This window comes from Mesoplodon mirus (genome assembly GCF_964341445.2).
Source record: "Mesoplodon mirus genome assembly, chromosome: 19".
In the NCBI taxonomy this organism is placed as follows: Eukaryota; Metazoa; Chordata; class Mammalia; order Artiodactyla; family Ziphiidae; genus Mesoplodon; species Mesoplodon mirus.
Genome location: NC_138995.1, coordinates 55,278,771 through 55,330,330, shown reverse-complemented (window position 1 = coordinate 55,330,330; position 51,560 = coordinate 55,278,771). Strand labels below are relative to the sequence as shown.

The window sequence follows — 51,560 nt, the reverse complement described above, 5'->3', positions numbered from 1 at the left end:
TGCCCTAGCCTAGGTTTGTGATTCAGTGGGTTAAGAGTAGGACGTTGGGCTGGGAATATATATTTATTATAATTTCTCTGGAAATTCAGCTAAGCAGATTGGATTGTGATCTACTGTCTATGACCAAAAAGCAATGAGGAAACAAAATATTAAATTGTAAAATACACATACATATGTATATATACATATAACAACACAGAAATCATTCAGTTAAAATTTTTATATGTCAAGACACTAAAAAATAATTAAAACCATCACTAGCAAGATTAAAATCTCTTACTATTTAATCTTGGTTTATAAGGGAATTTAAACTCACAAAGGATGTTCATGTAAGGTAGAGGAAAGCAACGATCTAAACAGGGAATATTAAATTTTATAGTTTGCCAAAATCTTTAGCAGTTTCCATAACCTTAAAATGCTTGTTATCACAACAGCAAAATATAACCAATACATGAATCATAGAACTCAAATTGGGAAGTGGAATGAAAAATAATTGAGGATTAAGAAATCAGTAGGAATGGAGATAAGATGAAAGCAGGATAAACCTACGGGGAAACAAAACAGAAAAAAAAGAAAGAGCTTAAAACCCAAACAGCTGAAATAATCCCTAGAAGAAAACAGAGCATTCAGAACGTACATCTGAGTATGAACCATAATTAGTATTTGACATGGTAACATTTCAAATCAGTTATGAAAACTGGGCAAAAGATATATAAATAGGCAATTCACCCACCACTGATATATTAACATCTATTCAACATCTCCATAATGAGACACTGTGTTTAGTTTATCAAATTGGGAAAATTTCAAGAAAATTATTATGCCTAGTTTTGATACACTAAGACTGGAAGCATAACTTCACTGGTGGACAAGGCTGTAGCATCTAAAACTAAACAATCTTAAGCAACCACTTAAAATTATTCCATTATTTAGTAATGTGGAAAGATACCCATGATATATAAAGTGAGAGAAAAAATAGTTCCAAAATATGCCAATTTTGTGGGGAGAAAAATATTTTTTAATACATATTTACTCTCATAGAGGATCGAGAAGTAAATGGGCCAAGATGTTAATGATGATTGTTTCTGGGTGCTAGGATTACAGATGACTTTAATTTTGTCCTTTTTTCTTACATTTTTCCTTTTTTTTTTCTTACTTTTCTCCCGTGTTTTCTTAACATTGACCATGCACTATTTTGGAATTACATATATATATATATATATATATATATATATGTGTGTGTGTGTGTGTGTGTGTGTGTGTGTGTGTGTGTGTGTGTGTGTGTAAATATGTAATATAATACAATATGTATACATATATAATACATATGATTTTTATATGTGTTATATACTTAATACATATAAATATATAATAATTATATATAGTTTACACCAAAGCATCAGTAATGCTTTGTATCCCCTGTAAGGGAATGTGGATTTGTTGGAGAATATTGTCAGACTTCCTACAATATGAATATGTTAGTAGTGAGTGGTAACTTTTTAAAATTTATTTATTTATTTATTTATGGCTGCGTTGAGTCTTCGTTGCTGCGTGCGGGCTTTCTCTAGTTGTGGTGAGTGGGGGCTACTCTTCCTTGTGGTGCATGGGCTTCTCATTGTGGCTTCTCTTGTTGCAGAGCACGGGATCTAGGTGCGTGGGCTTCAGTAGTTGTGGCACGCGGGCTCAGTAGTTGTGGCTCGCGGGCTCAGTAGTTGTGGCTCGCGGGCTCTAGAGCGCAGGCTCAGTAGTTGTGGCGCACGCGCTTAGTTGCTCCGCAGCATGTGGGATCTTTCGGGACCAGGGTTTGAACCTGTGTCCCTTGCATTGGCAGGCGTATTCTTAACCACTGCACCACCAGGGAAGTCCCCAACTTTTTTTGTTTTAAAGAAAGAAAAGTGTAGCGGCGCCCCAAAGCTGAGCGCTGCAACCTTGAGCGCCCCCTGCCCTCCGCCACGCGTCTGGCAAAGCTCCAGGTGGACGCTTATTTCCATCACCATCTGGACTCAAAGACCGAGCGCCGCAGAGGGTTCTGGGAAGTGTAGTCCGGGCCCTTCCTAGTCGCCCACTTCCGCTTCCGGTCGGCGCACCTCTGCCTTGGTTTCTTATGCGATGGTGAGTAGGGAAAGGAACGTGAGTGTTCTTGGAGGCCTTTGTTCCGGCCGCAGGCACAGGGGCCAGATCTCGAGGATCTGAGGGGGAAAGGGCAGCGAATGGCGGAGGGTCGGAACCAGGGAATTTCAACGAGCTCGGCTTGGCGAAGGAAGGGTTTGAGGAGGCGGGTCGCCGAGCATCCCGGGGTGGGATGGGGGGCGAGGCCCGGGCCGGCAGCCCTTGGTACCCCTCAGGCTCGGAAGGAGCAGTTTGAGGCCGGCAGCTCCGACTCTGAGACGGGCATCTCCCGTTTGGGAGACTCCAATCCATGCAGTCGCGGATTGATGGTATCTTGAATTCTTTCACGGTAGCCACCCACCCACTTCTGTACTAATTTCAGAGATTTCTGTCTGTGAAGGCATTTCTGTATAAAGAGCTGCGGAAGTTGAATCTTCATGTTCTGTATGTGTTCCTTAGAGAATTTTAAAGCACTGTGCAAGTTGTGAAAGATTCTTTTGCTGATGTATTGTTGCTGCATCTGGTTTTTGTCGCGTCTGAGGTACACACAGGTTGAATTCCACTCTGAATGTCACATAGCTGATATAGAGACCAAACTAGTGGTTACCAGTGGGGAGAGGGGTAAGATTGGGGTAGGGGATTAAGAGGTACAAACTGTTGTGTATAAAATAAGCTACAAGGATTTATTACACAACACAGGGAATATAGCCAACATTTTATAACTATAAATGGAGTATAACCTTCAAAAATTGTGAATCACTATATTGTACACCGTGTAACATATAATATTGTACATCAACTATACTTAAATAAAAAAATCCTTCCTCCTCCCCCCAAAATTTAAATGTCACATAGCATGTGGGAGTCACAGCTCTGAATTCAATTCGAGACTGTCTCCTGGGAGCTACAGTGAGTGCAGGCTTGTAGACAAGGCGCAAAGCAGGACTGGCATGGGCCCTTCTCTCTGAGTCCTGTAGGGAGGGTCGTCCCTTTCCAGGACACCTGAAGGAAGTAATAGGAGTAGATTACAGGAAGGGTAGGTTAAAGGGAGGAGTAGATTACATCCAGCTGGTGCTCAGAGATTTTTCCCTGTGGTGTGTTGGGAATTATGACAAAATCATGTTATCTCATGGCTCATTTCTTTTCTTGCTCTCTTCCAACTGTTCCTTTGCCAGAGAGAACTGCATCAAAGAGGAAGGAATAATCCCAGGTCTCTTGCTATGGAGCTCCAGGTGAGTAGGACTTTGGTCTCTTGTTGTTTTATGTCAGTGCTTGCTGTCTTCCCAAATGGAGACCTGTTTTTCCGACCTCACTGTTTATCCCATGGTTTTGACACATGTCCCGTTCAGGCCCCTCAGGCTTACCGCCTTCACTCAGAAATGGGTTTCTTCTAAGGTTGGGGAATTTCCTGGTGTCTTATTAGTATGTTCTCTCCTTGGCTCCTAGCAGTGTTTCATTTGATCAGTAGATCGCTCAGGCTTAACACTGTTTCAAGGATGTGCTACGTATAGGAAAGAGGTAATAACAGTAACTAATGGTATGCATTAATTAAGCGCTTATTGTATGACAGTTATTATGTTGAGGGCTTTCACTGCTGTATCCCTGGTCCCTGGAACTGTGTGTGGCATATAGTAGCCTGCCAATAAATATTTGAATGAATAAATTAAGTTTTCTATTTATTATTTATTTATTTATTTGGCTGCACTGGGGTCTTAGTTGCGGCATGTGGGATCTAGTTCCCTGACCAGGGATCGAACCCAGGCCCCCCCTGCATTGGGAGTGTAGAGTCTTAGCCACTGGATCACCAGGGAAGTCCCTGAGTAAATTAATATATATTTAATTTGCTCAGCAACTGCAGAAGTTAGATAATATTAGTCCCACATTACAGATAAGAATACTGAGGCTTAGAAAGGTTAAGAAACTTAACAAGTGTCACTTGGCCAGATGTTATCACCAGAAGTCAGGGCCTTTGTCCTTGCACTTCCCTCTGTACTCTTCTCATGCCGGATCTTTACACAACTGATTTTATTTATTTATTTATTTATTTATTTGTGGTACGCGGGCCTCTCACTGTTGTGGCCTCTCCCGTTGTGGAGCACTGGCTCCGGACATGCAGGCTCAGCGGCTATGGCTCATGGGCCCAGCCGCTCCGCGGCATGTGGGATCTTCCCGGACCAGGGCACGAACCCGTGTCCCCTGCATCGGCAGGTGGACTCTCAACCACTGCACCACCAGGGAAGCCCTAAGCCAGCATTTTAAACAGAGTGTGGCTGGGTCCCAGAGTGGTTCATCCTATCTGGTGCTGGCAGGAGAAGGCTTCGTTAGAAAAGGAGTTCTTGAACTTGAGTCCATGGTGTAATGCAGCAGGTCCATGAACTTGAGTGGGAAAAAAATTTATACTGCTCAAACTGAAAATTAGCATTTCCTTCCATTATGAATGTAGGCTGCAAACTGCAATAGTATTAGCAGAACCTGTGACTCTGTTATCCATGTAAATCATAGATATTCTTTTTTTTATTATTAATTTATTTGTTTTTGGCTGCGTTGGGTCTTCGTTGCTACACATGGGCTTTCTCTTTCTCTAGTTGCGGCAAGTGTGGGCTGCTCTTCGTTGTGGCGCACAGGCTTCTCATTGTGGTGGCTTCTCTTGTGGAGCACAGGCTCTGGGCACGTGGGCTTCAGTAGTTGTGGCATGCGGGCTCAGTAGTTGTGGCTCACGGACTTTAGAGCGCAGGCTTAGTTGTGGTGCATGGGCTTAGTTGCTCCGTGGCATGTGGGATCTTCTTGGACCAGGGATCGAACCCATGTCCCCTGCGTTGGCAGGAAGATTCTTAACCACAGCGCCACCAGGGAAGTCCCATAAATCATAGATATTCTTATAATACAGTTGGTGTAGATGTTTCAAAATATTGCTTCTGCTCATTACTATTTTGAAATTACAGTAGTTGATTCATTCTTGATAATTAATAAAGAAGCACACACTTGATGTTTTAATATTTTTGAAGGTTGTCTTTCGGTGTAATTAGCTTTTAAAATCATCCTGTGTTTTATTTTATGCATTTAAAACATTATTCTGAACAGAAGTCCATAAATATCACCCAACTGTCAAAGGAGGTCATGGAACAGGAGAGGTTACAAACTCTGATTTAGAAGACATTTGCTCACCCATATCCTGATTTTTATTTTTATTTTTTAAATTTTATTTTATTGAAGAATAGTTGATTTACAGTGTTGTGTTAATTCCTGCTGTACAGCAAAGCAATTCAGTTACACATTCATATACACTGTTTTTCATATTCTTTTCTTTCTTTAATATTTATTTATTTATTTATTTGGTTGTGCTGGGTCTTAGTTGCAGCAGGCGGGCTCCTTAGTTGTGGTACGTGGGCTCCTTAGTTGCGACACTCAGGCTTCTTAATTGTGGCATGCGAACTCTTAGTTGCAACATGCATGTGGGATCTAGTTCCCTGGCCAGGGATCAAACCCAGGCCCCCTACATTGGGAGCATGGAGTCTTAACCACTGCGCCACCAGGGAAGTCCCTCATATTCTTTTCCATTATGGTTTATCACAGGATATAGGTCCTGTGATATACAGTAGGACCTTGTTGTTTATCCATTCTATATGTAATAGTTTGCATCTGCTAATCCCAAACTCCCACTCCATCCCTCCCTGCCCCCTCCACCAGCAACCACAAATCTGTTCTCTATGTCTGTGAGTCTGTTTCTGTTTCGTAGATAAGTTCATTTGTGTTGTATTTTAGATTCCACATACAAGTGATATCATATGGTATTTGTCTTTCTCTGTCTGACTTATTTCACTTAGTGTGATAATCTCTAGGTCCATCGATGTTGCTGCAACTGGCATTATTTCATTCTTTTTTTATGGCTGAGTAGCATTCCATTGTCATATCCTGATTTTTAGAATCCTTGAGGACAGGGACGTGGATTTTTTATTTTTGCAATCCCCAGACTGTTGCGTTAGTGAAGCTTTTACACTCCAGGTTTTCCTTCACAGGGCACAGGTCCTGTGTGTTTGTTCTGCTGCTGGGCCCTCCCTGCAGACACTCCTCTGACTGTACAGCCATCTGTGACATTTATGGCTCTCTGGACTGTGAGTTCCCCCAGAGCAGGGACTGTGCATATAGCCGCTCAGTACATGTCCTCTGAATGAATGGCATCCAGAGGGTTTGAACTTCGGGGCCAGAAGAAAGAACTCAGATAAAGTCAAGTTCCTTCTTGAGCCCACAGGTCTCTGGAACGTGGAAACCAAGAAGCAGGCTCTGGAGAGTAGAGGTGGAGGTAGGTACTTGGGACCCCAGGTATCCATCTGAAGCTCCTCATCAGAGCTTGGACAGTCTCAAGAATGAAGAACCACTGGATCTTCTGCTTCTCCAGTTTAGGAAGATCAGAGAATAAATAAAACTGCTGATGCTCCAGAAACCTAGGAGGGGTAACCATGGAGACATTTTCCTCCTCAAGGCAGGAGGAAAGAGGTGAGAGCTTACGAAGGGTGGGGGAAAATCTAAGCCGGGTGTGGAGAGAGGAAACGTGAGGTGGATAAAGAGTTGCGTCCAGTGAACAGAAACCAGTCTGTAAGGGGACAGACATTCCTGAGGTCCAGGTGGGTAGTCAGAGTGCCCAGGCAGGCCCCACCCTTCTTAAGGCTTCTCTCTTCTCCTGCAGCTCTGCGTTCTCAAGCCTCAGCCCTTTCCCAAGATGGGGAAGACAAAACCAAGTTTCAGGTGGGTCGAGTTCTCTTTTCTCTCCAGAAATAACAACATAAGGCATCAGAGAGTAAACATACGTCCCTCCCCTGGTAAGAGGAAAAAGAGGGGAAAAACACATATTAGGTGAGCACATTACATCACTCAGTGCATTTATGCCCAAAATAGCTGTGTGAGAGAGGTGGTATGATTCTACCTTAGAGATGAAGAAATGAGTGGTGAGTCCTGGATTTGAGCCCAGGTCTGTAGGACTCTGTAATGTGCCTGTTTGCTCTACATGCGGCCTGTCAATAATGGTTTCATCTAAGGGCCCTGAGCCTGGGTTATGCAGAGAGGTGACTCCAAATAATGAATCCTCCTTCTCTGCCCAGGTTTTTCTCCTCAGTGGGACATTTTTTCTTATTCATTTCCAGATGTTGTATTCTCCACGTAATACATGCTGCCAAAACTTATACCATGAACAAAGTTAAAAGACAGCATATTGGGTGAAAAAAGCTTCATGGACAACAAAATTTTAATATCCTTATTTTAAAAACAGGAGCTGGGAATAAAGACCTGAGCCTTCATGTTCAGGAAGGGAGAAAAGAGGAAAAACAAATGACCAATAATCATATGAAAAGATGATCAGCCTCCAGTAATCAAAGTGATGCAGATTGAAACAAGATGTGATTCTTTTCCTAGCAGATGACCAAAGATTTGAAAGATCGGTGTTCACTGTTAGCTAACATATGGAGAAAGGGGTACATCCACACAATTGCAGGGGCATTTTAGCCCTTGTAGAAGTTCTGCAAACCTCTGCTCCAGTATTTCCCACTCCAAGAATTCTAAGTCAGAGCAAGTGTTCAAAGAATGATCATCACAGCATTGTTTATAACAGCAAAAAAAAAAGAAAAAAGATGGTGGAGTGGACTCCATTTCCATCCATTGGATTGGTGTTGGATCGATGGATTATTGTGGTTTCATTCGTCCTCTTGTCTTGATCCTGTGCTGCTATCAAGTGAGATAAAGTGGGTGAAAATATTAGGACGTGGAAATATGTGCATGCGCGCTTTCTCTCTCTCTCTCATTATATATACATGTGTATATTGTAACTTACCTTTAAATTGGGGGAAGAGAAGTCAAAGTGAATGCAGAATTTTAAGTACTTTTTCCAATACATGATATTATTTTATAAAGCTTTCTCTAATGAAAAGAGATTATAGAAAAAAATTTGCAGGAATTCCTTGGCGGTCCAGTGGTTAGGACTTGGTGCTTTCACTGCAGGGGTCCAGGTTCATTCCCTGGTCAGGGAACTAAGATCCTGCAAGCTGGGTTACATGGCCAAGAAAAAAAAATTTGCAAGTTTGAGTCATTTGCTTTAATTTTAAATATTATTGATGAACTCCCTGTAATGAGAACTGAAGAAATTAGCACTTTTACTTCCCACCGTCTCCTAATATATTATTATTATTATCATGGTTCCCTTCTCATCTGTCACCATCTATTCCCACCATTGGGCTGTCTCAGTTCTCTTTATATATAAAGTCGTTGCTCACCACTTGTCCTTTTACCACTGTTTCTTCATGCCTGACTAGTTTGATTTATCTGTCAGTTGGCTTAATTTCCTCCACAGTTTGTTGTCTTTTCCAAAGAAGACTTGTGGATGCCATATCCTCTGAGTTTTCCATGCTTAAAAATGTCTGTTGCCTTTATGCTTAAATGGCAGATTGTCTGGGCTTAGAATTCTTTTTTATTTATTTATTTATTTATTTATTTATTTATTTATTTATGGCTGTATTGACTCTTCGTTTCTGTGTGAGGGCTTTCTCTAGTTGCGGCAAGTGGGGTCCACTCCTCATCGCGGTGTGCACGCCTCTGACTATCGCGGCCTTTCTTGTTGCGGAGCACAGGCTCCAGACGCGCAGGCTCAGTAATTGTGGCTCACGGGGCTAGCTGCTCCGCGGCATGTGGGATCTTCCCAGACCAGGGCTCGAACCCGTGTCCCCTGCATTGGCAGGCAGATTCTCAACCACTGTGCCACCAGGGAAGCCCTGGGCTTAGAATTCTTAAGTTCACTCTTAGAACTTTGTATAAGTTGCTTCATTTTCTACTGGCATTAAATCCAGTGCTGGCCTTTTTATCATTCCTTCTCCATTCATCTTCTGGTGAGCTAAGTTTATTCTGGTCATTTTCCCCAGAAAGGTCTGTCGTGTTTATACTTGACACTATTTTGGCTGGGTGTCATCTAATTGTTTCCTATATGACTGGGAGCCAGTGGCAACTTCTCATCCCATCCTACTTCATTTCCTCAAAGCCTTTGGATAGATGACCTACTTGTTCACTTAGCCACATTCTCTTTCTCCTCATAGGAGACAGGATGAAAAAGAACATTTCGAACCTTCAGGAAAAAGGGTTGAGTTACCTCTCACCAGAATGCTGTACTTTGGGCAGATTTGGAAACGAAGGATCAGTGAATTGAGTGTGAGTCAGGATTATGTCATGAATCTTCAAGGAGATTGTCCCCAGTATTTAGAAGGAGATGTTTCCCTCTGTGAAGAGTGGGCAGGAGTGTCTGAAAATGAAAGGTATGTAATAAATGCCATTAATTTAGAAAATCAAGACATCACAGCTTGGAAAGGCCTGACACAGGTCCTTACCCCAGAATCTTGGAAGAAAGCCAACATGATTGAGCCTGAGAATTCTCAGGTAAAGTATACAAGAGAATTCATATGGAAGAGAAATTGGATGGATGTGCTCAGTGTGATGGCAGCTTCTTTCAGACCTCACATGATTGTAATGATTTCCAAGAATGTAAAGGAGAGGAACCTTACAGATGCACCGGCTGTGGGAAACACTTGGTTATGAAGTCAACAGTCAAACACAGTCACGTGGTCTATGCAGTGGGGCAACCTTTCGGGTGTAATAACTATAGAATGGGTTTCATAGATGTCGCAAATGCTCATGTTCATCACAGCGCTCACACAGGAGAAAAATCTTATAAATATGACCAGTGTGGAAAGGACTTTAGTCAGAGCTCAGGACTTACTGTTCACTATAACACCCATTCAGGGGAGAAAACTTGTGAGGGTCAGGAGTGGGCTAAGGGCTGCAAACAGAGCTCAGACCTTCCCAGGAATCAGAAAGGCCCCTTGGGAGACAAACCCTATAAAGGCATTGAATGTGGCAAAGCGCAGTTCTCTTCACAACCATCACCGAGTCCACTCGGGGGAGATGCCCTACACGTGTGACGTGTGTGGGAAGGGGTTCGGATTCAGGTCGCTTCTGTGTATCCACCAGGGAGTCCACACAGGGAAAAGGCCCTGTATATGCACAGAGTGTGGGAAGGGCTTCGATCAGAGCTCCAGACTTCTTGTCCATCAGAGGGTCCACACTGGAGAGAAAAAGCACACACCTGCACATTCACCAGAGGTCCACACGGGGGAGAAACCCTACAAATGCGATGTGTGCAGGAAGGCTTTCGCCTACAGCTCGTTTCTGCACACTCACTGGAGAGTTCACACGGGAGAAAAGCCTTACACGTGCCAAGTGTGTGGTAAGGGCTTCAGTTACAGCTCCTATTTTCACTTACATCAGAGAGATCACACCCGAGAGAAACCGCATAAATGTGATGAGTGGGAAGGGCTTCATTCGGAACTCCGATCTTCACGTTCATCTCAGAGTCCGCACAGGAGAGAGGCCCTGTAAGTGTGAAGAAAGCGGGAAGGGCTTCGGTCATAACTCTTATCCTCTTGCCCGTCAGACAGCACATAGGGATGAGATGGACTGTGCATGTCATGAGCATGGCAAGACTCGGGAAATATGTAGCTCAGACCTTCTTACTCATCCAAGACTGCACAAGAGAACAGAAACATTATAAATGTAGTCAGTCTGTGTTCAATCAGGAAAACAGAAGCCACAGATGACAGAGGCTTACTCAGCCATTGGGAGGGCCAGGGGGAGCAAAGAACAGGGACACGACCACCCATGATGTCAGCTGGCAGCACTGAAGCACGTGGTTCTTAAGGGCACTCCAGGAAACCACTGTGGATCTCAACACCACTGTGGATCTCAACACCTTCCTTGAAGCTCTCGTCAACTGCCATCTGCTGTCATGGCAAAGAAAGTGATTCTTTTTTTTTTTTTAGGTTTTGAAGCTTTATTTATTTATTTACTTATTTTTTGAATTTAGAAAGTGATTCTTGACAAATGGGTTGTTTGTGGCAATAGTTACAGGTCAAATTTCCATTAATGCGTATGCCCAGGAAGGAAATTCTAATTGGGATGAGGAGAGTAAGAACTTCAGTCCAGCCATAATCTTTAGGTGATTTTGTGTTTTTTTTTGTTTTTGGAGTCTCCTCTAGAAAGATAGTCTCCGTTAAGAACATTCAAAATAATACTCAAAACATGAGAGCTATGTTATTAGTATGGTAAGAATTAGGCCATACTCAGGTTTTCAAATCCATTAGAATTTCCACACAGGAGAAGCTCTGTAGAAGTGATATTTTTAGGGTGTGGCAGAGATAGTGATACGTATTCATATTTGTACTGGTTCTATTTCCTGGGGACATAGGAAGACTCCATTTCCCAGCAGGCCTTGCAGTTAAGGGTGGGCCCATGTGATTGAGTTTCAACCAATGGAGTGTGTGCAAAAGTGATATACGTTACTTCCAGGGCTGGCCCTTACAAGCATCTGGCGATGTCCTCCAGGCTTCTCTTTCCTGTCGTGGTGATTTTGGAGGATGTTTCTTCCAGACGGGAATGATGGGGAAGGTGGCTATCTGTGTTGGACTTTTTTTTTTTTTTTTTTGAGTGAGAAATAAACATTTATTGTGTTACACTACTGGGATTTGGGCAGTTTATTTGTTACAACATTGCCTAGGCTGTACTGCCTAGTACAGAGGGATTTAATAGCAACATATTTCACAGTCACTGGCGTCCACATAAGGAAGCAACATTAGAATTCGAGTTCAAAACTTTAAAAATATACTTATTTATTTTGGCTGTGTGGGGTCTTAGTTGCGGTACGCAGGATCTTCATTGTGGCATGAGGGATCTTTAGTTCCGGCATGCGGACTTCTTAGTTGCAGCATGTGAACTCTTAGTTGCTACATGCATGCGGGATCTAGTTCCCCGACCAGGGCTCGAACCTGGGCTCCTGCATTGGGAGCGTGGAGTCTTACCCACTGGACCAACAGGGAGGTCCCTAAAACTTTTAAATCTTTGAGGCGCTCTGTGGCAGTGCAGGCATTTAAGTGGTGTAGGTAGGACTTTTTTTTTTTTTTTTTTTCCTCCGGTACGCGGGCCTCTCACTGTTGTGGCCTCTCCCATTGCGGAGCAACAGGCTCTGGACGCGCAGGCTCAGCGGCCATGGCTCACGGGCCCAGCCGCTCCGCGGCATGTGGGATCTTCCCAGACCGGGGCACGAACTCGTGTCCCCTGCATCGGCAGGCGGACTCTCAACCACTGTGCCACCAGGGAAGCCCGGTAGGGCTTCTTTTTTTTTTTTTTTTTTTTTTTTTTTTTTGTGGTATGTGGGCCTCTCACTGTCGTGGCATCTCCCGTTGTGGAGCACAGGCTCCGGACGCGCAGGCCCAGCGGCCACAGCTCACGGACCCAGCCTCTCGGCGGCACGCGGGATCCTCCCAGACCGGGGCACGAACCTGTGTCCCCTGCATCGGCAGGCGGACTCTAAACCACTGCGCCACCAGGGAAGCCCCCGGTAGGGGCTTCTTTAGTGAGAATCTTCATTCATTGGTCTGTACATAAAAGAGACCTGTTCCAGGTGGTGTGCATGTGATAAAACTTTACCAAAAGTGCAATCTATGGACATAAGAAATCCCATGCAGTAGAGAACCTCCGTAATGTGTAGTGAAAAAGTTTGTCAGCTCACATCTTAAATGCAATTTAAAAAAATGGTGTCCTGCAAATAGTCTTAATAAAATTAAGTAAAACTAACATTTACTGAAGTAACAACTATAGAAGGCCAAGCCAAAGTGTTCATTGCCAGAAGCAGACACCACTGTTTCTCAGCAGTCTTGTTTAATGATGGGTTTTTAGAAGGTGCTCATTTTGTCAAGTTTCTACCAAAATAGTGATTTAGTTTCGGATTATAGTTGGATTTGGGAGGAGGAGATACCTTTACAGTATCTTTATTCATCTTCAATAACAATGTATTTTTTTGTATCTTAGTTTATTTATAGGTTTCTTCGTTTGGATCATATTCCTAGTTTTTCTTAACGTTACATTTTCATACTAGTTATTGTCTGTATCGGAAACGGCCATTCAAATGCAAATAAAACCATCCCTGAAGTATTACTTTCTTACCGATTCAGGTGTGAAACATTAACAAAGCTCATTGTCAGTAAGGGAGTAGAAAAAAGTTAGCATCCTCACTTAAGTTAGTGGGGGAAAAAAACAGGTGTAACATTTCTGGAGAGGATTATGTATATATGTATCAAAGTGTATAAGGAGCATTGTCTTTGATCCACTAATCCTACTGCTCAGAATTTATCTTTCAGACATAATTGCACAAGTTGGAAAAGATGGTTTCAGAAGGGAACATCTAGGAATTTTGCAATAATAAAAATTGCAAAGAACCTAAAGATCCATGAATAAGAGATTGAGCAAGGATTTCCCTGGCAGTCCAGTGGTTAAGACTCTGTGCTTCCACTGCAGGGGATGCCGGTTCGATCCCTAGTCAGGAAACTAAGATTCCCACATGCTGCTCAGTGTGGCCAAAAAAAAAGTCATATTTAAAAAAAAAAAGATTGAGCAAATTATGGCATCCCCATGTAATGGAATAATATACACCATTAAAAATGATCTAGACCTACAAATTTTTTACATATTGTTTGGAGGAAAAAAAATGAAGTTATAAAAGATCAAGTACAATCTGTGACTAATAGAAAAGATTTTTAGAATGCAGAGCAACACTGGGAACTATCCCCCTCCACCGCTCTAGACTTCACTTTTCAGTGTTGTAATGCTTTCCCCAAATTATTTTCCTCATCTGAAAAATCTTTGCTTTTATCTTATCCTGTTTAATATATGTGAAACTTCAAAACTGAGATTACCAAATATTCTTTTTCCTCTCACAAAGATAGAATCTGTTATATAGGAGATCATGTGATGTGATTTGTGATAGTGGTTTCCTTGTTTTAAGCCATGTATTTTTTTTTACATATTTGCTGTTATGTCTTTTTGTTTTTCTCTTTGTTGGAGAGAAACTGGCCCAGAATTTGCAGTGGCTTTGGTTGAAAGGAATGTTTCTGTTCAAATACTTTCAGTTCCTTCTATGAAGTATTCTTGCCAAAACAAAAACAAAAACAAAAAAACCTGTATCTAATCTAGCCTTTAAAGCAAAATTCTTCTTTACAGGAAATTTATAAGATTAGAGGAGAAAGTATGAGAAGCCGTTAGAGAAATCCAGAATTCAGACACCTAACTTGACATCTTGATTTCTCCAACAGTTCAAGGACATTAAAAAATGGCAGTGCTTGTGTATGTATGTAGGATACAGTTCTAGAATAAATGAGCCTCAGCTGAGATAACAATCAAATACAATGAATTGATCTACTTGGATAGTGACTGGAATAAACCAGCTGTAAAATATTATTATTTTTAAGCAATAAGAAGGAAATGATAATGTCAAAGACTGTTTTAAAATCCTTTAGTAACAAAATTTTAAAATGATAAGTGAAGCCAGTGTGGCATGTTGATAAGTTAAATTTAAGGTATATGTATTTAGTATTGATATTTCATATTACTATTCTCCATACTTTCATATTATTTTTAGAAGTTTCATTTTTTTAAAATTATTTCCTGTCCAGAAGGAAAGCGGTAAGTACATACTTCCTGTAGTTTCACTTGTTATAGTTATATGAGTCCATCTCCTACATCAACCTACCTACCCCACAGCCTCAAATAATCATGACCTCCCTTTGTTTAAACAGATCTGTAGAAAAGAAATATTCTTAGCAAATATATGATGTCAAAGAGAACAACACAGGAGTAGTCAAAGGGAAGCCTGAGTTTGAACTCAAAAAACTTCGAGGAAAGAGACCTTTTCCCTAAAACAATATTTTCTCCAGTTCCTTGCCAGTGCAGCTCCTCTCATTTGTCAGAAACAACATTGCAGTTTCTGTTTTACGGCCTGAACAGTGCGTGAAACTCCTTGTGGATTCTTGGCATCTTGCAGTAAATAGTTTATACCAGACAGCAAAGTCAGAAGTAGATGAAGACAGGCATAAATAAAGAGACAATGGAGTCAAACCAAGTCTGAAATTCCATGTTCCTTAAGGTCGATATCCAGTGCAGCACAGACCAAGTCCCTTGTCTTTTGTCATAGGCATAGCTTTCCTGCTAAAATGTGTTAATTTTCTTTTAATGTGAAATGATTCTCTTTTTTCCCCCTAAATATCCATATTTCCTTTAAATTCCCACGTTCTAGTTTTTTCTTGAAAAAAAAAAAATACAAGGTTGAATTTTACCAAAAGAAATAGTGGAGGGAAGGCGGAAGCACTATCACGCAGACCATTCTGGGAGTTGTAGTCTGAAGCAGTTCCACCCCAGACAGGCAGGGCTGTAGACCCATTGGGAATTCTGGGAAGTGTAGTCCAGAATCTGCGTGCAATCGACAACACTTCCTCTTCAGGAGTGCGGGGTGCGGCCCCTCTCGGATGGTCTCCGGATCCAGGGAAGTGAGTTGCAGGAACATCCGCTCCAGGGGAGGTTGCGGCCATCATTCACCATGTGGAGTGGAGACTTGAGTCCCAGCAACTACTCCGAACCTCCTCAGCCTGGACGAGGGACCAACAGTGGCCCGGCCCCCTGCCTTGAGGAAGAGAAGCGATGGTCGGCGGAGGACAAGGGGTAGAGGTATTTGCGCCTCCCTCTCGGCAGAGCCTCCTAGCGTTTGCAGCGGTTAGCGCGTCCCAGGTTGGGGTAGTGCATCGCTGGTTTGATGGTCTGTGGGTTCTGTGCTGCCCCAGCCTCTCCTTGACTCGCAGTCAGCAGAGCCACTTCCTAGTGTTATAATTTTGGGCGAGTTAATCTCTGTGAATCAGTTATATAATTATATATAATTATATAGTACTTACTGGGATTGTGAGAGTTAAATGAAATTAATACTTTTAAAACGTGTGGAATAGTAATGGAGCACAGAAAAGGTTGCTTGTTATGGATGCACAGAGTTCTAAGCAAAGCAAATATAACAATGATTAAGTCTGTATGGAAAAAAGTTAATTTCCCTATGTTAAAAAGGCAACATACATAAAGGTAGAAGACATAGTAAACTGGGCTGAAAATATTGACCTATTTGACATATATTGACATATATGCTAGAAAATGGCTTAAAATCCTTAACAGGAATCTTAAGATAATGAAACCTCAATAGGAATATGGATATGAATACAGCAAAGGATATGAATAGTCAAGTTTTTAAAAGAAGCAATCGCTATAGCAAGTAAATACATGGAAAAAATGTGATTAATTATCAAATAAGTGAACATGTTTAAACAAGTAGTTCTTCACTGATTCCTCTGGAATCGTGTGAAATATAATCTAGGCTCTAAGGGTAGTAGCCAACCTTCCGCCTTAGGAGGGCAATGACGTGAGGGTTCTGGGAAGTGTAGTCTAACAGCTCTGTAGGCGGCGAACTTCCGCTACAGGGGGGCGTGGCTGTGACTAGCATCTTGTCGGGAATTCTCGGAGCGTAACTAAGAATTGCGGGTAGAGTCACTTCCTCCAGGGAAGTGAGGTCGTGGCAGTCCTTCTGGAGAAACTCAGGCACGGGATGGCAATCCTTCTTTGCTTGGCTGGGGTCAACTGTGACATGTCCTTAGCCTTATGAGAGGGAATGTGCAGCCAGAGGCAGAGGGTGGGGTTGGGCCCTACTGGAGTGAGCCTTCTTGAGTGCCACGACTGGTGGTCGAGGGTTAGAGTCTCCTGTATTCTGTGCTGTCTGTTCCTAATCGCCAACTGAGCCGGCAGCTCTGCCACCTTCTAGGGGTGTGAGATTAAGCAGCTAACTTAATTTGTTTGTGCCTTGCATTCCTTTTCTGTAAGAAGAGGGAAATAATAGTACTTACCTAATAGAGTTGTTTGGAGAGTTAAGTGGGATAGTCACAAATAAAAGGTTTAAAGCCAAAGGTAATTGTATCTTTTGGTTAATGTATTTAATTTCCTGAGAAATGTTCAGTTACCTGACAGCTTACATGAGGCCAGGAAGAGATGAGTGCTACCAGCCCATTTCTCTGATCCCTGCAGGAATCCAGGCTATTCCTGAATTTCGTCTGGGTTCATTTTCTCTCTCCCTCTTTCAGAAGTGTGTGTGTGTGTGTGTGTGTGTGTGTGTGTTCGTGTGTTCTGTGATTCGTGCAGAAGGGAGACACAGTTCTGATTCCCCCAGCCTCCTTCCCAGCCTTAACTTTTTAAAAAATTAATTAATTTATTTTACTTTCGGCCATGTTGCTGCGCGTGGGCTTTCTCTAGTTGCGGCGAGTGGGGGCTACTCTTCGTTGCGGTGCGCGGGCTTTTCATTGCGGTGGTTTCTCTTGTTACGGAGCACGGGCTCTGGGCGTGTCGGCTTCAGTAGTTGTGGCACGCGGGCTCTAGAGCGCAGGCTCAATAGTTGCGGCGCATGGGCTTAGTTGCTCCGCAGCATGTGGGATCTTCCCGGACAAGGGCTCGAACCCGTGTCACCCTGCATTGGCAGGCGGATTCTTAACCACTGCACCACCAGGGAAGTCTCTCTTCAGACGATTCTGATACACATGACTTTAAAATCCTGATACCAAGTATGTGAATCACTGTCGCCCTCTATTGGCAGAGCCTAACATTTGGCAGAGCCTAACATAGACCCAGATGGCAAAGTAAAGAGAATAGCTGCAGATTTCCCTCTCATTCCAGCCCCATAAAGCAATGTAAAGAAGGTTGGGTTTGGAGCTAAGAGATAATTTATTGAATGCATACATGGAAATTTTAAAATTATCTTTTTGTTACTGATTTTTGGCTGAATTTCATTGTATTCAGAAAGCATTTAATTTTATTTCAATATTTTGAAATTTGTTGTTATTCTTTTGGGCGCACCCTATGACCCCTTTCTGTAAATATTTTATTTGTGCTTGAAAAGATCTGTATTTTATAGGTATTGCCGGCACCTTTTGTTCCCCTAGCCCCAAATGGGTGTCAAGAGTGCTACAGAGCTTCTAGGCTTTTCGGCTCTTTGACTAGACCATCACCCCAGGAGAAAAGCAGCCCCTAATACATGACTCCCCAACTTTTTCTGAATTTTAGTCCACTAACTCTTCATTACCCTGTGTTTTGATGCCTTCCAATACTTAAAAAAATGTATCCACCTTTCATGTGCCAGATGTTTGTCCCAAATTACCTATTTTCTTATTGCTGGAAGCGTAAGTATACAAAACATTTTCTTTATTTTGTCTAGTGTATTTTTAAATTTCCCTGTCATTTTATCCCCCAAACTTACCTTTTATCAGATTGATCTTCCTTAATACGTAAGCTACGTATTAGATAAGTATTTTAAAAAAACATTTCCTTTTGGGAGAGGTTGTTAAAGAGTCACGTGGTATAATTTCTTAGAATGATCCCCTTCTTTAAACCACTGAGCATTTTCACATAGCGGCTATTATGTTATTTTTCTTTTACTCCTTAGTGAGAGTACTTGCCCAGCATTAGAACTGGTTTCAGTTGGACACTGTATGGGACCTTGTTCAGCTATTTTCAACACCACATTTTCATTATTCTTGCCAAAAATCTAACCTTTAACCTCCAGTCCACAGAATATATCAAAGTTTCAGGGCAATAAATGCCAGGTCAAAAAAGCCATCGGACAAATGTAGAATGTAAGCAATCGTACATGACAACTGACCTAGTTAGTTCAGTAGGTGAAGGGCATACAAGAAAGGGGAGGGGGAGCTGTTCTAGATTACAAGAGGGTCAAGTGATATAACATCAAATACAATTAATGTACCAGCATAAAGGAAAATAATATGCATTTCTTTTTTTTTTAATTCATTTATTTTTGGCTGTGTTGGGTCTTCGTTGCTGCGCGCGGGCTTTCTCTAGTTGCGGCGAGCGGGGGCTACTCTTCATTGCGGTGGCTTCGCTTATTGTGGAGCACAGGCTCTAGGCACGCGGGCTCAGTAGTTGTGGCACGCGGGCTTAGTAGTTGTGGCGCGTGGGCTCTAGAGTGCAGGAGTTGTGGCACACAGGCATGTGGGATATTCCCAGACCAGGGCTCGAACCTGTGTCCCCTGCATTGGCAGGCAGATTCTTAACCACTGAGCCACCAGGAAAGCCCAAGGAAAATAATCTGTATTTCTTCCCCAAGAGAAGAGTGGACAATTAAACTTTCTCCTCTCTTTTTTTCTTTATTTCTGCTAGTTTTCTGATAACTTATAGTATTTATAATATCAAGAGCAGGGTGAAAATAGGTGATGTGATACTAGAAGCTCAAAAAAGAAAAAAATTCAAGATTTCATAAAGGATTTATCCCTTCCCATATTAGAATGTTTTATCTGTATCATTACAGCTCCTTCCATTTGCCTTATGACCCACATTTCATAGTTAGCAATTAAAGCCAAGGAAATGTGGAAAACATTTGCTGCTGCTGCTTTATGCCCTGGTCAGTGGTTGCATCTGCTTCTTGTGGATTCTTGGCATTCATGTCCATTCTTGTGGATCTTGGAATGAACAACTCATGGGAGGTAGCAGTGTCAAGAGTTCTAGATGCATTCACACCCATACAGAATAAAAGAAGCAATCCAGGCAAAGTAAGGTTGAGATCCTGTATTCCTTACATTCAGTGCGCAGTGCAGGCAGCACAATTTCCTTTTAGTATTGCATTTTTTGCCTACAAATCGCTTTCTTTATATAATCTATTCCCTTCCTCCCTCCTTCCCTTTCTCTCATCTTTTTTCACATTTCAAGCTTCTCTAGTCTGTCTTTATGGGTAGTTTCTATGAATAGGTAGATGGATAGGTAAATAGAGTTTGCTCTGGTTGAGTTTGCTTTGTTTTGGTCACGTTAAAAAATTTTTTTTTGTAAGAAAAAAGGGAGAGGAAGACCAAGCTCAACTAACAGTATAGAGTTGATTCATACTGACTATCCTAAAGAGAATACCGACTATCCAAATACTGTCTACCCAAAAGAGAAAAGGCAGTCTTGCGGGAAGGGCTGCCCCCCAGGAGATTCGGTAATGGTAGCTCAGAAGATACACAGAATCAGAGACAGTTACGCTCCGAAAAGGCGCCTTTAAGCAAATACAGAATTGTGTAGTAGAGCGCTCTAGGTTTGGAAGCAATTCGGCTCCAGGAAGGCGGGGTTACGAAATTCACTCTGGGACGCTGTGAAGTACAATCCACACGCTCAGTATAGCAGCCAGCACTTCCGCCCTGGGAAGGCGACGAGGTGCCTGGGAATTATGGGAAGTGTAGCCCGGGAACACCGTAGTTGGATAACTTCCGCTACAGGAGGATGAGGCTGTGTCCCTGCTCCCGTCGGGAATTCTGGGAAGCGTAGTCCAGGAGGTCTCTGTAGGCAGAGTCACTTCCGGCCCAGGTACGCGAGGCCGCGGCCTTCTTTCCTTTCGGAAAGGTGAGCCTTCCCTCCCCCGGGCTTCTCTCCCCGCGTCTACACCGACCTTTCTTCGCTTTGTTGTGGGCCAATAGCGACCCGGCCCTCGACCTTGGGGAAGGAATCCATCTGGGGCGAAGGGCGCGGTTGGTGCTCCCTTTGAATGAGCCTCCTGGAGCGTGGGACTGCTGGTGCATCTCTGGTGTAGGGGCCCGGGCCAGGGCCGTATGTCTCTGGGGTTGGGGGTCTCCTGGGTTCTGTACTTGCCCCCCACCCCCCCTTTTCGCGACCACCAGCCCGCGCTGCCGCTTCCTAACAGTATGTTCGGCGAGTATGTTCATGTCTCTGTCTCCTCTTCTTTAAAGTTGGCCTTAGTGTCTACCTAATAGGGCTGTTTTGAGAGTTAAATGAGAATGTACAGGAAAAGACTTAGAACAGAGGCTGGCTTGTGGTTAAAAATCACAAGGTCTCTTGTTACTAGTAGTTTTTAATTTCCCGAAAAGCGCTCAGTTCCCTGAAAGCTTTTGTGAACCCGGGATTGGGTCAGAGCTCCTGCTACGGTGTCCCTGGCCCTTCTCTGATCCCTGAAGGAATCGGGGCTGAACCCAGACTCCTAATTTTTTTAATTAAAATTTTTGGAGAGGATCACTTCTGGCTGTTGTCTGGGATGTGCCCTGTGATTTATGCGGGAGTACTGGTGAAGTTCTGATTTCTTTCAGCTTCCTTTCCTCTCCCAGCCTTAACTTCTTGCAAAAGGCTGCAGTGAGGAGGGAGTGACCCTTTGGCCGCAGGCAGCAGAGACTCACCTGACTAGGACTTAGCATCCTTCTTCCTCTTATGTCATCTCTTCGCAGGGGAGAAGACATTTCCATCACTCACGGGCAAATTCTGCTACAAAGATGCCCTGATATTTGTTGAATAAATGCAGGAAGGGATGGGGGAATACGTGGGCATGAGTAATAATGATAATGTTTAAACATTTAGTGCTAAACATTAATCTAGGAGCTTTATATGAATGAACATACTTAATCCTCACAAGAGCCCTATGGGAACTGGGGATACTGTTATTCCCATGTTAAAGATGAGGAAACAGACACAGAGCCTGTGTTGTTTATCCTAGGTCACAGCTAGTAAGGGGCTTAGCTGGGATTTGAATTTAGGTAGTTTCGATCTGCTGCCTTAGTTCTTAATGTGTTTAGTGTCAGGTTGAGAAGGCATGTTTGGATTTTTGTAGAGGGCCATGAAAGCTTTGAGTTTTTGATGAGATTTTTTTCAGTTATTTGCAATTTAATTGAGTTTTATTTGAAATAATATAGTTCATATTCTGATTATAAAAATAATGATTGCATATTATAGAGAATTAAGAAAATTTATGAAGGATGTAGTACAGGATGTAGAGATAACAATATTAATATTTTCATGTTTCCCTGTTCTGTAGATTTATTTTTGGACTTTTACTTAAGTTTTTCAAAATAGGTATCATAGGTTTTATTTTCCCCTTAAGTTCTTACTGTGGAAAGTTACAAACAGCCAAATGTAATAGGAATAAAATAATGAACCCCTGTGGAACCATCACCCAAATTCAACCCTTGTTAACATTTGTCAGTCTTGTATCAACACACCCCTGCTCCAATTTTTTTTGTTTCAGTATTTTAAAGCAAGTCCCCAACATTGAGTCAGTATGATAGTGATTGATTTATTGTTATAATTGCCAAAAATTGACTATCATCCATTGTTTATATCCAAGACCAAGAAAGGGAGATGTTAGCAGCTACTCCAAGGTTTTTATTTTTGCAGCTTGGAGAATGGCACTCATTTGAGAAAGCTAGGGGACACAAGAGCATTGCACTTTGGAGAGGGATGGTTCCAAAGTCCAATGCTCTTTGTTTTCCCGTGTACGGTGTGACTTACCTATGTCTTGGGGCTCTTTGTTTCTCATCTCTCTCTTTTCATACACTGAAAGTTCTTCTGTTGCTGGGACCATGTCATATTTTTCTCTGTGTGCCCGGCACACAGTACAAGATTGGCAAGGGTTTGGAGTTAGAGTAGCTACTCAACAGACTGCCGGCATCAAGAGTTTGCAGTGCAGAATTCCTGAAATTGGAATTAGGTAACAGAATAGAATAGAAATAACCCATGGAGATGTTCCTTAATCTTTAATGTTGGTGAGCTGTAGAATCCACCATCTATTTCAGATTGTTGAAATGCTTATGAGTAATTATTTTCATGATCTAAAACAAATTTCCTGAGAAATACATTGATAGAAATGATAACAGCTAACATTTATAGATTGTGTTTTATGACCAGACAGTGTTTCCAGTGACTTACAGATACTAACTTATTTTTCATAACAAACCTATCATTACCCTCATTTAACAGATGAGAAGCAGGTTTTTTAAAACAATCATCGTACAGTAAAATTAACTACTTTTTTCCTGTTTGGGGTACAATTCTATTAATTTTACCACAGGTGTAGATTCGTATAATCACCACTTTCATCAGCCACAGAACAGTTCCATCACACCAAAACATTCTCCTATTTTCCTTTTATAATCACCCCTCACCGCATCTGTAACCACTGGTGATCACTGTAACCCTATAATTTCATCTTTTGAGAATGTCACATAAATGGCCTTATACCATGTGTAACCTTTTAGGGCTGTATTCTTTAACTCAGCATAATGCGTTTTTTTTTAATGAAAAATTTTATTTGAGCCAAATCGAGGATTATAACCTGGGAACAGCATCTCAGAGAGCTCCAAGAACTGTTCCCAGCTTAATGCCTTTGACATTCATCCTAGTTGTGTATCAGTACTTTGTTTTTATTGCTGATTAATATTACATTTATGGATATACCATAGTTTATCCATTCACCCATTGAAGAATATTTGGAATGTTTCTAGCTTTTGGCATTTATGAATAAGCTGCTATAAATATTTGTGTACAAGGTTTTCTTTGCTTATTTTTCTAGAATTCATAACCAGGAATGGGATTGCTGGGTCACATGGAAAATGTATGTTTAACTTTGTAAGAAGTGGCCAAACTGTTCTCCAGGGTATCTACTATTTTGCATTCCCATTAATGATATATGAGAGTACCAGTTGCTCCACATCCTTGTCAGCACTTAGTATTTTCTGTTTTTGTTTTTGTTTTTTTAATTTTAGCCATTATGGTAGGCATGTGTTGATATCTTATTGTGACTTTTATATACATTTCCTTAATGACTAATGATGTTCAGCAGATATACCTTTTTTTCAGCGTATTTATCTTCTTTACTAAAGTGTTTTGCCCAGTTTTAAATTGAGTAATTGAGTTGTGTTTTCCATATTGTTGATTTTTGAGTTATTCATATATTCTAGATACAAGTCCTTTGTCAAGATATGTCCTTTGCAAACATTTTTTTCTCAGCCTATAGCTTATCTTTTCATTCTCTTAACAGTGTCTTTTGCAGAGCAAAAGTTTTTAATTTTGATGAAGTCTGATTTATCAGTGTTTTCTTTTATGAATTGTGCCTTTCATTTCTAAGAACTCTGCCTAATTCCAAGTCAGGAAGATTTTTCTCTTATATTTTCTTCTAGAAGTAATGATATCTACTTTTTCATTCCTAATATTGGTAACCTTTGTTATCTCTTTTATTTTTTGCCACTCTTGCTAGAGTTTTTGTTATGGTAAAAAAAACAACTGCTTTTGGTTTCATTGATTTCTATATTTACCTTTATGATTTCCTTTGTTTTGCTTGACTTGGGTTTATTTTGCTTCTCTTTTCTAGTATCTTAAGTGTAACTTATAGGTTTTCTTTTAAGAAGTTGAGCAAATCCCAAACAGGCTGAACTCATAGCAATCCAAGCCCAGGCACATTATAATCAAACTGCTGAAAACTAAAGACAAAGAAAGAAACTAGAAAGGAGCCCGAGAAAACTAGTGCATTACCTTTATGCTCTAGTTGTCATATATTGCATGTATATAACTTGAAAACCCTATAGTGTTAGAATTTTTGCTTCCAATGGTCAAATATATTTTAAAGAACTCAAGAGACGAATAACCTATCATTATTTTCCCGGATATTTACTGTTCTGTTGCTCCTCCTTCCTGTATGATGCAAATTTCTTTCTTTTATTTCCTTTGAAAGTTCTCCTTCACCAGTCCTTTTAGAGCAAGTCTGCTCCCTGTGAATTCTTAGTTCATCTGAGAATATCTTTATTTCACCTTCATTCCTAAATATTTTTCTAAACTATTATCTTTAGTATACAATTCTGCTTTGACAGTTCTTTTCTTTCACTACTTTAAAAGTATTGTGCTACTTCCTTCTGGCCTCATGGCTCCTAATGAGAAATCTGGGTTCATTCGAATCATTGTACCCCTGTAGGTAATGCATTGTTCTTCTCTGGCTGCTTTCAAGCAGCATTATCACCTGGGAGCTCTATATAAAGGCATGTCCTTGGGTCCAGTTTCATGCCAATTTATTTAGAATTTTGAAGGGGTGGGACCAAGGCTCTTCCTTTTAATAGGAGCCCCAGGTGATCTTTATTTACTTTAACATTGAACAAGTGCTTGTTGAACAGCCTCATTTAATTTTTAACGTTTATTGTTTAACCTACATACAGTAAAATTATTTTTAGTGTACAATTCTGAGTTTTGGCAATTGCACCACACTAAAAATTTGTGTGGAATGAAGATCTGCCTTGTTTTAACTTTTGACAACAATGGAAATTTATAAAGTAGCTTGGCACTACTTGGGATTCAAACAAAATTAGTTGTCATTGAAATGACTTTACTACAGTATAAGTGCTATTTTTGCCTTCTAGGTTGAATTCATTAAAAAAAAATCATGAAGTCTGCAGCTAAAGCTAATTTCCAAAGCCATTCAGTATTCAGTAATAGTGGTGGAGGGCAGCTTTTCTCATTTAGAAAGCCCGAGACTTAAAACATCACAATAAAACTTGACTGCAGCTCAGCCATTGAACTGCTGGGTGGTAAGGCAAGTCAGGATATTTAGCTTCTGTTTCTGATGAAATTCATGAAACTTTTGATGATTAAGTCCGTGAGAGTAATGAAGTTCACTGTTGATGCTACTGCTTCAATAGCACCTGATACATTAAAATATTTTCTGCAAAGTACCTGCTGATGAATAATACAATAAAGAACCATAGACTACAGACTTACATTTTTTCCAGCTTTATAAATTTGTAATCAGTTTTCACACAGTCCAGAAGATTACAGTTCAGGTTACACTGAATTAGTATGTTTTCAACTTCTTTGAAAATATTTTCAACTGTAGTTGTTCCACGCAGGCTATTCTGGTGACTTACTGATTAGTCACTTCAAACTTGTCAATGATTCCTTCAATAAACAGTTACTGAGCAACATCTGTGACATGCTGAATTGCCAAGAGCCAAATAAAGTTTGTCAGAATTATTTCCCTTGTATTTTAATTGACTATAATGTTCCCATTGTATTCAACTCTTTGAGCAACGATTCTTGCCCAAAGTCTAATAATCTTAGAAAAGTTTATTTTTTCAGGACATATTTCTTTGGCTGCCACAGTCAAACATGATTTAATTAACTCATCATTGGTAAATTGCTTTATTTGCTTGGGGCAGAAATAGAAGCTGAATATCTGAATATCCAAAACTTATTTTGGTTGCAGCCTCATTTTCATTATTTTTGTGAAGAATATCTGTTCCAATGAGACATTTCATTAAAAATTTTAAATTCTTCTGACCAGTGCTTACTGTGAATTGAGCATATTTGTGATGAATGCTTAGTCTGCTAATGTTCACATATATTGTATTCTTTTAGCATAGCTATTGTTCTTGCTGCATAAAAGGCAAAAGGCTTTGCCATCTAATTCTGTAACAAAATATTTTACTTCCAAGTGCCTTAAAAGTGCAACATTTGAAGTCTCTTTTTCTCTTGTTTTGACATGATGAGTATGTGCTAGTAATAACAAAATTTAAATGTTGTGGTCCATCATTACATGCGATACTTAAAAAAACACACATGATACTTGAAGTGCTGTTGAGCTATAGCTAGGTCACTATGATTTGTACTGTGTTTAGCAACAGTATAAAGAAATGAGAGGGGCACATACGGTCTCTGTTGTAACTACGCAACTCTGCTGCTGTAGTATGAAAGCAGCCATAGGCAATATGTAAACAAATGAGCATGGTAATGTTCCAATAACACTTTATGGACATTGAAATTTGAATTTCATGTAATTTTTATGTGTCTTAAAATAATATTCTTTAAAAAAAATTTCCCAACCATTTAAAAAACTCAGTCCATCTCTAAGAATGTTAAAAACCATCATTAGCATACAGCCTATACAGAAACAAGCAGTGGACCATAATTGGCCATATTTTGCCAACCCTGATTTTGTCTAGTGTTTTCATGTTTTCAGTTACATCGATTTATGTTTTATGTTTATTTTGGATTTATGGACTTCTGTCTTATGTTTATTATTTCCTTTTTTTCTGTTTGTTTTAGGTTTAATTTATTTGCCCTTTTTCCCCTAGTTCTTAGCTTAGATAATGAATTTAAGACTCCTCCTGTTTTCTAATATATACATCATTGAATACATTTTTAAAAATAATATCTGCTTTGGCAGCATCTCATACATTTTGATATGTTGTGTCTTCATTTTCATTCCATTCAAAATATGCTCTTTCGTTCTTGGGTTGCGCTGGGTCTTAGTTGTGGCAGGCAGGCTCCTTAGTTGTGACAGGCGGGCTCCTTTAGTTGCAGCTCGAGGGCTCCTTAGTTGTGGCTGGCGGGCTCCTGAGTTGCGGCTCACCAGCTCCTTAATTGCGGCATGCAGTCTCCTTAGTTGTGGCATGTGAACTCTTAGTTGCGGCATGCTTGTGGGATCTAGTTCCCTGACCAGGGATCAAACCTGGGCCTGGGCCCCCTGCATTGGGAGCGCAGAGTCTTAACCACTGCACCACCAGGGAAGTCCCTGCTCTACTTTCTTTTGTGACTTTGTCCACTGGTTGCTAGAAGTATGCTGTTTAATTTCTGAATGTTTGGAGATTGTCCAGATATCTTTTTGTTATTCATTTCTTGTTTAATGCTATAATAGTTAGAGAAAATATCACTTCTGGATACATCATAAACAAACTTCTGAAAATTAAAGATAAAAATTCTTGAGTACACTTAGAGAACATATGTGGTAGAACAATGATTCATACATCTGCAGATTTCTCATTGGAAATCATGTAGGCCAGAAAACATTGGAACAGCATCTCTGAGGTGCTTAAACAAATCGTCAACTCAGAATTATATATCCAGTGAAAATTTCCTTCAGGAAGAAGGGGGGAAAATGTCACACCTATGCTAAAAAGGAGTGTTAAAGGAAGTTCTTTAGGTTGAACAGAAATGATACCAAATGGAAACTAGGAACTTCAGAAATGAGAAAAGAGCAACAAAAATAGTAAGTTTTTTGTAAATATAAAATATTGTTTTTCTCCTCTTAAAAATGCAACTGTTTAAAATAAAAATTATAGCTTTCTTGGCTAGAGCGCTGTATATAGAGAATACATACGACAACTAATACAAGAATGGGGGAATTGGTAAAATAATAACACTAAGTACACTGTGAAAGATATGTATATTGCAACCCCGGAGGAGGAAAAAAAAAAAAAAGGTGATAATAGCCAAAAACTAATAGATAAAAAGAGATGAATTTAATTCTAAAAAAATTCAACCCAAAAGAGGGCAGAAAAAGGGTCATAGAGGAAGAAAATCAAGAAGGAAAAACAGGAAAATAATAAAATGGTAGACTTAAATCTGACCATATTAAAAATTACATGTAATGCTAATAACCTAAATATGCTAATTTTAAAAGATTGTTAAGATTGGATAAAGAACAAAAACTGAGTATATGCTGTCTAAAGGAGCCCCACTTTAGCTGTAAGGATATAGGTATGTTAAAAGGCTTTTTTTAAAAAGTACCATGCAAACATCAATCAAAAAAGGCTGGAGTGACTATATTAAAATTAGACAAAATAGACCAGAACAAGGACTATTACCAGGGAGAAGTAGGGACATTACAACAAACGTCAATTCACCACATAGACATAACAATCCTAAATGTGTATCCAGAAAACAACAGAGCTTCAAACTACATGAAGAAAATCTGACAGAACTGAAAGAAGAGATAGAGAAATCCACAATTAAATATGGAGATTTCAACACTCTTCTCAGTAATCAATACAAGCAGACTGAAACTCATTAAGAATACAGAACTGATGATTCCTACCTGAACAATACCATTAACCAACTTGACCTTGCTGACATTTCTAGAACATGCTGTCAGTACAACAGAGTGCACATTACTTTCATAAGCTTCAGTTTTAGCAATTTCTGTTGACCTGTCTGAGTTCACTGGAGTTTCTGCTCCTTGTTTCTGATCTGTTTCTCCCACTCAGTTGCAGGTTTCTGTGTAGCAGGGACTAGGTCAAGTTCTCATTGTGCTTATTGCCAAGTATAGGGATCAGCAGAAAAGAGTTATTCAGTATCTGTTTGGGGTTGGTGTAGTTTTCCAACAGGCAGCAGAAAATAGGAACCTTCAGCTATGTGAGATTGTATTCAAATTTTCTGAAAATGGATGTGGGAGAATAAACAGTGTAACTATTCCCTGTCCTTTATCTCAATAAGTTTTGGTGGGATGCTGAAGCCACCAGCTTTTTCAGAATATTCCAAAGGTAATATACACCTATTAATAATTACTACCTAAAGTAAATATACTTAGAAACAAACCAAGGCTAATGTGTGGCTTCTGTATATTTCATGGTGATAATGAGGATGATACAAATAATAGCTAACATTTATTAGGTGTTTATTGTGAGCCTCACTGGCTTTTTAATGCTTTGGTGCATTAACTTACCTGTTCTTTATAATAACCCTATTTTTATTAACATTTTACAGATGAAGAAACAGAGGCATCAAGAGGTTAATTAACTTGTAAAAGTTTACTTTGCCAGTAGTGGCAGAATCAAGATTGAAGCTTGGTGGCCTGATTCTATAGCCTGGGCTCTTGGCCAAAGCCCTGTTTTTATTAGACTGGCAAAGTGGGTTTTAGGAATTAATAAGGCTGCAGCCAAACCTGTTAAAAGGTATCCTGGAGCAGCTGAGTGTTAAAAGCTAACAGGGTCAAGGATGCAGGTGGGCAAACTACTGCCCATGGCTTATTTTTGTAAATCCCCTTTTCCTCCCCAGCTAAGAATGGCTCTTATTGGGTTGGCCAAAAGTTTCATTCGTTTTTTTCCATAAGATGGCTCTAGTAGCCCTTAGTTGTCTTTAACTTCATTCGAAACAATTTTGTTAGATTGTATGTAACAGCTGTCATATCAGTGTGCATTTTTAAAAAAAGACATGAATTTTTGGTAGCCATTTTAATATTGAAGATGGAAGGAAAAGAAAGCAACATCTTTGGCATATTATGCTTTATTATTTCAAGAAAGGTAAAAATGTAACTGAAACGTGAAAAAAGATTTTTTCATTGTATGGAGAAGGTGCTGTGACTGATCGAATGTGTCAAAAGTGGTTTGTGAAGTTTCATGCTGGAGATTTCTTGCTGGACGAGGCTCCCCCGTTGGGTAGACTGGTTGAAGTTGATAGCGATCAAATCGAGACATTAATTGAGAACAATCAACGTTACACCACTTGGGAGATAGCCGACATACTCAAAATATCCAAGTCAAGCGTTGAAAATCATTTGCGCTAGCTTGGTTATGTTAATCGCTTTGATGTTTGGCTTCTATGTAAGTTAAGTGACCATATTTCTGCATGCGATTCTCTACTTAAACGTAATGAAAACATTCCATTTTTAAAACAAATTGTGACAGGCAATGAAAAATGGATACTGTACAATAATGTGGAATGGAGGAGATTGTGGAGCAAGTGAAATAAACCACCACCAACCACACCAAAGGCCGGTCTTCATCCAAAGAAGGTGATGTTGCGTATATGGTGGGATCGGAAGGGAGCCCTCAATTATAAACTCCTTACAGAAAACCAAACAACTAGTTCCAACAAGTCCTGCTCCCAATTAGACCAACTGAAAGCAGCACTCGATGAAAAGCGTCCAGAATTAGTCAACAGAAAACGCAAAATCTTCCATCAGGATAACGCAGGACCACATGTTTCTTTGATAACCAGGCAAAACTGTCACAGCTTGCTTGTCTGGGAAGTTCTGATTCATCTGCCATATTCACCAGACATTGCACCTTCAGATTTCCATTTATTTCGGTCTTTACAAAATTCTCGTAATAGAAAAAATTCCAATTCCCTGGAAGACTGTAAAAGGCATCTGGGACAGTTTTTTGCTCAGAAAGGTAAAAAGTTTTGGGAAGATGGAATTATGAAGTTGCCTGAAAAATGGCAGAAGGTAGTGGAACAAAAGGGTGAATAAGTTGTTCAATAAAGTTCTTGGTGAAAATGAAAAATGTGTCTTCTATTTTTACTAAGAAACCAAAGGCACTTTTTGGCCAACCCAATACATTATGACAGGTTGTAAAAAGAACAAAAAGAACAGCATTCCACAGAGACAGTTTGTGGCCACAAAGCCCATGATTAGCCCTTTTTTGAGTTCTTTTTCTTCCACAGATGACTTTGAAGTTGCTTGGGAATAGTAAATAAGATAAATAACAGTAATTAACTATTGAGAACAGTGAATAACCTTGAGGAAGAACCCAAGAAATTAAACTCCTGTTCTCCAAGTCCTCCCAAGGGTCAAGCAGTGAGCCAATGCTTTACACAGATACAGTACCATCACGGGCTTCTTTAGTCTTCATTATATCCATGTGGGAAGAGGGAAGTATCAATACCAGTTGAGCCTCCTCCCGCTTCAGGAGGAATATTCACCAGCCACGAAACTTTTCAGAAGGGTGGGCGCAGTGTCTTAACAAGTGTTATCAGGGCAACAACTTACTAAGCGAAAAGCCATAATCTCTGCCACGCAGATTTCTTTCAACCCCATCTGCAAGGACAGTTTTATGATGTAGAATAGTATCTGCTTCTCCGCAGCTACAAGATAATAGAAAACATTGGTATAGTTACAACAGTTTTCCACTACTCACGCACATAATCCTAACAGCAGTCTTATAATGTTGGTACTATTACGATCCCAATGCTGCAGCTTGCAGAAATGAAGCCTAGAGAGGTTAATTAATTTAACCATGATTAAAAATATATAGCAGTGCCAATATACAGCAATTGTATAGTAATGTGAGGTTCTGAAAACGAATTGTCCCCAGAGGCCACTTTTAACCAGTACCTCTCCTCTCCCACTTAACTGTCTCTCCTTTCCTACATTTCCCAGGATCAGAATGAGTACCTGGGGAACCTCGAGGTGTGTGAGAACTGCCAGGTATGGCGGTGCAGGCTGTCCCATGCTCGCGGGCATCCTGCCGGGATAGCCTAGTGGCAGCTGGACCCCAGCCCACACCCTGCTTGTGAAGGTGTGTGTGCCTGGGAGGAGGGACACCTTTTTCTGATTTGCACAGAGATGCATTTCCCCCTCTCTCATGCCTTCTTTATTTTTACCTTTTGTGCCTCTTCAGGTCTCTGCCTTTCCCCAGGAAACGGAGAAGATGATCAAGTTCCAGGTGAGCTGGATTTTTATTTCCGTCACTTAACAGGTATTTCATTTCTCAGTAAGTGGACACCTTTTTTCTCTTCCTTGCCAAGCTTAAAGAATGACAGCAGACATTTAATACCATTTGTGTGCTGTGCTCTTTTGTTTCATTTCTTTTTAAATTTCCCTTTTCAGTTTTTATTATCATTGTATTTCACAACTAATGGTGTGAAAGAGAATAGAAATTTTTAAAATGGGAAAGCCCACACATTATTACCCTGCTTACAAATCACCTGTGTTTTCCATGCTCATTTTTCATGTGCTATAACTATACTTGCAATAATAGATACAATTTTGAATTTTTTTTCACTTAAAATTATAGCACTTAATTTTTATCATCTAATATTATTTCAATGAACTGTTATACATGCTCCCTCATTTTTTTTTAACTATTTGTCATTCACAAGCTTTTAAATTCATGAGGATTCTCACAGTTTTACACAACAGTATCAGTTTCTATACATCTAATCTTTACTCAAAAAGCAATTCTGAGAGAATTCTGATACTATTTGTCCTTATGTTCTAGGGACTCAAAACTTAAATTTTTTTTTTCTTAAGTGGTACCTTTGTACAAAGACTACTTAAAGGATGGTTTTGTCTAACAGGGTCATACTGAGGCTGAACTCAGAAAAAAATAGTGTTAGCTGTTTTCGTTCAAAAAGAGCTAGATTCTTTCTTTCCAGGACCTGAAAGCTTTCTTTGTGTGTGTCTGTGTGCCTGTGTGTCACACCATTCATGAATTAATTTATTAGAGCATTACAGGTACTTGCTTTTAAAATTTTAGTCATACTATAAGACACACAGGCACTTTCCATCTGTCATGCTATTCACTGCTCTAAGAGGGACTTGGAATCATCTTCACTGTCCACTTGAAGATAAGAGGTTCATGAAAGTTTGAAGACCTGTTCAGGTTCCTGCAGTAGGCAAGTATCTGGCCCACTCCAAAGCCTTTGCCTTCTGGATTAAGAGTATCAGGCATACCATTTGGGTGGAAAGAGAGACAAAAACAACCCAACACCTGCCATTATGGTTTCAAAACTTTAAAGTTTGTTATTCTTCAACATTACCATTTCTACTTTTTGTAATTTATTTTAAGGAGATAACCAGCAGAGTTCCAGGGACTAAGGTCTATATGGAAAGATTTTTTGCAACATTGTTTATAATAAGTAATCTAAAACTAAGCATGCATTATTTAGATCAGTTCACTGTATTCTCAGTCATCAATTTCTTGAATTACTATGCAGCCCTGAAGTGGGATGCCAGAAATCATCATCATCATCATCATCACAATAATAGTTATCATTTATTGGGTACTTACTATGTACCAGTCACTGTTCCTAAGTGCTTTACCTATAGTCACTCATTTTATTACCAGTACCCTAAGGTACAGTTATCAGCCTACAAATGAAGAGAGGATGAGGACCAAGTCCAAGGTCCCACAGCAGAGCATCCTAATGTGAACACAGGCATTCAGGCTCCAGAGCTGTGCCCATAAATGCTGCACATCTAGATGGGGCACAGAGGAGGAGCTACATACTCGAACAGTAAGGGTGACTCGTGCCCTGTAAGATCAGCACATTGAATAAGTGGTGTAAGTGTATAAAAGAGGGAAGACAGACTCCATCACACGCTGTTGGAACTAAAGCTTTTCTAGCAGCCCACGCGATGCACCGGAGTTCCAGGGACTTACCTATAGGAGTACTAACAAAAGGCAGCAATTTAAAGTGCAAGGATTTCTTTTCCTGCAGCCCTTCTGGTGGATGGCATTGGCAGTGTGCAAAGCAAACAGAAAGCCGCTACTGAAATTTGACTCGGTCCCTCGGAATCCGAACAGCTTCCCATTCTTGACACTTCCTCAGTGCTGCCCCTCTTCCATAAACATAGTCTATGTGTGTTTGGTGTTGTAGGAGCCAGTGTCCTTCAAGGATGTGGCTGTGGTCTTCACCGAGGAGGAGCTGGGGCTGCTGGACTCCGCCCAGAGGAAGCTGTACCGAGAGGTGATGCTGGAGAACTTCCGGAACCTGCTCTCAGTGGGTGAGGATGGGCGCCCTCTGTGACACAGTGTCAGCCTCCTGGGGTGTCTTTGTGTGCGCAGTTGATTGAAGCTCCGGGACTCCTAAAATCATTCTCTGAGCTTGGGTACCTACGAGTCCTCATAATCCCTGTGCAGCAGAGACAAGATGTTTCTGATGTTTCTGTCCAGGAAAAAGAATCTGTCCTTTGAACTATAAGTGGGCAGCTTGTGCTGCTCCACTGGTTTGTCATAAAATCAGTTTAGTGAGTTGCTCCAGCTTCTTTGTTTTTCAGGGTTCCAGTAACTGTAGTTGTTTTTGTTTGTTTTTTTTGGTGTGTGTGGGGGCACCACACCACACGGCTTGCGGGATCTTAGTTCCCTGACCAGGGATTGAACCTAGGCCTTCGTCAGTGAAAGCACTGAGTCCTAACCACTGGACCGCCAGGGAATTCCCACTGTAGTTGTTTATAAATGTGATTTTTCACAGGTATTTTGTTTTTTGCTTTAAAGATGTATTTGTAAATAACTTCGGACTTACAGAAAATTTGCAAAAGTAAAAGTATAGAACAAGAACACCCATATAGCTTTTACCTAGATTCACCTATAGTAACATTTTACCCCATTTAAATTTTATCATTTATGTGCATGTTCTTTCTCCATAAATATTTATGTATATGTATGAAAGCATATGTATATACCTAATTTTTTTTCTGAACCATTTAAGGGTAATTTACATATGCCATGGCCCTATTATCTCTAAATACTTCAGTGTATATGCACAGTTCAGGAATCCCAAGACTACCCTTACTCTGACACCAGTTCCAAGCTCGGGGGGTCCCCTGAGCCTCAGTAATTTGCTAGAACTCTCAGAAGTCACTCAAAGCTGTTATACTCACAGCTATACTTTATTACATGGAAAGGATACAGGATAAAATCAGCCAAGAGAAGAGACGCCTGGGGCAGAGTCCAGGGGAGTTTCCAGCACAGACTCCCGGCTGTCCTCTCCCAGGCGAGTCGTGGACAGCACTCACTCTCCCCATCAGTGACGGGTGACCGTACATGCGGAGTGTTGCCAACCAGGGAGGCTCACACAAACCTTGGTGTCCAGAGCTTTGATTGCAGCTTGGTCGCATAGATGTGGTTGGACACCTGTGTGGCTGACTTTGGTTTCCATACGCCCCCTCACTTCCGGAAATCAAGCTGATACACATGGCCTAAAGGCCCCACCATAAATCACATCGTTAAACTCTCTGGTGTGGCCCAGGGCCTCCAGGTAAAAAAAGGACACTCTTATCAGGCAGTACATGGCCAGTGCTTAGTTATCATCTCCCAAGAGCTGAGGGCAAAAGCCAGACCTCTCTTTGGGCAAGGTTAATACTTCACTGGACAGTATATTTTGTAGAAATAGGAATATTACTTACATATCCCCAGTGCAGATATAGCACTTTTATCCAATCTATCATTTATGCCCTAATTTTATCAGTAGAGCCAATTATATAACTTAAAGCATATTTTTCTGTCTCCAGGGCAAGATCCAGCCTAGGGTCTAGTCTAGCTGTCAGTGTTTCTTTAGCCTCCTTTAATTTGGAGCATTTTCACAGCATTGCTTTGCCTTTTAAGACTGTGACTTTTTAAGGAATACTGCTACTCCCTCCCCCCATTTTTAATAGAGCATTCCTAGTATTTCCTCATAATTAGATTCAGATGATCCATTCTGGCTGGAACTCTGCAGTTGGTAGCGGTGTGTCCTTTTGAGGGTATCACATCTAGAGACACACCATCTGTCCCTCATTAGTGATGCTAATTTTCATCACCCTGTCAAGATGTCCAATTTCTCCACTATAAGATTACTTCCTCTTGCAGTCACAGGGCATCACTTTTTAAGACCACACAAACATTTCCCTATAGACTTAGCATCCAATGATGATTCTTGCCGTATCCAGTCTCTACCATGATAGTTACCAAATGATGATTTTCTGGCTTCGTGCTTCCTTCACACGTAGCAGTGAGCACTTGGCATTCTGCAGAACGCAAGAGCCCCTCTCTCTTAACCATTTATTTATTTATTATTTGTAGGCACTTGTGAATTCTCTTATAAAAATGATTTGTAATTTATTACAATAATAATTATCTTGCTAAAGTTGTTCCAAATTTGACCCCTTTAAGCTGACTCCTTGCCCTTGTAATATGCCCCCAGCCTTTTTTTGAGCACTCTCTTATTTGGGGGCATAGAATGCTGTCCTAGGCTCATCCTTTACTTTGCCCCAGCTCTGGAATCATTTATTTCATTTATTGGGGAATGGTATTTAACACCACGGTCTGGATGCTAGGGATTGTCCTTGCCACTGTGGTTTCTTTGTTTCCTGGTCTCAGGGTTTAGAGCTGGGAGGTGGGGATGTATCTGGTTGTGTATATTCATATACATACACATATACATGCACACATATTGATATAAATATGTATACATATGAATAGTTATTCCGTTTCATTCAAAATAAGAGAGATGTTAATTCAGATTATACTGAAACACCATTTTTCATCCATGAGATTAGCAAAAATTCAAAAACATAACACTGTTTTTGGGGCAAAGCTGTGGGGAATAAAACACTTTCATGCATTGAAAGTAGGAGTGCAACTCGATACCACCCCTAAGGAGAGGAATTTGACAATATCTAACAGAACTATGGAGTTACCTTTTTCCAGTTCACTTGTAGGAGTTTTCCCTAAAGATAACAAAGTGCAAAAGAGCATTAATAGTATACTAGTTTGTGTAAGGAGGAAGGGAAAATAAGTAAATATATGAATATCTGCCAACCTTTATAAGAAGAAACACAGGAAGGATTAATCAGGAAGTCATGAAGTTAGTTTTTTATAAGTGGGTGGAAGGTAATAGTGTGGAAGGGATGTTTGAGAGAGTTACACTTGTCTGGATACACCTTTTTGTCTAGTTTGGACTTTTGAAAATATGTTGGTTCAACACATTCTGAAACGTAAATCAAATAAGAAGGCAAAGGGATGATAATCTAAAAGAAAAATGAATTGTATTTGAAATTAATACCTTAACCACAATGAATAGAGAAAAGAAAGAATTCACGGAAGTAGCTAAGGAACACAGTGTATAACTCTATACCCTTAGTTTTTGGTACAGTGGGAGGGGGATGGGAGAATGACTTGCAATCCTGAACACTTTTTAGTGGATTTGTTTATTGCTCTGATATGGAATAAGCAATTCTGAGACTATTTTAGATGTACTACAGGTGCCAAGGCCATTCAATGGAGAAAGTATCATCTTTTCAACAGATGGTGCTGAAGCATTTGGACTTCTGTATGCATATATTTGCATGCCTCACACCTACCAAAAAATTAACTCAAAATGGATAAGAGACATAATGTAAAATGTAACTTCTAGAAAGAAACACAGGAGAAAATCTTCACGACCTTGGGTTAGGCAAAGAGGTCTTAGACATGATCCCAAAAACATGATTCAGAAAAGAAAAAAAAGAAAAAAACACACAACTGGGACTTGGTCAAAATTTAAAACTTTGGCTCTCCTCGCCTTTTTACAGGGAATCAGCCCTTCAAACCGGAGCTTATATTACAGCTGGAGAGAGAAGAAGAGCTTTTGATGATGGAGACAGAGACCCAGAGAGATGGGTGTTCAGGTGAGAACCATCCAGCAGTGACCCAGAAGCCAGAGAGCCCCTCCTGACGCATGAGTCAGAAAATGTCAGCCCCTGAGGTGTCTGTCGCCTCACCCCCTCTAGCTTTCCATATTCTAGCTCATTCCTTCTGTCCCAGCTGCACTGGCCCATTGCTGCCCATCAGACCTGTCAGAATTATGCTTCTGCTTCAGGTTACTTGGCTTGCTTTGCTCTGTGCCTTGACTGAGTGAATCGGTTAATACATGTGTGGTCTTCACTGTCTTCGGTCCTCCTTGAGGCAGCTAATAGGTGTGGAATAAATCAGTGGGATGGAGGGATACTCTAGAATGTTGTTTGTCAACTGATGAATGCCTGTCCTAGTTCTAACTGTTCAGGTGTCCTTGAGTGTTCATGGATAGGTAGCCATTATTCCTAAAAGATGAATAGCCAGTCAGCTAAAGGAAATACCAAAAATGATCAATGCCAACATTATAATTGACCCTTCCCATGCAGCAATTTCAAGTGAGACACTTTTGCATTAACTTCCTCATTCAGATGCCCAGCTCTTTATCTTCCCATCTGTCCTCTCTTCTCACCGTCACATCCCCGACACCTAAACAGTCTCTTGACCTAGCTACGGTTTTTTAAAAAAATTTTATTCAATTTACTTAAATTAAAAAAAAAAAAACAGTTCACCTATTTTTCCCATCCCCCAACCCCTGCCTCTTGCAACCAACAGTCTGTTCTCTGTATCTGTGAGCTTGGTTGGTTTTGTGTGTTTGTTGCGGGGCGGGGGGTGGTGACTTTAGATTCCACATATAAGAGAGATCGAGCAGCATTTGTCTTCAAATACCTCAAGGTCTACCCGTATTGTTGCAAATGGCAAGATTTCATTTTTATTTATAGCTGAATTTTCTTTATCCATTCATCCATCAGTGGACACTTAGATTGTTTCCTTATCTTGACTATTGTAAATAATGCTGCAGTGTACATGGGGGTGCATATATTTTTTCTTTTTATGAATTTATTTATTTTTATTTATTTATTTTGGGCTGCGTTGGGTCTTTGTTGCCGTGCATGGGCTTTCTCTAGTTGCGGTGAGCGGGGGTTACTCTTTGTTGTGGTGTATGGGCTTCTCATTGTGGTGGCTTCTCTTTGTTGCAGAGTACAGGCTGTAGGCGCGTGGGCTTCAGTAGTTGTGGCACGCGAGCTCAGTAGTTGTGGCTCACGGGCTCTAGAGCACAGGCTCAGTAATTGTGGCACACGGGCTTAGTTGCTCCACGGCATGTGGAATCTTCCCGGACCAGGGCTTGAACCCGTGTCCCCTGCATTGGCAGGTGGATTCTTAATCACTGTGCCACCAGAGAAGCCCCATGTATCTTTTCGAGTTACTGTTTTCATTTTCTTCAGATAAATACACAGAAGTAGAATTGCTGAATCGTATGATAGTTCTATTTTTAATTCTTTGAGGACCCTTTGAGGACCCTCCATACTGATTTCCATAGTGGCTGCACCAACTTCCATTCCCACCAGTAGTGTACAAGGGCTCCCACTCCTCCACATCCTTGCCGCCATTTGTTATCTCTTTTCTTTTGATAATAGACATCCTAACAGGTGGGAGGTGATCATCTCATGGTGGATTTGATTTGCATTTCCCTGATGATTAATGTTGAGCATCTTTTTATGAACCTTTTTATGTTGGCCATCTGTATGTCTTCTTTGGGAAAATGTCTATTCTGGTCTTCTGCCCATGTTTTTAATCAGATCGTTTGTTTTTTGCTATTGAATTGTATGAGTTCTTTCTATATTTTGGATATAACCCCTTATCAAATATATGATTTCTCCCATTCAGTAGTTTGCCTTTTCGTTTTATTGTTGGTTTTCTTTGCTGTGCAGAAGCTTCTTAGTTTGACTGTAGCCCCACTTGTTTATTTTTGCTTATGTTTCTTTTGCTTTTGATGAAGGATAAAATGATTTTTATCCTTCATTTTGTTAATGTGGTGTATCACACTTACTGGTTTGCAGATATTGAACCATCCTTGCATCCCTACAATAAATCCCATTTGATTTTGGTGTATGAGCCTTTTAATGTGTTGTTGAATTCAGTTTGCTAATACTTTGTTTAGGATTTTTACATTATGTTCATCAGAGATATTGGCCTGTAATTTTCTTTTTGAAGTGGAACTTCCAAGTTGGACATATATGCGAGTCCAAACATTTTAGTAATGTTTTTGAGTCCTCAGACCCCGGTGTCAGAAGCCATGGTCACACCTGTGTAGCTAAGGATGCTCCTGGGTGAGAAGGAGAGTCAGTTGAAAATTTCAAAACAAATTACTTCACTTCTATAATTTTTTGTTTCCATCTCAGTTAACATTCAGAGTCATAACAGGCAATATACTCTCTAGAGCAGGGGTCAGCAAAGTTTTTCTCTAAAGGTCCAGATAGTGAATATTTTAGGCTTTGCTGGCCATATGTGGTCTCTGTCACATATTCTTCTTTGTTTTTTCTTACACCATTTAAAAAAATGTAAAATCTATTCTTGTTCTTAAGCTACACTAAAACAGGGCTAGGGCCATAGTGTGCCAGTCCCCCTGCCTGATAGCATCAGTAGGAATGTAATGTCATATTTTAAAATATCTTTTTATTTAATTTTTTACATATACTAACATGTATATACCTTATATTAATGCAAAATTTTGAAAATGTACATTCTTATTTTTAATATACTAATTTTTCTCCTTCATGGTACCTTGAGCAAGAAATCCCTCCCAATCTGAGATTATCTCTTCTTAAAAATAATCATCACTATATAATCCAGTATGTGACTATAACATGTATCATTTACCCATTTTTTAATTGATAGGCATTCATTTCTCCGCCGTCTCCCTTGTTTTTTTACTACTAATATAGAAAGTACAGCAATAAAAACCCCAATCCAAATGTCGTTGGGTACTAGTGATTTTATTTCTGTGGAATAAATTACCCGGTGACTCAGAGATTCAAAGAGAAAAACCATCCTACTGAGCTGGGTTTTTTTTTGGCTGTGTTGGGTCTTAGTTGCGACACATGGGATCTTTTCATTGTGGCGCAGTCTCTTCGTTGCAGTGCTCAGGCTTCCCTCTGGTTGTAGTGTGCGGGTTTTCTCTCTAGTTGTGGCACGCGGGCTCCAGAGCACGTGGGCTCCGTAGTTTGCTGCACACGGGTTCTCTCATTGAGGCGGGTTCTCTCACGTGAGCTCAGTAGTTGTGGCGCACAGGCATAGTTGCCCCGCGGCATGTGGGATCTTAGGTCCCTGTCCGGGATCGAACCTACGTCCCCTGCATTGGAAGATGGATTCTTTACCACTGGACCACCAGGGAAGTCCCCTTACTGAGCTTTAACTTTGGAGTTGTAACCAAGAGAGACATAATTATCCCCATTGACTTTCCTGCAGCCTCTAGGAACTGATTTAATTGACGTGGGCAAAGAAATATTTTTAAAATGATAGTCTTACAACCACTCTGTTAGCAGAACTATCTCAATTTCCACTAGGAAAGAGAACGATGTCAATAAATAATGGCTTCTTTTTTTTTTTTTTTTTTTTTTTTTGGCTGTATTGGGTCTTTGTTGCTGCACGTGGGCTTTCTTTAGTTGCGGTGAGTGGGGGCTACTCTTCATTGCAGTGAGCCGGCTCTAGGTACATGGGAGTGGTGGCATGTGGGCTCAGTAGTTGTGGCTCACGGGCTCTAGAGCACAGGCTCAGTAGTTGTGGCGCACGGGCTTCATTGCTCCACGACATGTGAGATCTTCCTGGACCAGGGCTCGAACCATGTCCCCTGCATTGGCAGGCGGATCCCTAATCACTGCGCCACCAGGGAAGTCCCAATAATGGCTTCTTAACTGTCCATCTCCTTGCAAGATGTTCCAAGTCGCAGCCCATCCATCTCTCCCAAAGTCAGCATCTGCATAAATTTCCTAGTTTTTTTTCAGGCCAGGCAAGGAAGATTCAAGGTGAGAAAAACAAGAGTTGGGAAGACCAGTCCCTGTCTTTCTTTTCATCCCCTATTAAAAAATAAGTATATATTTCTTCTTCTTTATTTCATACACGTTAGCCATTAAATAAACAAATGTTAATGTAGATTTTAGACAGTTTTCAAGCCTTCATCCCCATAAAGATCTAGTGTATAATTTTCAGCTGGTGACCATTATAACCTGAAAAAAGAAGTTGTACACTCAGGTTTCATACATCCTGAGGGAAAGAAAGAATATATCTCAAGTGGTCATTTGTTCCCAGTATTCTTAAACTTCAGTCCATGTAGGCATGAAACTAAGAGGTACAAACCTACCTATTGATATTTTTCCAAGTTTCCGCATTTGAACTTTGCATTTGAGCCTTATAATTGTTTCATTACAAGCTTTATACCTTCCTCAACTATTTACACCAGTGGTTTTCATACTTTTTGGGCCATGGCCTTCAGTGTGTAATGTAACCCAGTACAGACCTATGTGTGTATACATATCTGCAAGTCTGAAACAAGCATTTATGCCATGATAACCTGACATGCAGTGCAACTGTAATATTTTCTGTCCTTTTTAAAATTGCATGTCACAATCTACTAAATTGATCTTAAGCCTCACTAATGGTTTCCCACCATTAGTGTTCTTGTGCTGTTATAGGCTGTTCATTCCAAATACATCCAGTAATATTCCATAATCTGTTTTCAGCCTTCTCTGCCAGTGATTAAATTTTTTCTTCTATTGGAAAGTGATAAGAAAAATAATTTTACTTGGAGTGCAAAAGATGATGTGTAGTCCATGTTTACATAAAATAAGCTTGTCAGTCCACATAAGTAAACAAAATCTGTTTCATGGAATTGCCTGATTAATTTGATCAGAGGTGCAGAGTCAACAACCTTTTAGAGCCACCTGCACCTGTTGCTGACGTGAGGCATCACGATCCCCAGGGGCTCTGAAAGGTGATCCTTTACCAACACTATACCTTAATACTGCTGACTGCCGCTGATGTGATCTGAAACTCCCAGCAGGGATGGAAAGGGAAGTTTCTGGTCCGTAGAGCCAGGCAAGCATCATTGCTGTATAAACCAAGGGCTTCTGGGCTTTTTTTTTTTCCCCATAGCAGATTATTCCTGTTTTTCATTTCCAGTGTTATCTCTAATTATAGCAAAACCATCTACTTCATTAACCAGGAGATACTTACTTTCAGTAATCTCCATCTTTCAAGTAATAAGGTGCTCCCTGCAAATTATCTTGCTTTTTCTTCTCTTTCCTTGGTAGTTTGCTGGTTCCAGCTAGATCTGAATACCATTCCTGTCAGTAGTTCTCACGTAGCTGTTTTCAGCTATTTCCTTTGATAATTTTAATTCCTTTATGGCTTAATTAGAATGTCAAACATCACTGGGTTAAGAGTTGTTGAAGGCGTAACTTAACCTTATATTTTTTTTTTTACATCTTTATTGGAGTATAATTGCTTTACAATGGTGTGTTAGTTTCTGCTTTATAACAAAGTGAATCAGTTATACATATGTTCCCATATCTCTACCCTCTTGCATCTCCCTCCCTCCCACCCTCCCTATCCCACCCCTCTAGGTGGTCACAAAGCACTGAGCTGATCTCCCTGTGCTATGTGGCTCCTTCCCACTAGCTATATATTTTACGTTTGCTAGTGTATATATGTCCATGCCACTCTCCCGCTTTGTCACAGCTTACCCTTCCCCCTCCCCATATTCTCAAGTCCATTCTCTAGTAGGTCTGTGTCTTTATTCCTATCTTACCCCTAGGTTCTTCATGACATTTTTTTTTTCTTAAATTCCATATATATGTGTTAGCATACGGTATTTGTCTTTCTTTCTGACTTACTTCACTCTGTATGACAGACTCTAGGTCCAACCTTATATGTTAACCTTAACTAAACCTTAAGTTTTAATGCAACGTTTCATCAATACCTTATGATATCTTACACATGCCAATCATGTTGATCTAGCATTACAATTCCTTGCCAGAATTTCCTTTTTAATAGAAAACTTACTACATTTGCATTAACTAACTGCAGACATAAAGTACATATGGGTAAAATAGCATGTTGTTAATAAAATATGACACATCTGTTTTTTAAATTATACATATGTTTAATTACTTTTTTCTTATGATTTTTAGATTACTTTTTTGATCATTTACAGTGGTGACATCTAATCTCAGGCTGTGACAGGCTGGCCATTTTATGCTAGAATAGTCTTTGCTTTCTGCATTTCACTTCTTCTGTCTCCACCCCACATAACCCTGTTCTTGTTTTCAAACAGGCAGATCTCAGAGACATTGCAGGTTCAGTTCCAGAGCACTGCAAGAAAACAAATATTGCATATAAAGCAAGTCACAAATTTTTTGGTTTCCTAGTGCATATAAAAGTCATGTTTATACTATACTGTAGTTTATTAAGTGTGCAATAGCATTATGCTAAAAAAAAATTCACATACCTTAACTAAAAAATACTTTATTGCTAAAAAATGTTAACCATCATCTGAGCCTTCAGTGAGTCATAGTAGTAACATCAAAGATCACAGATAACTATGACAAATATAATAATGAAAAAGTTTGAAATATCGTGAGAATTACCAAAATGTGACACAGAGACATGAAATGAGCAAATTCTGTTGGAAAAATAGTGCCAGTAGGCTTGCTCAACATAGGGTTGCCTTCAGTTTGTAAGAAACTCTACCTGTGAAGCACAATAAAGCAAAGCACAATAAAACAAGGTATGGAGTATATTTTTCCCTGTAGACTGAGTTAAAATGGCTTCTAAAATGATAGCTTTGTGGCATAGAGTTGGATGTTGTAGCCATTGTTAATGTACATGATTAGAAAGAACTCTTCTTCTCAAGCTCACATGGAACATTCACCAAGATAGACCATATTCTGAATCATAAAACACACCTTAACAAATTTAAAAGAATAGAAATCATGCAGTGCCTGCTCTCAGACTGCAATGGAATTAAACTAGAAGTCAATAAATCAAATAACTGGAAAACCTCAAATGGAGATTAAACAATACACTTCCAAATAACACATGGGTCAAAGAAGAAATCTCAAGAGAAATTTTAAGATATTTTGAACTACATGAAAATGAAAACACAACCTACCAAAATTTGTGGGCTGCAGCAAAAGCACTGATTAGAGGAAAATTTATAGCATTGAATACATGTATTAGAAAAGAAGAAAGGTCTAAAATCAATCATCTAAGCTTCCACCTTAGGAAACTAGAAAAAGAAAAGCAAATTGTAAGCAGAAGAAAAGTAAGTAGAAGACAAGAATAAGAATTGGAAATAAGAAATCAGTAGAGAAAATCAATGAAACCAAAAGCTGGTTCTTTGAAAAGATGCCTAAAGTGGATAAGCTTCTTAGCTAGGGTAACTAAGAAAAAGAGACACAAATTACTAATATCACAGAAATGCAAATTACTAATATCAGAAATGAAAGAGGGAACATGACTACAGAACCTGTGGGCATTAAAAGAATAAAAAAGGAATACTATGAACAAACTCTATGCCCACAAATTTGACAGCCTAGATGAAATAGACCAATTCTTTGAAAGACACATTTGCCAAAAGGAAAGTAAAGCTATTTACTTTATTTGACATGCCTCGTATTCTGTGTCCCTTCATTTCATTATTATATAAAATATTCATATAGTAATTGAAAGCTTTGCTTTTGAGAAACCTAAGACATCACTAGGCATTTTTAAAATTAATTTTTTATTGAAGTATAGTTGGTTGGCATCTTTTTTTTTTAAGTACTACTGAGATGAGTACTCACAGACATGCCGTAAAGTGTTACCCTGCAGTCAGTGCACTGCCCCAGATCCTACTGCCACTCAATCATCAGTGTGGCCTTTTATTTTTAATTTTTTTTAATAAATTGGTTATAGGGTGGGGCTACAGGTAAGATTTTATACAAGAAAAACTACACCATTTATTTTCAAAATTAAAAAGACACAATCCACAAGATTCTTGTGACCTTTGCTTTTCTCATCAGCAGGTGATATCTGAGTGTAGCCCTACCTCTCATACAGCCTTTCAACATTGCAGTAAAACTGCCATCACCAGTTCCTTTCCCATGAAAAATAACTTAACACATATATGCACTTTCAGTTCTGTGAGAGTAACTCAAGCTGTGATCTATTCATTATGTGCTTATTGAGCAACTACTGTTTGCTAGGAGTGTTACAGGCAGTGAGGGTAATGCTGTGTACACAGCGAAGTGCTTGTCCTTGTGGGTAATCCACCCCAGTGTGGAGAGACAGAAAAACACAAAGAATTATTATGTTTGAGGATAATATTCATGTTATGAAAAAAATCCTCTTTTACTGCTTTTTCTTCCCCCCGGATGCTGAAAGAGAATTAACGTACTGCCAAGTGTTAGGAGAGTGCATGTTATTACTTCAACCCTGTTGGACCACCGGTCCTCAGGGAGTATACTTCTCACTAGGATATGAAGATCTGCTGCCTGCTGATAATCCGAGCTTTCATAACTAAGGGACAAGCCATTTTCACCCAAACATACCCATCTTCAACTCTTCTGGAGCCTCAAATTCCCTAAACATTAAAGTAATTTTCTAGCAGAATGGTGCAAGCCAAAGTCAATGTTCGTTGAGTTTAGTTTGTTTGATAACAGAGGACACCTACTGGTGCCATAAAACTTGCCTATGCTTCCCTCAGCCTCCATTTTTTTCTGATGTCTTTGGAGTTGAATTCTGTCACCCGTGTTTTACATTCTGACCTGCACCATGGCCCTTGATAATTGCAAAATATCTTTTGAAAGGAGTTAAAGCTGATAATGGCTGACAGTGACTTAGAAGAGCTTATTAGTCTCATGAAGATAAAGAACGAATTAGAGATAGGCAGTTTTATGCCTCAAGCATAGATTAAAGATCTACTTTTACCTTCATCTACACAGCATTTAACATGCAGTCTTCTTAAAAACAAACAAAAATGTTACCATGCCCATTACTATCAGGGCAAAAAGCATTTATCCACCTGAAACTATACTCTTTCCAATTTGAGACTATCCCCTTCTGTTTTCTTGAAATATCCAGGCAGCCCATGATAATATGTGTATGGTTTAACTAGGCATTTTGAACAGGGCACCATCTTCGATGTCCAGGTTGTGTTGCAAAGCCCTAATTTTGAGGCACGCAGATAGCCAGAATTCTGTGGATCCTACTTATATTCCTGGTGTAGCCAAAGATGAGCCATTTTCTAAGTATCATCAGAGGTAGTAACATGAATTTTCCTCCAGTTTATTGAAGTTGCATATCATCATCTAAGTGCAAAATCTTGAAATCTCTGAATAAAAGCATTCACTGTGTACACGTCTAAAATCTCTTTATTTTTATAGGAACCAAGAGTCAACATAATATGGAAAGTATTCAGGAAGTGGGATTAAGTTGCCTTTCCCCCAGAGAGCTTTCCACCTGGCAGACCTGGCAACAAGGTGCAGGCAGGTTAACCGGGTGTCAAGATTCCATGAAAACTTCTCAAGAGAATATTTCTCAGCTGCAAAAGCAAGGCGATTCCCCCTGCCAAGTTTGGGCAGGAATACCGATTCAGATTTCTGAAGATGAGAACTATGTATTGACTCATATAGGAGATGGTTCCCATGACCTAAAAGGTCAAGAATTTCCCTCTTGGAGAGCCCAGCATTCTTGGAGGAAAATGTATCTTACAGAGCCACGTAATTATCAGTGTAGATGTCAGAAAATTTCCATGAAAAATGATTTCTGTATGTCTGAAAGTATCCGTTGGATCTCACATCACAATGATAATCTGGGTGTACACAGAACAGAAAAAAACTATAGCTGCCATGACTGTGGAGAAGATGTCATGAAGGTCTCATTGCTTAATCAAGACTTAATTCAGACAGGGCAAAAGCCCTACTCTGGTAATGAGTACAGAAAAGCCTTCAACAATGACTCCAGCTCTGAAGTTCTTCAGCAGTTACACTTGGAAGGAAAGCCCTGTGCATACAGTCCATGTGGAAAGGACTGTAGTTACAGTTCAGTTCTTCATACTCATCAAAGTGTTTGTAGAAGAGACAACTGTGTTTCTGAGAGTTCACATCTGCAATGCCATCAGAAAGTACATGCAGAGGAGGTGCCACTTAAATATGAATACGGTGAGACTGTCAATCAGTGTTCCTCTCATAACACATATGAACTTACTCACACGGGAGAGGTGTCCAACAGATGCAACATTTATGAGAAGGGCTTCAGTCATAGCTTAGACCTTAGTAGTAGTTTTAGGGTCCATACTGAGCAGGAGCCCTATGGATTTGAGGAGAACGGGAATGCCTTTAACCAGAATTCTTGCCTTCGAGCCCATCAGAAAATCCAAACTGAAGAGAAACTCTACACAGATGTGGAGTGTGAGAAGGGTTTCATTTGTAACTCAGATTGTAACATTCAGCACAGAGTTCACATGGAAGAGATTCCCTATAATTCTGAGGTGTGTGGTAATGGCTTCAGTCTGGCCTCACATTTTCAAGACCTTCAGATAGTCCACACTAGGGAACAACCATATAAACGTTATACATGTGGTAACAGCTTCAGCCAAAATTCATATCTTCAAGGCCATCAGAAAATTCACATTGGAGAGAAACCTTACAAGGAGTGTGGGAATGGCTTCAGTTGGAATTCAAAACCTAAAGATCATCAGAGAGTCCACACTGGAGAGAAGCCATACAAATGCAACGCATGTGGTAAAGTCTTCAGTCACAGATCAGTTCTTAATGTTCATCAGAGGGTCCACACAGGAGAGAAACCTTTTAAATGTGAGGAGTGTGATAAGGGATTCAGTCGGAGTTCATACCTTCAAGCCCATCAGAGAGTCCACACTGGAGAAAAACCATACAAATGTGAGGAGTGTGGGAAGGGATTCAGTCGGAGTTCATACCTTCAAGGCCATCAGAGAGTTCACACTGGAGAGAAACCATACAAGTGTGAGGAGTGTGGGAAGGGATTCAGTCGGAGTTCACACCTTCAAGGCCATCAGAGAGTTCACACTGGAGAAAAACCATTCAAGTGTGAGGAGTGTGGGAAGGGATTCAGTTGGAGCTTTAATCTTCAAATTCATCAGAGGGTTCACACAGGAGAGAAACCCTATAAATGTGGAGAATGTGATAAGGGCTTCAGTAAGGCCTCAACTCTTCTGGCACATCAGAGAGTCCACACAGGAGAGAAGCCATACCAATGTGATGAATGTGGTAAGAGCTTCAGTCAGAGATCATACCTTCAAAGCCATCAGAGTGTCCACACTGGCGAGAGACCATATATATGTGAGGTATGTGGGAAGGGCTTCAGTCAGAGAGCATATCTTCAAGGTCATCAGAGAGTCCACACCAGAGTGAAGCCATACAAATGTGAGATGTGTGGGAAGGGCTTTAGTCAGAGCTCACGCCTTGAAGCACATCAGAGGGTCCACACAGGAGGGAAACCATACAAATGTGAGGTGTGCACAAAGGGTTTCAGTGAAAGTTCACGCCTTCAAGCACATCAGAGGGTCCACACAGAAGGGAGGCCCTATAAATGTGAACAGTGCGGTAAGGGTTTCAGTGGGTTTTCAAGCCTTCAAGCCCATCACAGAGTCCACACTGGGGAAAAACCATACAAATGTGAGGTGTGTGGTAAGGGCTTCAGTCAGAGATCAAACCTCCAGGCTCATCAGAGAGTCCACACGGGAGAGAAACCATACAAATGCGATGCATGTGGTAAGGGTTTCCGTTGGAGCTCAGGTCTTCTAATTCATCAAAGAGTCCATAGTGGTGATACATTCTATAAAAGTGAAGAGTATGGTAAGGTTTATCTTTCTTCAGAGAATCCCTACAAAAGTGAAATTCTGTAAAACGGTATTCTATTGCGTTCTGAAGTCCTCAAATGAGAGCTGAAATTTTCCATTCACTCCAGTTCTTAAAGTAGAAAAAGTTTCTTTCATGAAAAGGTAATGTTTCTGCCCAACATCAACATTCACAGTAGGAGACCACACAGCAGAGACATCTAATGAGAGGGGTTCCACATGGAATTGTGTGAGAACTTTAACATGTCATTGCACGTTACTTTAACCAGTTGTTGCACTAGGGCTTAAAAAAGATATGAGTATAGTCAGGATTTTAACAGAAGCACAGTAATGAGCATGCCTAAATCCACATCCACTGGAATGTAAAGTTAATGAGAGAAGGGGCTTCATGCATTGTTAAGTCTCCAAAGCCACGACACTGCATAACTCAATATTAGGTGCTCAGTACTTTTTGCTAAATGACTAAAAGTGTGTAAAGGTATCATGTTTGAAATTTTTATTAAGCTTATTTTCCCCAAAAAAGTCATTTAAAAATGTATTTGGAGGAGGAATACTGCAAGTAATGTAAGCACTTCAAGTAAATATTATTTGAAGTGTATCAGCAATATTGCAATCTGAAATTACATGAATTTGGTTGTAACCCTGTTGGGATTGGTTCTCTCCCTTTGTCCCTCGTGTAAGCAGGGATGAACTGAATTTCTTACCATTTGGTCTCTTTCTCTACAGTATACTATCCATTTAAGTTTAGCTGTGAGTATGTACACCTGTGTGCACTTTAAAGGACAGTACAAACTGATAAAACAACGTTTCTGGTTAACTTTACAAAAATGGAACACTGCATTTCACATAATTGAATTTTTACTCCTGCCCTGTGTGTTAGGACAGAGTTTTACTGTAATATTTGGAAAGTGGCAGAAATGGTTACTAATGACAAATACTTTCTTAATAAATGTCAAAATTACAATACTTGGTTTTTTAGTCTCCATATTTCCATCAAAATCCTTTTGATCTGACTGATTTCTAAGAGTTATAGCCTTTGTCCAATTCAGACCTCCTTAGGCAGGATCCGTGACAAGTTTGGAGGACTTTAGTTTTGACAAGTTTCACATTCCCATACTTCTTCCACTCACACAAAGAAAAATAGCATTTTTTTTTTTTTTTTTTTTTTTTTTGTGGTACACGGGCCTCTCACTGTTGTGGCCTCTCCCGTTGCAGAGCACAGGCTCTGGATGCGCAGGCTCAGCAGCCATGGCTCACGGACCCAGCCGCTCCGCGGCATGTGGGATCTTCCCGGACAGGGGCACGAACCCGTGTCCCCTGCATCAGCAGGTGGACCCTCAACCACTGCGCCACCAGGGGAGCCCTCAATATTTTTTTATTGAAGTATAGTTGATTTACAATGTTATGTTAATTACTGCTGTACAGCAAAATGATTGTTATACAATCTATTTTTTATTCTTTTCCATTATGATATATCAGGATATTGAATATAGTTCTCTGTGCTATACAGTAGGATCTTATTGTTTATCCACTCTATATATAAAAGCTTATATCTGCTAACCCTAACCTCCCATTCCCTCCCTCCCTCAACCCCCTTCCCCTTGGCAACCACCAGTCTGTTCTCTATGTCTGTGATTCTGTTTCTGTTTCATAGGTAGGTTCTTCTGTGTCATATTTTAGATTCCACATAAAAGTGATATCATGTTATTTGTCCTTCACTTTCTGACTTATTTCACTTAGTATGATAATCTCTACTTAAATCCATGTTGCTGCAAATGGCATTATTTTCTTTTCTATGGCTAAGTAGTACTCCATTGTATATATGTGCCACATCTTTATCCATTCATCTGTTGATGGACATTTAGGTTGTTTCCATGTCTTGACTTTGTGAATAGTGCTGCTATGAATATAGGGGTGCATGTATCTTTTTGATTTATAGTTTTGTCCAGATATATGCCCAGGAGTGGGATTGGTGGATCATATGGTAATTCTATTTTTAGTAAAGAAAGGAAAAATATTGA

General features: G+C 40.2%; 2 protein-coding genes across 10 annotated transcripts; both read left to right on the top strand.

Moving 5' to 3' along the window:
• Positions 1-2,125: 2,125 nt before the first annotated feature.
• On the top strand, positions 2,126-11,340 carry ZNF285 (zinc finger protein 285). 7 transcript variants are annotated; one of them, XM_082608156.1, is made up of 7 exons: positions 2,126-2,438; positions 3,285-3,341; positions 6,126-6,221; positions 6,359-6,409; positions 6,794-6,852; positions 7,373-8,542; positions 8,863-11,340. In XM_082608156.1, exons 1-6 carry the CDS (start codon positions 2,211-2,213, stop codon positions 7,383-7,385), a joined length of 504 nt encoding a protein of 167 aa, XP_082464282.1. In that variant the 5' UTR covers positions 2,126-2,210; the 3' UTR covers positions 7,386-8,542; positions 8,863-11,340. The 7 variants fall into 7 exon arrangements, 2 of the variants coding, with proteins under 2 accessions (XP_082464282.1, XP_082464281.1); XR_014292287.1 differs by lacking the exon at positions 6,126-6,221; XR_014292288.1 differs by lacking the exon at positions 6,126-6,221 and having other exon boundaries at positions 6,359-6,603.
• Positions 11,341-15,473: 4,133 nt separating this feature from the next.
• On the top strand, positions 15,474-50,484 carry LOC309795622 (uncharacterized protein). 3 transcript variants are annotated; one of them, XM_082608148.1, is made up of 6 exons: positions 15,474-15,690; positions 31,730-31,868; positions 31,971-32,015; positions 33,952-34,078; positions 37,625-37,720; positions 47,087-50,484. In XM_082608148.1, the coding sequence occupies exons 3-6, from the start codon at positions 32,001-32,003 to the stop codon at positions 49,585-49,587; spliced, it is 2,739 nt and encodes a 912-aa protein (XP_082464274.1). In that variant the 5' UTR covers positions 15,474-15,690; positions 31,730-31,868; positions 31,971-32,000; the 3' UTR covers positions 49,588-50,484. The 3 variants fall into 3 exon arrangements, with proteins under 3 accessions (XP_082464274.1, XP_082464273.1, XP_082464275.1); XM_082608149.1 differs by lacking the exon at positions 15,474-15,690 and adding an exon at positions 20,392-20,430; XM_082608147.1 differs by lacking the exon at positions 31,730-31,868.
• The last annotated feature ends 1,076 nt before the right edge of the window (positions 50,485-51,560 follow it).

What these genes read in the sequence shown, in the direction of transcription:
- ZNF285 (XM_082608155.1), top strand. Translation starts at nt 2,211, where the DNA reads ATGGCGGAGGGTCGGAACCAGGGAATTTCAACGAGCTCGGCTTGGCGA. An exon ending in CATTTATGGCTCTCTGGACT is followed by an intron (nt 6,222 to 6,358) that starts GTGAGTTCCCCC and finishes TTGAGCCCACAG; the next exon opens with GTCTCTGGAACGTGGAAACC. An exon ending in TCTGGAGAGTAGAGGTGGAG is followed by an intron (nt 6,410 to 6,793) that starts GTAGGTACTTGG and finishes CTTCTCCTGCAG; the next exon opens with CTCTGCGTTCTCAAGCCTCA.
- LOC309795622 (XM_082608147.1), top strand. Translation starts at nt 15,664, where the DNA reads ATGGTCGGCGGAGGACAAGGGGTAGAG. An exon ending in GCGGAGGACAAGGGGTAGAG is followed by an intron (nt 15,691 to 31,970) that starts GTATTTGCGCCT and finishes GTGCCTCTTCAG; the next exon opens with GTCTCTGCCTTTCCCCAGGA. An exon ending in AGAAGATGATCAAGTTCCAG is followed by an intron (nt 32,016 to 33,951) that starts GTGAGCTGGATT and finishes TTGGTGTTGTAG; the next exon opens with GAGCCAGTGTCCTTCAAGGA.